The following is a 72,089-nucleotide window of genomic DNA, read 5'->3' as shown; positions in this document are numbered from 1 at the left end:
AAAGCCCAAAGTCACCCCTGAAGAAAGATGGGTCATCACTCTTCCCTCGGGCCTCAAGATCTCTGTGTGGAAAGATGACCTCACAACACACAGAGTGGATGCAGTGGTGAATGCTGCTAATGAGGATCTCCAACATGCAGGGGGGCTTGCCGCTGTCCTTGTCAAAGCTGGGGGCCCAATTATTCAGCAAGAGAGTGACAGGATCACAAAATACAATGGAAAGGTGTGGACAGGGCAAGCTGTGGTCACATCGGCTGGAAAACTGCCATGCAAGAATGTTATCCATGCTGTAGGTCCTTATGTGCGCAGGGGTGCGGACCACAGGGAAATTGATGGAGCTTCAAAATACTTGGATGAAGCTATCGACAGCATCCTGAAGATAGCAGAGAGCGAAAATCTGAAGTCAGTTGCCATTCCAGCCATTAGCTCTGGCCTTTTTAATTTCCCCCTGGACCGGTGTGCCACCATCATTGTAAAGAGACTGAAGAAGTACAGTGAACACGGAAGAAATGCCATCAGGGAAATCCATCTGGTAAACAATGATGAGCGTTCCGTGTCTGAGATGACCAGAGCCTGCAAGCAGGTCTTTGTGACCTCTAACTCAAGTTATAGGCCTACCCAGCCCAACTCATACTCAGGAGCAGCTGCTGCGATGCCAGCAAAACCTTCACCTACATCCCCTGTGATGAACAAGGTGACTCTGCATGTCACCAAAGGACACATTGAAAAGCAACACGTAAGTACCGGTAGTTTATATGTAAGATTAATTTGATTTCCATTTATTCCAGTGCATTGTATTGTTAACTTCCTCTCAAACATTTGAACTACTACTCCTGTAATAGATGTGCATATCCTTTGTTATGACTGAGCAATTGCATTTGTATGTAGGTCATTTTACACGAAATCAGACACTTTGGGGCCCGACCGGCATCAACTTCGTGATACAACTTAGTTTGCCTTTTTAGTGGCAAGGCAGAACCCCTGAACTGAATTTGCAGTGGTTTTATGTTGTTTGAAAGCTTTTTTTCTGGCTCTACAAAACACACAAACAAAATTAAATATAAAAACTATGTAAAAGTAGTTAGAAATGTCATGAACAACACCTGAAATGTCACTGTCTCTTGAGTCATTTATGAGATAATGTGACGCAATGGTTGAAATGAGCTCTACAGTATTAGCACAAGTTAGACAGTACCCCACCTGACATGAGTCAACTATATCTAATTTCCCCCTACTACTATTCATGACATTGCGGCATAGCTCAAGATGTTGGCTATATAATATATTATATATATATATGTATTAGGGATGGCACAAACCGCACCGAAAACCGAAACCGTACAATTCACACACATACCGAACCGAACCGTGCAATCCGTGGCAAACCGCAATTCATGTACTGCCCAACAAAATCATCACTTTGTACCTGCAGTTATATAAATATTGTTTAATATTCCCAGTACACCATTTATCATGAACTAAAAAAAAGAACCGTAGAGAACCGAAAACCGTGACCTTGACACCGTGATATGAACCGAACCGTGAATTTTGTGAACCGTACCACCCCTAATATGTATGTATTCTTCAATTGTTAACATGTTCATTACAATCAATTCATACCCTGATAACTATTGTTTCATGTTTGTGTACATTGTGTTTGTGATTGTGTAATTTTAAGTGCTTGTATAATTTGATTGTGTGATTTTTAGTGCTTCAAGCTTTCAAACAACATCCAAGCCAACACTTTGTGACTTCAAATGACTGACATAATCAAGGATAAACGTGTAGTATCCTACACTCTTAATTAAGACTGTCTTAATCTGTTTATGTCTTAATATTAAGCTCAGTGCTGCCAGATTCACACAACTGCAGTTCTGGGGTTCTACCTCGCCACTGAAACTAGGCACACTGAGTTGTATTCAAATCCGTGTTGGTCGAGCCTCAAAGTATCTGATTTAACATGAAATGACCCATGTCTCCATTCAACCCCCTCTTGTTCTGGTTAGACTACTGCCATTGTTAACACTACAAATCCTAGATTGGATTTGTCTGTCGGCGCAGTAAGCAAGGCCATCTCGAGAGAGGCTGGAAATAAACTTCAGTCTGAAGCTACCTCCACCCATGGGTTCAACAACTACGGTGACGTAGTTAAAACGAAGGGATGGAACCTTCATGCAAATTTCGTCTATCACGTAATCTGCCAACACAAATCGCAGTCCAGCAGTGCAACACAGGTATTGCATTTGATTCTAATGCTTTTTTTTTCTCTAATTTATGGCTGAACTCTTGCAAATGCACTGTATGATTATCAATATTGTCCCTTGATATTATTCATCATTATTCATTACTAGCTGGCAACTTGTCGATTTAGTCCCTACAGATGCTTAATAGCGTTGTTTCAAAGTGCTTGTCCAAAGCGGAGAAAGACCAATGTTCATCCATTGCCTTTCCTGCTATTGGGAGTGGTGATTTGGGGTTCACTGCGAGTGAGGTGGCTCATATCATGACTACAGCTGTAAGAGCCTTCTCCACTGCATACAAGGGAGGCCCTATGGATGTGTATTTTGTGATATACCCCTCAGAGGATGCCACATTTCAGGTATGAACTGCACACTTTGCACTGAAAACATGTTCATAACAAAGTGGCCAAAGCAAACACGAATCCTAGCCAAACATTTTGCTTACAATGTCCTTTAGCTGCTCATGCCAAGGTATTTGACATTTTGATTTCACCTCATCACGTTGAGTCATGTGTGCATCCTGATTGTTTTTCCCTGAATCTTTTAAACTGAGTTTTCAGCCTGAATGTACACATGTAATGTCATTTATCATTACATTATATTTATTTATCATTATTTCCACTGTACATAATCAAATTTTGTATTGTAGGCTTTCATGAAAGAATATGCAGCTTTGCAACCATCACCTTCTCACTCAAGTGCTTTCTTTACCCCCCGCAATGGTATGTAACCCAGAGCAAACTGCTGAAAAATATTGATGTCAAAATTACTCCACCCTTTGACAATAATGCTGCAGACTATTGTAGACTATTGTGTGTATATTGTGTTCTCAAAATCTAGTATTGTTTTAATTCAATAATTTGAAGTAGGGTTTTAAAAAATGTAGGTCTTTGAGGTTGTTTTTTTGGGGGGGGGGGTTCATATAGAACGTCTAGAAAATCTCATGGGGGGGAAAAAGTTGAAGTTGTTTAACTCCTTAGCGAAATTAAACCTTAAATTCTAAAGTCTGAACTCCCAGCTGTTCACTTTTTTTAGGAGTACAGTTGATAAATGGTAGTGTAACAGCAGCAGCAGTTTTGTAGGCCACTATTTTATATAATAATTAGGGATGCACTGATACCACTTTTTTGAAAACCAATACAAGTACGAGTACATTAATGTGTGTACTTGCCGATACCGAGTACCGATACCGATACCCTTTGCCACCAAAATACAATGAAAATAAATGCATGGCCTTGTTTTTTTCCACCTGTGATATTTGTATTGTCCATTTCCATGTAGATTTAAATGTTATTAAATGTATGAGGTGGCACTTTTTTCCCATGCTGCTTTCAAGTCCACAGAATGTGACAAGATTTTGCATTGTTTTGTGTAATAGCAGTATCGTTCCTGGTATCGGCAAGTGCTTGACGAGTACGAGTACGAGTACGAGTATAATGAGCAGTATCGGCAGCCGATACCGATACCAGTATCCGTGCATCCCTAATAATCAGTTTGAAATTGGATAAAGTGTAGGCCTTCAAGGTATATCTTCTGTTTGCTCTTCATTCTTATAGAACCTCCAGCTTATGAAGAAAAGGGCAACCAAGGACCACGCATTGAGCTCCGCAGTTCAAGTGAAGCGGTTCGGTGTGCTGCCACAAAATGGGTCCATGACATCCTGGACATACAGAGAATGCGAAAAACTACTCACAGCATCAGAAATAATCACATCCAGCACTTTGGCCATAAGGAACACAACAACCTGCTGTCCCTTCAGGCGAAATTCAGTGTAGGGCTGAAGGTGTGCTACACTGCTGACGACCCAGCCAGCATCATTGTCAGAGGGTCACCACCAGATGTCACGGCAACCGTGCTGGAAGTGGAGGCCATGTGTTGTGAGATACAGGAGGTCTATGCGAAGGCCGCGGAGGAAACCATGCTGTACTCCGTTGTGCGCTGGGTTTGCAAGGATTTCCCAGAGATGCAAAGCCCAGAGATTAATGCCACCCTGGAGAGGGCTTATCTTGCTGGAAAAGATGTGGTGCACATCAATTCTGACATTAGTGTTGACTTCCTATTTATGGAGATGCAGTCCCAGGAAAAGAAATGCAAAATGGAAAGAGAATGTAAGTTTATAATGATGTAAAATAATATTAAAGGTGCAGGATGGTGGCCAGAGTAGGTACTGTTACTATGCTGCTCATTAAAACTGCTGCCTATTGCCAAATTTGATCTTTTCATGAATAATTACAAAGTAGTAAACTAATATTTATCAGTATTACCAAACTATAGTAAGTTTTTCCGCTGAAAATGTATATTTCTGGGAATTCAAAATGGCGGACCATGGAGAAAATTGTGCATGAATGGAAAGTGTCATTTTTCTGGTCATAATGAATACTTGGAATTTGAAGGTTGTGGTAAGTATTCATGAAAAGGCAACATTTGGTCAGCAATCAGCATGAATTCTGGAATTACACTACAAAAAGTATTACACAGTGCACCTTTAAGTCATTGTCATATTTCAGTAGCCACCAATCATAACTTTTTTTAATGGTCTTACCTATCTAATCTTTTATTTGAAAGGCCTTTTCAAGCTCTACAGACCTGCTCAAGGATTACCTGAAAAGTCCTATTTTGAACGAAAGCTTGAACAAAAAATGGACACAGGGAAAATTAAAGACACTGGACTCCGTGCTGTGTGTGTAAGTGTAAAATACACAAAATGCAAAATACCACACAAAATGGTCTAATGTACACTATGTAGAACTCCTGACAGTTGCCAGCTTATACACAAGTTAAGATTTCAAATGGTGTACTGTCTATGCAACATATTAATATATATTTTCATAGTGCAAGTGCATACCATTGACTATGGGGTGGTTTCATGTAATGGTGGCTGCCAATCCAAATGGTATGAAACTAATGAAATGTGGTGTTGGTTCGTGTCAGGTTGAAAGAGTGGAGAACAAGGCCCTGGAACAGCTGTTTGAGTTGAACAAGAAAGGCATCACAAAGGACCCAATGACCCTCTACCAGCGTGTGCCAGCACAGTTCTGCCGGTTCATCAGCTGGATAGGCTTTCAGAGGGAGTATTCCCCCCCTGATGGTAAATATGCCATCTTGATCATTTAAGATGGCGTTGGCTTACACATGCTGTTTGAGTATTACTCATGAAGTTGGACGATGTGCCCATACTTGATTTTCCAGTTTGGCACTGTGTGCCTGAGTGCAGTGTCGTCTGTTAAACAATGCCTGATTTACTGTTCTGGTACATCTCAATGTGTATGTTATTACAATAGTATTTGGTTGACTGATGTACTACGGTATGTAGATTCACTTTTTAAAAACATGTTCAATTTCTATTCTGCTGCCCTCAGAGCAAAGGTTTGGACAGGGAATCTACTTCACAGAGAGTGTCAAATCAGCTATGCCTCTGTGGAAGGGAATGGAGGAAGAGGAGTACGTCTACATTGTTGAGGCTGAAGTTCTTACCGGCAAGGACACCGTAGGATCAACAGGTCTCATCGTTCCTCCATCCAAGCAACAGCAAGACCCCCTGATACGTTACGACAGTGTAAAAGGAGGTACAGACATCCATGTGATTTTCAATGGCCAGCAAGCTGTGCCACGTTTCATTTACACTCTAAAAAGAATGTAAGAATCTTTACAGAATGTACTGTGAGAGGAATAAGAGCTTTCTTTTTGGGTTGGTTAAATCAGTGACCTGCTTGAGAAGTGCAAGGAAAATGTATAGTCAGATGCCAAATGAAGACTAATACTCAACAGTGATTGTTTCTCTGATGTTAATTTTGCCATATGATGAATACTGTGGGTGGAAGAGCAAATATACAGTCCCAGGAAAAAGTTTGTACACCCTTTGAAATTTCTTACATTTCTGTCAAAATGTATCATAAAACATAGTCTGATCTTCCCGGAAATCTCAAGAAGGAACAATCAGAGTCTGCTTTAATTAATTCCACCCAAACATTTACATGTTTTCATATTTTAATTGGCCATAAGATGTAAACATTCACAGGACAGCAAGGCATAAGTAAGTACACCCTTGCATTCAATAGGTTTTAACCCTAAGTTAGTCGCAATAACCTCAACCAGATGTTTCCTGTAGTTGCAGATCAGATTAACAAAACAATCTGGATGCATCTTGTCTCCCTCTTCTTTAGAGAACTGCCGCTCATCAGCAAGGTTTGTGGGATGTCTGGAGTGCATAGCTTTCTTGACTTCATGCCATATAATCTCAATTGTTTTTTGTCAGGGCTTTGACTAGGCTATTTCAGAATGTGTATTTCATTATTATGAAGCCATTCTAAAGTCGATTTGCTTCTAAAGTATGGGTTGTTGTCACATTTCAGGACCCATACTCTTGTGTGCTTCAACTGTGTGACAGACTTCCTCACGTTTTTTTCTGTAAAATATCACAATAAACTTGAGTTCATTGTTCCACTGATAATAGCAAACTGTCAAGGGACTGAGACAGCAAGGTAGCCGCATATAATGATGCTCCCGCCACCATACTCAGAAGAGGAGATGTAACCAAGAATAGCTAAAAATGGGATTCATTCTGACAATCTAAAATTAATGGGGTTTCTGTCCAAAAAAATATTGCTGCACCTAAGAGGTTTGCGAAAAAGCATTTATATGCTTCATAGAATTACTGCAAAATATTCTGTAGACCAACGTTGAAACCAAAGTTGAATTCTTCAGGGGAACACACAATGTCATGTTTGGAGGAGAACTGGAGAACCACACCTTCACCAAAACATCATCTCCACCTTTGAGTATGGTGGCGGGAGCATCATTATATGCGGCTACCTTGCTGCCTCAGGCCCTTTTCAGTTTGCTATTATCAGTGGAACAATGAACTCAGAAGTTTATCAAGATATTTTACAGAAAAAAGTGCTGTAGTCTGTCACACAGTTGAAGCACACAAGAGGATGGGTGCTGAAATGTGACAACAACCCATACTTTAGAAGCAAATCGACTTTAGAATGGCTTCATAATAATGAAATACACATTCTGGAATCGCCCAGTCAAAGCCCTGACAAAAAACAATTGAGATTATATGGCATGAAGTCAAGAAAGCTATGCACTCCAAACATCCCACAAACCTTGCTGACGAGAGGCAGTTTTTTAAGGAAGAGGGAGACCAGATGCATCCAGATTGTTTTGTTAATCTGATCTGCAACTACAGGAAACATCTGGTTGAGGTTATTGCGACTAACTTAGGGTTAAAACCTATTGAATGCAAGGGTGTACTTACTTATGCCTTGCTGTCCTGTGAATGTTTACATCTTATGGCCAATGAAAATATGAAAACTTGTAAATGTTTGGGTTGAATTAGTTAAAGCAGACTCTGGTTGTTCCTTCTTGTGATTTCCGGGAAGATCAGACCATGTTTTATGACCAATTTTGACAGAAAGGTAAGAAATTTCAAAGGGTGTACAAACTTTTTCTTGGGACTGTAAATGTATGAATGACACTTAAGTCAGACTTTTCTTTTTCACATAATAGATCAGACGAGATCAATGTGTATGAAAGTATGCAATGTGGAGTAGATAAGACTTAATATAAAATTGTTATATTTTTTAACATAATCAGTTTGTTGTAAGGTGAACATAATCAGTTGTGTTAGTCAGGGTATTGGTGTTGCCATGGAAAATATTGTTCTTACAGTTATTTTGTAAAGTGCTGATTTTGTGTTGATTTTTCTTAGGAGCTTCAAGGCTTATTTGTTCATTTTCAAACAAGATTATACTTTTCTGTTGATTCAAGGGCCTGAAGTATACTTTCTCAGGTACACTTAATAAAACATCTTATTGAATATAATTTTGAAATATTGTTTCTTTTCCTCTGCTTCAGCTATGCTGGTGCTACTGCCTTATGCCTCAAGACCATTCGAGAGTGAAAGGGAATGCAGAGCACTGCGCTGCCCTACAATATCAGAACGCAGTATCTTGAAAATGGTCGAAAATGGGTTTAGACCGGAAATTGGCTTTAAAATACCTTCTTTTTCTTGTGTTAAAATTTTTTGGCCCAACTTGGTCCCGTTTCGGAAAAAAACGCAAAAAACTGATTATACTGTGCTTTTTGGTTTTAGGAGGTTACGTCGTACTAGCCAAGAACGCAGTATAATGCGAATTATACTGCACTTCTCCATTGACACCGTGGTTTTGGTGTAGACAGTAATACCACAACAGAACGCAGTATAATGATTTTTCAGCTAAAAAGTAATGAGAATGTTGGGTTTTTTTTGCTTTTCTTGTTTGCGTAAATTTTCACCATAAAAAAGTATTATATGGAAGTGTCATCACCACTTTACCTCCAACACAGTCGCGTGGACAGAAAGGAAACTTTAAAGCCTTTTTTCTCAGTTTGCCATTTTGAATTATACTGCGTTCTGAAATTGTAGAGCACTGCTGCTAAAATGACTAGCCCAACATGAATCTGTTATACTCAATCCAAACTGAAAGAAACAGTCAACGATTTTATTATACATTTACGGTCATACAATATTATAGCACATCTTTGTAACAAATATCACATGATATTAAATCATAAAACATATAAGGATACAAATATAAAAGAAACTTAACATGGCCTCATTACCCAACAGCACTACACCTGGTAGTCAATTGCCAGCCACAACATACAATGTTAAGAAATACATTATGAATATTGAACAGGTCACAGTAAAATGAGAAAAGTTGGCTGGTTACTTTATAAGTTGTGTTTAATGCCGTAGGCACAAGCATGGTGCCTGTGACTGGGCGCACAGTGACATGTAGCCTATTCCAACTGTTGGTCCAAGAAACAAGTGACCATGATTTCCTTGGTGAAAAACGGAAAATCGTCCAGTAACTAAAATATACAGTCATGATGATGCTCTGAGAAGCCCTAAGCCTGGTCTACAGGGTTCAATCGTATTGGCTTTAAGAAGTTATTATGGTTCAACTTATTGTGGCCATAAACCCAAGTATTTTGTGAGGGTACAACAGACTGGTTTTATAGCTGCACTTTGATTCAGTGTGTGTGTGTGTGTGTGTGTGCGTGCGTGCACGCTGTGGTTCATTGGAATGTCACATTTAGGAAAAGAAACCGTTATTGTCAAACAAAATACAAAAAAACACCCAGTACTTCATAAGACACAATGCCAGCATCCGTTGAGAAAGAATTGAAACATTTAAAATCTTGAAAAAAAAAACCATGTTGTCCACCAACACAATTACAGATTGTTTCTTATGTACAGTACACTGCCACATGGTACAGTATAACCACAGGAGATAAAGTTGCAACACTGGCACTCTGGAGTTTGGACTGACTGTAGATATCCTTTAGCCTGATTGTCGAAACGTAATAAAAACAAAACATAAACCATTGACAGTGAAGTGCACTTCCCTAATCGTGACTTTTAAAGTTGTTGCTGTCGTTATTGCCTTAATCTCTCTTCTCACACCAATAGAGATGGCTCTTTTATACAACGCTGCCTCAAAAGAAATGTTTATCCACTTTCTAGTTGACCTCAGAGCATTGTAAATTGTGGTTTAATGCTGGTGATTGAAGCCTGCGCACTATACGCCACAACTACATTCCCAGTCTCAGGTTATTTGGTGGAGTGCCTGGTTAAAAATGTGTTGGTAGTCAATTGCCTCTTTTCCACCGCAGGTTTTCTGGTGGGCCTACAGCTCATCATAGTGAAACTCGCCTGCCACTTTTTGCTTTTCTATTGGGCACGACACAGCTGAATCGAAGAGCAAACAATGGCGACCAAGACGCGCTGTGTCGAGCTGTAGGCCTACCAGAAAACCTACAGTGGAAAAGAGGCAAATGTTGCTTGTAGGTTGTAAGGCTTAGCTTTGTCATCCGCAGCCAAATGCATCTCGCTCATTTATGGCCTATTTGTGGGGATCGGGGAGGGGGAAGAGGAAGGTAAAGACCCGAGAAATGAGACGCAGCCTTGGGGCTACTCCTACTCTGTGCACTCGGCCACCTCCGTGCCGTCCACCAGCAGCGTGTGGATGATGCCGTCTCTTCTCTTGCCGCTGCTCACCGCCTTGATGCAGCAGTCGTGGTCTACCAGATTGAAATGTGTCTCCGTACCGTCCTCCACAAACTCGCCCTATGGGACAAGAGAAGACACCCCGAGAGAGATCAGCTTAAATTATAAATATACTATTATGTCTGTGTTTTGTACTGTACGATGACTTCATACACCAATCTATGTAGAGGGTTGAAAGATCTGAGGCAGGGTGTGAGAAGTGAGACAATAGGGTACGTTTTATACTTCTGGTACTAAGCGGTGGCCATAATAACTTTTGATTATTTTCATAATTTCATTCAGTAAGGATTATTTCCCTTCACATATGGTATGTGGAATGTGCCTTGCATGTAGTTTAAGAAATGAATTGGAAAGAGGCGATAGACTTGATTTTTACAGCACAGGTCATGAAGGATCATAGATGGATTAATAGATGATCATAAAAGCTGTCATTTATGACGTTCCAGTATGGAGGACAGTATTGCTTTAAGTTCTACTCATATATCAAGGACATGGAAGATTGTCCTTATGCAAATACTCATACCGGTACCATGTTCTATGGTTAAGTGTACACCATATGGAGGAGGCAGCCTTCGGTTTGTACTGTATTAAGAATAAACTGATACTCACAGCTGTTTCCATCATTTGTCCATTACACCAGATGTCCATGGTGTCTTTCTCTATAAAGAGGTTAAAAAAAAGGGTTTTACATTCAAGACTTTACATTAAGGTAGCAACACATCAAATGTACTGCTTCCATTTGTTTTGTGATGGTTGGGGAGAATTGCAGTACCTTAACTGTCATGCATTGCATGAAATAAGCATATACATGTATGCAAACGGACATTATTGCAGATACATTTTGGCGAAATTCTCATTGGACAAAAAAACAAAAAAAAAACATCTGCAGGGGATTTCTTCCCATTTTAATTTGATCAAAGTCACGGGATATTGAGTGTTTAACTGAGTTGTTTCATCAAATGATAAAGTTATGCAAGAAGAAAGAAAAAAAAAAGTCTGACGTTTTATCATCCAAACATGACCAAAATGATGACTTTATTACCATTTTACTAGAAAGATCTCATACAATCTAGGCACATATGAGTCATTGCATAGACAAATGAATACGTGAAAAACCATAACTGGGAAGATTCCAGACATCAACCTGTCATCCCATTTGTATTTTCCCTCCAGTTCTGGCCTGATGTTGGGAAACACCATGAACACTGAGGGTGGATAAGTAGACCTGGACTCACCCCCTCCTCACATAACAGTAAAGTAAGTAACAGCACATGACAACCTGGCTTAGTTTCCACAGGTCTTCCAGGAGCCACTATGGTGTGACAGGTCAGTGTGTCACGGTGCTTGCCAAGTGCTGACAACATTACAGGTGGTGTGACCTAAGCTGCTTAACAGATCACGGATCTTGCCAACTTACTGACCGGCCAAATGCTTGAACGCATGACAGGACACGCTGCTGTGGATCAACCCTCTGCCACCTTGCAGAGGAAATGCTTTCCATTTCAAATGATCAGCCTCAAATGAACAGCTCCTAAATACAACTAACCTGCATCCCATCATTCTGCAGCTTTCTATGTTTGTGTGCACAATAGAAGTTACCTGTACATCCCCATCGCCTGTCACTTGCATCTGTTAACATGTGTTTATGTTCTGCTGTGTAAATCTATTTGAAAACAACGATGTCTGGACATAAATATAATTGCCACACTTTTTGCATTGCCATTCTTTCTATTAAACTCTTTGACTGAAAGAGATTGGCAATGTAAAATCCAAAGTGTGAGGTGAAAGATGTGGCCTCACCCAAGACAACCCTGTAGTCCATGCCATCCAGGTTGAGGAGCCAGGTGCTGGTCACCTTGGAGCGGTTCTCCATGTACTTCTTCAGGCTCTTGCCATTGATCTCCAGCGTGTACTCGTAGGCAAAGCCGCTCACCGCATCAATGTTTATGGTGGCCTTCGTGTCAGAGTTTCCCACAGAAAACGTCTCCTTTCCAACCAGTTTGAACATCCAGTCCCTTCGCAGAATTTCCTGTTAAAACACAACATGGTTTGGCTGATGTACTGACTCCAGCTGCAGTCTGGACACAATTTGTTGCATCCATAGAACTAGATGTAAATGTACCAATGCAGCACTACTGACAACCCAGTGAGTCACTCTGATAACATAACAGTCTGTACTCTGATTATAACTCAAATGAAGCATCATTCTCATGAGATTGACACAGTGCACGGTTACCTTTCCATCAATGGAGATGATCCTTTTTCCCGTTGTGGTGCCATGTTCAAACTCAATCCTGTGGACCCCATCACTGAGAGCAACCTCCCACACACCCACCAGGTCGTTCGACATCCTAGTCTGATGTGGAACCACACCAGTCAGTGTATCTACAACACACTAATTCCTGTGGAGCACAATACAAGTGGCAAATTCAGTATTCTTCATCGTTTTGCAAAAGCGATACTAGAATCTACGTTTTCATGTAGCGACGTGGTTGCGGCTTATCTTTCCAAACGTCCACCACCCGGCTACTAGAGCAAAAGCAAGCTGATTAAGCTGTCGCTGCCATCTGATTTTCGCGTCGTGGGGAAAGGGGCGCAGTAATTAACCATCACAATAACAACAGTCTGATTTGTGATAGCAGGCCAACCTGAATTAACACTGGAGAACGCTATCACGTCGACAGCTAATTATACCAACTGTGTTCTTTGCTTGTTTGACCTTAAACATCCGATTATTGACACCATGTTTCTTAAAGGTTGGACAGGGCAGCTCCTCCGCCTATGCTAGCCTCGACACAGTGTAAGCATCCACAGCAAGCTGGACACTAGCATTACCTACCCGTGCTTTATCAGGAATCAGACGATGACGTTAATGACGTCGTTGTCCTGTCTGGGAGAATACGTTTTCACCTCTTAGAATAAAAGCTTAACGAGCAAAACACGTTTGAGCCAGGCGATTACACAGATTGATCTCTTGATGATGAACAGCCAAATCCAAAACAACAACTGATTGGTCGCTATGGAAACGTCAAAAGTCGTCTTCTTCTCTGGGATTCTTGGAGCGTGGGAGAAATGGCACAAACTCGACAGTGACATCTAGCGGATTGGAAAGATTTTGGCCTAACGACTCGCGCTCTACTATTAACTCTTTAGATGCCATCCATTTTTTTCAAAGCATACTCCAACAGTGCTAGAGCATTTTCAGCATTTCAGTGTTTTCTTTTTTCCCAAAACCCACAGGATATTGAATTGAATGCCTATGTCAACACCACATCTTGAAAATAAATCACACCATTAGCGCCATATACATCAAGTCAGTTCACCCTATTCAGACTGGGCTTTTTTGGCATTCCTGGGCCTGGGGGGGGGCTCTTTTGACCCCCCCCCCCCCTCATAACTCATGAACGGAATACGGTATGACCACCAAACTTTGGGGAGATGATCTACATATGGACATCTATTAATGACATCATTTTTGTGTCATTATCTATCTCATTATCTATGCCCAAAATCTCGCCATAATGTATTTTCCATCAAATTTAGGTAATGCGCTTAAATTTTAATGATTATATGCTTCAGACCACTTTAATGCTCACAAAGTTGTCTGATGCTAATGGAAATAACAAAAAAATATGAAAAAGGAACAATAATGAGACTTAGATCAGTGATTTTCGGTCAGACATACCCGTCAGAAAACCGTTGCCATGGCAACGTCAAAAATGATAAACGAAATCTTTTGGTACTAAACTGTAGCCAACAAAATTGTAGGAAAAGTCACCAAGTTTCGTAGTCATAGCTTAAGTCGTTAAGGAATTATACGACATCAAAGTTGGTGCGGGCACTTTTAGCCCCCCCCCCAGTCTGGATAGGGTTAAAAGCTTGGCTGTCGTCAGATTTGATTACATAAAATAAAGCTGACACATGTCCTAGGTAGATGAAAATAGACCATTTAACTAGGCTTAACAAATCCATTGCCATTGACCTGTATGACCTGTTATTTGCCTGCCATTCATTTGGTCCATTATTCCCCCTCTGTGTAGGCCTACAATTACAGTGAGAGATGAAACACTTCAAAGAGAAAGTGCCCGTGTACAAAAACTAAGGCAGCCATCTGATTGTTCACTTAGGCCCTATAGCAGAGGTGGGCAATCTTGGGGCACCATTGAGGGCTGCCCCCTTGCACGGGTGGGGCATAAATGCAATTTCACAATGTGCAGTGATCACTTTTGTGCTGTGTGGAGGGCTGTGTCACAATGACAATGGGGAAGTTGGAGTTTCCCAAATGGGCTTTCACTTTACTTCACTTAGGCCCCTGGGCCGCATGCGGCCCGCAGAGCCATTTCATGTGGCCCGCAGAGCCTTTACAAGACATACCAGTAGCTTAACATACAAAATGCTCACGCAACACTCTTAAAATGACTATACGCAGGGGGTTGTAAGTTATACAGTAGACTAGTGTATTGTACATACATTTCAGTACAATTTTCAGGAATTAACTGGCAAAAAAGTTATGCCAGCTTACATTATTAAACGTACAGTGTGTATTGGCAGGCAAGTTTCCTGCGAGATCTGGCCCTTCAACCAATGTTGTAAACCCAATGTGGCCTTGGGGCCAAAATAATTGCCCACCCCTTCAGCATAGCCTACAACACTCATAATTGAGTCTGATTATTGTTGCACAGTCTATGCTCTCAGAGCTTTTGCTTTTCTTGGGTATTTCTTGAGATTTTGCTTTTGAATAGCTGCCAGCACACTCGTTATAGTCATTTCAAGAAAATAGAATGTCTCTTTAAGACTGTGAATGTGGGTGAGCCTCTCTGTGTACTTTGCACTGTGCGGCTGCAATGATTATGACTAAGGGCATGTAAATGCAGCGTGGTAAGTCTATGTAAATAAACGTCAACAAAAGAGTGAAATCAAATATGAGATCAGTCAACTCTGGCTTTTCATTGTGAAAAAGTGGGGAATGGCGGTGGAAGTTGATAAAGATGGAAGGTAAGCTGTTCATTATCAGTTTGTTGTTCTTGATAGTCAATGTTTTCTTGGTTATCTCTACTAAGACTAGTCCCTTATGGCAGGGAGTAGAAGCCTAAGGATTTTAGTATGATTTTGTAAGATTTAGAACAGTAGGGTTACTTTCTATAGGCTAATTTAAAAAATCTGTCTACATTCCCTGTATCCCTGTTCCCCATAATGCATGCCGTACCTCCTGTGACACGCTGTAATAGTCATTGAAAAGTTAACTACCTTAGTACTACACTTATGTCCTGACACAGGGCAATGGACACAGGTAATGGACTTGGTCTTTGCCATTCTGGTGACAGCAAATGTACAACGTTGTGTCTTAACGCAATGTTTCTCAACCTTTTTTAGGCAAGGCACGCTTTCAATTCATGAAAAATCTCAAGGCACACCCCAAACCAACAAGCCATAACTTGCTATTGCATCCGATACCACACAAGCTTAGAAAAGTAACACATTTGGAGACGTTCGAAGGTGCAGCTTTATCTCAGACAGGCTATGTGTAGGCCATGGGGTGATCTAAATTTACTTTATTGTGCATAAATGGTGGATGAAAGATTCCACTGGCTAAGCCTTCATTTATTAATTTGGACAAATATGTATTATATTACATTATTTATATATTTATTTATCTCAATTCCCTAAACCGTCAGCCGCGACACCCTTGAGGGGGGCATGCAGCACCCCGTTTGAGAAACACTGTCTTAACGTGTTAATGTTTATGTCCTATTTCTTTCAACCTGTTACAGAATGGGTTTATGCCAGTGATTATCATGATGGCTAGCTTTACTTAACTGACTTTTCTGGTTATCTTTGAGAATTGTCACCATATGTGCAGGTCTACATGTAATAACATTATCATTTATGGCTGTTATTATTGCTTCTCATTTCCATATCACCAGATCATCACCGGGGACAGAAGGAGCTAAGGGTCGTCCTGCTGGGGTGGGACAGCTCAGAGAACAGCTTAGTCGGCAACGCCATTCTTGGCCACGAGGCGTTTTGTGACACAGAGAGAGGCACTGAGGCGTGTTTGCTTAGGCAGGGCACTGGCTTGGATGGAGCCCTGCAGCTCACGGTGGTCAACACGCCACAGAGCTGGCTTCACTACTCTGTCCATGACCCTGCTTTCCTGGAGAACAGGATGGCCACGGCGGCCTCTTTGTGCCCACCAGGTCCTCATGTCTTGCTCCTGGTGGTTCCTGTGAGCTCCCTGCCCAAGGAAGAGTCCACGCTCGAGGCAGCTCTCGTCCTGCTCAGTGATGTTCTGTGGAGACACATGATGGTGGTGTTCACCGCTGCGGAAAAGCTAACAGTGTCAAGGATAGACTCTATCGCTAAGGAGTACGGGTGCCTTCAAAGCACGCTTGAAAAGTGTGACCATAGATACCATTGTCTAAACACCAGCCAGCAGCCCCAAGGCAGAGACGGTGAGGTCCAGGAACTTCTGAGGAACATGAAGGCAATGGCTGAAGGAGAGCAGACTGGTGGACATGCCCTCTGTATTGACAGTATGTTACAGGAGTCTGAAAGGAGGACCATGAAAAACAACGAAAGGGCAAAAGAAAGGCTGGCAGAGGTGCAGAAAAGATATCAGACACATAAACTTTTGCAGGCTGGTAAGATAGGCATATTAAATAGTTTTCCTTCTTGCAATCATCCCAATTTAATCAGTTCTTCATCAACCAACATTTCTTTGCACCCAAAAATGATTGCAAAGTCATGTCTGTGTCCTAAGAGCATATGAGATGCATGCACAGTATAATTTTACAAATCCTTAATGTTCTTATTTCAGGCAGTCCAAGTCCAATGCGGCACATAAGGGCTTTGATGCTGGGAGTCAGAGAGGCAGGCAAGAGCACCGTGGGGAATGTCATTTTTGGGCACGACGTGTTTCAGTCTGGGGAAGCCACTCAGTGCCGTGTGGAAGAGGGTGGCGAGGTGGTTGGGAAGCACCTGACACTGGTGGACACTCCAGGATGGACCAGAACATGCTGCTCCACTCTGAACCAACAACCATCTGCAAAGCGGATTGCATCATCATCATCGATCACCGAATATGGTGATGCCATTCAGCCAGAATTTGATGTGTTTCTCTTGGTCATCCGCTGCAGTGAGGCTTTCACTGACACGGACAAACGTCTGCTGCTGGAGCACGTGAGGCGGTGGGGCAACAGGGATGTTTGGCAGAGGAGCATCGTGCTGTTCACCTGGGGCGACAGGCTCGGAGGGACGCCGGTGGAGCAGCACATCCAGAGATGGCCGGCCCTGGTGTGGCTGGTGGAGAAGTGTGGGAACAGGTCAGAGATGTTAGAGGTGGAAAAGAAAAAGAAAAGTAAGGAAAGTAAAGTAAAAAAGGAAAAAGCCACAGTTTCCTTCCAACACAGGTGACTTCACTGAGTAACTGGTCTAAAATTAATAGACCAGGAGGCCTGTTGTACAGTATCAGCTGATTCTGAGCTGGTTGGATCAAATTTCAGTTTTTGGTTGTTGTTTGTTTTCGTTTTTTTCTGAGTTTTTTTTTTTTTTTTTTTTCGGTAATACTATTTTTTCACAGATCATTGTTACACTATATCTTCTTGGGTACGGAGGAATAACTGGTGCTACAAATGTAAAAACCATCTAGTGTGCTTTTATCATGAATTGGCTTTTACTTTACCTCTGCTTTTGACACCTCTGGGACAGGTACCACGTACTGGACAACGTGTCACGGACGTGCAGCTGCAAGGTGAAGGAGCTGCTGGAGGTGATGGATGAGGTCAGTGTGATCAACGACAGCCATCTCCTGCTTCAGATGCTTCTGCAGGTACAGTACCAGTAGGCCTGGGCAATGTATGGACAAAATGTTGACTGTACTCTCTCTCTCTCTCTCTCTCTCTCTCTCTCCCCAATATCTTTTTTTTACAAACCACAATCGACAACGTTAATTTCACCACCTTTTGCTTCAGATGCTGCTGGGAAGTAAAACGTATTTATAACTATTGATTTTTATTTTATTTTAATATTTATAATAACCTTTATTGGGATCTCCTCTTCTATGTTGACGGATGATCATGATTAGGACTGGACAGAAGAATTCTTACAGTGACAGGACTTGGCAGAATCACATGTGGTAGTGTCAGTGAGAGAGTAATTTATGGGTAGTGTGCATTACAGGAACAGTGCATGGACACAAACATTGAATAGAACATTGAATAGGAATACCCAGCCTGAGGAAAAAGTTAGCAAAATCAATACTAGAAACAGTGATCATAAACAACAATTAGTAGCCATGCATTTTTATTGATTTACAGGTTTATTTTAAATGATTTCCCTCCTTATTCAACTATGGTAATACATGCAGGCCCAGAGGGAAAAGAAGAGACAACGCTCCAAGGTGAAGGAACTCCAGAAGACAGTGAAGGATCTTCAGAGGGACTACCAACAGCTAGAAGAAACACTTCACACTTATGAGAAGGGGGAAAAGCTGATGAGAGAGAAGCAACAAAGACTCCAAGACATCGTTCAAAGCTGCGAGGAGAGAGAAAAGCTGTTGACAGAAGAGCAGCAGAGCCTGCAAGAAACTCTTCAAAGCTACAAAGAGAGGGATACGCTGTTGAGAGAAGAGCACCACAGACTCCTAGAAACTCTTCGGAGCCATGAGGACAGGGAACATCTCACGACAGAAACGCAGAAGCTGCTAGAGGAAAGACTGACAGAGTCTGAAATGGAAAAGAAGAAGCTTCAAGATGAGTTAGAGCAGTTGAGCCAGATGGGCCATGAGCAGGACAGACTGATTGACCAGATGAGAAGAGAACAAATGACACTGGCAGAGGACATTGTGTACCAGCAACACGAGCCAAGAGATCACACACTTAGGCCGCCTGATCAAAACACAATTGAAAGTGTCAGAAGCGGTATGAAAGGTGAGCTGCTGGACAGTAGGAATCAATGGCAAATCCCGTCGAAGGATATCCACCTGGTTAGTAATAGTAAAAATAATAGAGGACCAGACAGTGAAGAAATTGACACCAGAACGGAGGACATGAACAGGAGTGAAAACAGCCAAAGGACTGAACCCGCCTTTGTGTATGTCGAGTTGGATTGTTCTGGTAAGTGTTTAGGCAGATTAGGAACATTACTCAATAATAAGCCATAATACATTTAAGGGCTCATACGTACACTGGCATGTATGTTATGTTATGCATGATCTACAATAGAGTATTCATCAGCATGGCATAGTCATGCTGACACTTTTATCCAATGTTTCTTACTTTTCTTGAGTTGAGCACTTTGCTCCTCTTGGATGCATGGGCCCTTGATGAACAACCTTCATTTTACTTTGTTTATAGCTTTCTGTTCAAGCTCCATTTATGGTCTTTATCCAAAGGGGCATGCAGTTAATACAGGTCATTGGTTACCCTGTCCTGCAATTCTCTGATACAAAGATCATCTGTCTGACCACTAGGGCCTGGCTGCCTGCCAATAAACTATGGAAAGTAATTCTAACTTATCATCTACACATCTGGTTGTTGATTCAGTCTTAAAAAAACAAGCTTAACTTTCCCAAGTTCCCAACCCACCCACCTCCCCCCCCCCCCGCCCCCCAAGTTGAACCACCGCGAGTTATCATTTCCACATTTGGTTGTAAATTATTTATGAATTATTAAGTAGCTGCACTATTTGACTATGTTTTCCAGTGCCTGAGAGGGACACACATCCTTCTAAGCCACTACTCAAGGAGCACCCCAAGTTATCATTTACGCTTTTGATTGTTATTAGTTATGCTCATTTGTCAAACTTGTTTTTTTGTTTTAGAGTGCCTCAGAAGGTCCAATCACCTATTGAGCCTGTTATCAGTCATACATTTGGTTGTTAATTATGTCTTGAATACTAAGTAGCCACACTTGTTTTGTGTTTTCCAGTGCCTCAGAAGGTTGAAGAACCTCCTCAGCCCGTCTCCCAGCATCACCCAGAGCAGCAGGAGATCCAGGCTGTGGCGAGGGGTCAGGGCAACTGGTTGGAGGGGGCGGCTATCGGAGCCATGATTGGCTCCCTGAAGGGCCTGCACAGGGGGCCACGGGCTGCTGTCGTTGAGACGGCGATGGGGGCTACTCTCGGGGCCCTGTTGCACATCCTCTACCTCCGAACCAAAGGCAAGCTTTGAGACAAACACAGAATGGGATCAAACCAGCAACCAAAGACATAAGCATAAATAGCTGCAGTATTAGACGGCATACCGTTACACATGGACTTGATACTTTTATCCAAAGCTATGCCTCTTTTCCATTGCCGGTTTTCTGGTAGGCCTACAGCTCGACAAAATGCGACTCGGCCGGCACTTTTTGCTCTTCAAATAGGCACAACACAGCTCAATCGTAGAGCAAAGTGGCGGCCGAGTCACGCTGTGTCGAGCTGTAGGCCTACCAGAAAACCGGCAGTGGAAAAGAGGCATTAGCTAGGTACACAGGGTATTGGTTACAGTCCGTGGAGCAATAATGTGAGGTTCATTGCCAAGCTGAACGGCACTTCAGCCGTGGGTTAGGGCTCTGCGGAGCTCCCACATTCTTCCTATTGGTGAAAGAGTTGAGCCTGCAGTCTCTTGATCACAAGACCAGCTCCCCAAGCACGAGTCATTCCTGCACAATAACATAGATAAGTACATAGCTGCAAGTAACCGTAGAGATAAGTACATTATGTGATAAGGACTTGTGTGTGGTGTCACAGTACAGTTGGGCTGGCCCAGACTAGAAACTGTTGGGAGAATATCTTGCAAGAAAGTCTCATTGACAGAATGCAGTAATACAATATTGGTACGTAAGAAGGGGTTCTAATTAAATAGGCCTTATTCAAAAACCAGATACCATGTTTACAAAACTAAGATTTTATTTAATCTCTGTATTTCATCACTGTGCTGTAATGCTTGTGGAAACACTTTTATAGCACTGACATACCGTATTGATGGTTTGTTTTTAGTCTCAGTGCATTGTTGTTTACTCTGTACTGTTGTCTTGCTGACAATCAGAAAAAAAAACCCATCATTATTCTGTGTGAAATCCGTCTCACTCTCTCTTTTACACATATAAGAAATTGCGGTAGCATTTGGTATGTGGGTCATTTATTAGTATCAGACGTCAGGTGGTAGAATAATGTCACTTCTGTGTGAATTCAAGAAACTAATTCATAATAGATCAGTCATGTCAGCCTACAAGCAATGGATATGCTCTTCATATAATCCAATCAGGGTTCCCACGGGTCATGGAATTTCTGGAATATCATGGAATTTCATAAATGTTTTTCCAGTCATGGAAAGTCATGGAATTTTACCATTTTACATGCACAGTCATGGAATATCATGGAATTTTCTTAACAGTTGTCCAAAAGCAAAAACTTTTTTGTTTGGTGTATAACATTGTTTCTTACTGGTTATACTACAATGCTTCGCCAGAGACAATGAAGTTTTGCGCTGTAATGTGCAACATTTTAGAATGCAATGAGCCCACTAAAGTCTGCGGTGGCTCAGTGTCGGCTCTAGGGGTGAAGATAATCTTCAGTTTTCACACTTAAAAAAACTTTTTAACATCATTTCTTTTTACCGAAATGGTCATGGAAATTCCGTTTTTTGGGTCTGGAAAGTCATGGAAAATCATGGAATTTTATGTCTGAATTAGAGTGGGAACCCTGATTCCAATAAAAACAAAAAAAAATCCTTTAATTCTCTCTCAAACAGTAGTGGTATTAGCTGTCGTTGTACCACCCTGACGTCTGCTGCTAAAAACATCAATGACCCATGTACACCTTTAATCACCTTTGATAAAGGACAAAAAAGTACATTTAATTGCACATACACTTTATTTTAAAATTAGATCAATAAGAAACATTGCAAACAGAAAGTTAAAGACAAACACATTGAAATGAATGGTCCAACAGGGCAAAATACAGCTGTATGGCACAGTATCCTAGTTGTAAGAAAATACTTTTTTCCTGCAGATCATGGTATGTATGGTAACAATACTGGGAGGTATTTATTTCTTTGTGTACAACATTTTATATACAGTCAATACAAGAGATGTATGTAGAAGCAGCATGTGTTGTATCCCCAAAATATTTTTGTGTTGTATTATTTTTTATTATTTAATCATACTTGTAAAAATACAATGCCATTATGGATTTGATTGTCTGTGAGAATACATTAAACATACATTTTAAAAGCAAACATAGGATTTAGTGGAAAAAAAGAAAATGAACACACATACACAAACTGTCCATTCATTCATCACATGTATGTCCAGTGTAGATCATCAAAAGTTTCACTCATCCCTGTGTAAACACTAACTTACAAACACATGCAGAGTTACCAACACACACACGCACGCACGCACACACACACACACACACACACACACACACACACACACACAAACACACACACACACACACACACACACACACACACACACACACACACACACACACACACACACACAAAGGCCTCATACATGAGAAAGGGTGGCCCATTCAGAAATAAACCTGTGCACTTATTCTAACACGAACAAATGTTGTCTGCCCCTTTCCTGAGTATACTAGTGCACAGCCTCTTCTCTGGGGTTCCAGCACTCCAAGTAGCTTTAGTGCCGGGGTGAGGAACCGTTTTCATTTACGGGGCCACTTCAAATTTTAGAAAGTCCTCCAAGGGCCGTACTGTGAACACAAACCAGGATTTCCCCCAGCACTTTAGGCCCATTTTAATTGTGGCCACCTTTACAACAGCCCCCTCTTTCACGAGGTCCCATGAAAATATAATTTAACTGTATAGTAAATGTCATTTCTAAGATTTCTTTACAAAAACTGTCATATTTCATGTGAAACTGCATGACATTAAAATTATATCGGGGGTCGGGTAAGATGGCCGGAAATGGCTCCCCACCCCTGCTTTAAAGGTACACTGTTCAAGATTTTTAGTTGTTTATTTCCAGAATTCATGTACCTATTTACTAATGTTTTTCATGAATAATTACCACCACCATCAAATTAAAGTATTCATTATGAGTGGAAAAGTTGCACTTTTCATACATGAAAAGGGGGATCCTCTTCATGGTCCGCCATTTTGAATTTCCAAAAATAGCCATTTTTAGCTGCAAAATGAATCTACTTCGACCATACTAGAAAATATTTGTTTATTACTTAGTAAACTTTCATGTAAAGATCAAATTTGGCAATAGGCAGCCCAGTTTCAATGAGCAGTATAGTTGCAGTACCTTTTTTGACCATTTCCTGCACAGTGTCCCTTTAATGCATTGGTTCTCGAAGTGTGTGATCCATGGATTGACTAGTGATCTGCTAACATCCCAAATGGTCTGTGAGAAAATGGCCTGTGTATGAAATATTGTTCTTCCACCTTCAAGATGTTCTACACGAATCTGCTGTTGCACCGTCTTTCATTACCTGCCATTGTCCTGTTGTATTGACCAGATGGGGTCCATGGTCTGAAAAATGCTCAGAAACTTCAAGGTTTAATGACTAGCCCAGCCAATTGAACTGAGTTGTAAACCTACTAAAAGAACAGTCGTATGACGCCATTTTTCTCTGCAAAAAACGACGCCACAGAAGTCCCTTCAAACTGACTTTGATCTCAAACACTTTGTCAGAGTTACGGTAACACACCCAGATAAGTGCCTGCGCCTGAATTCTGGAAGACCTCCAACCTCCAACACATAAAATAAACAGAAATGTAAAAAGTGATGTTCACAGATTAAGTCCAAGATTGCTGAATAGCTCTGTATAAAGTGGTTGGTTTTTGGACCGAAATTTCGTTGAATACCAAGAGGCAACCACAAAAACAGGGCTTCGCCTTGCGGCTTGTTTTTCCAGTGCTGTGGCAGAGATAGAAGATAAGCACGGTGAAGGTAAACAGCACCCCCCGTGCCAACACACCTCCTGCCTGTGCTTGCGTACAAACTGAGCATCAGTCTCAAACGTCCACCCACTGACCCACGCAGAGTTGTAAACATACAGTATCAGTTGATATAGTTCCATTTGGTTACACGTGAGGACAACAAAGACAGACAGACAGACAGACAGACAGACAGACAGACAGACACACGCGCACGCACACACACACACACACACACACACACACACACACACACACACACACACACACACACACACACACACACACACACACACACAAAATGTCCATTTCATTTGCAGTCGCTCCTGCTGCACTGCTCCTCCTTCATGTGACCAACCGGCCGTGTCAGAGGAAGAAGCCTGTGGTCTGTGGGTCACTAAAGCTGGGTAACGTCTCTGGATGCAGCCCCATATCGCCAGGCACCACCAGGCCATGACCGTTGGTTGCAACGCTGCCCACTGGATGGGTGGCACTGGATAAACAGCCATTCTGCAATGAATATTGAGAATAAAAAAATACAAATGACAAAAAAACAATATATAGGAATACAAACACATAGACACACATTGTACATATAAAAAATATACATATAGATTTTTCCTTTAAATGGTACAGTACAAAATAGAGTAATGTCAATGAGTTTACTGTGTAAATAAAAATACAAATTGAAATAATAAAGAATTTCTAATGTTTTAGATTTTTTTTTCTTTCAAATATTTTGCTGACAAAAATGAAAGAGAATTTATACAGACAAGTGCATACATATATGCATACTATACTATATACAGAATATGTACAGATACAAGTGCAGATGTACACAGCATATTCTGATGAGTTGAATGTTATTCTACATCACACCACAAGGTGGAGACACCAGACAGGGATGCCACAATACATGACCCGTACTGAAAACATAGAGGGTTTTGCCATTATAGCAAATTTCCAATGGTGCGAACATGGGAATATTCTGATTCTGGAAAATGCTGATTTGCAAAGAGGGTTTCAGAGGGTGATAAAATATAATCACCAAATGCATGATAGCAAGTCATATTTTCTATTTATTTTTAATTACTCCTCGTTTTGTATTGCTTCAATCAACAATGAATGCTCAATTTCATTGTAAGTGTTACAATGACAAATAAAATATATTCTATTCTATTCTATTCTATTCAATTCAGTTAACCTTTGTTGACTTATCCCATTTTGATCTTCATGGTATGCCTTACATCAGTTATGCAAATGATTAACTCTGTGTTCAGGATCAAGATAACATTTGAACATTTGAAGAGGACATAGATCCGTGACCTCACATCAAAATATGCTCCAAAATACACAAAGCAATCCATCTCATTCTCTCTCTCATTCTCTCTCTCTCTCTCTCTCTCTCTCTCTCTCTCTCTCTCTCTCTCTCTCTCTCTCTCTCTCTCTCTCTCTCTCTCAATCTATCCATCCACCCCCTTTTATTAGGCAATGGGTAGCGGCACAAAATGTTTTAGGTCAGTGGGAGAGGAGAATACGTGCCCAGCTGAGCTTTGTTGTTTTTTCTCCCCTCTCAGTTTGGACCACTGACCCTGAACAAAAAACAAACAGAGCAGAGAAAAGATGGGGAGCGACAGACGAGTGCAGTGCATGCTAAAAAGAGAGAGTGAGGGAGTGATACAGAGGGGAGAGAGAGAGAGAGAGAGAGAGAGAGAGAGAGAGAGAGAGAGAGAGAGAGAGAGAGAGAGAGAGAGAGAGAGAGAGAAGGGACATGAATGGTCATTGAGATTCAACTGCAATCCCACACACACAATCTTCCTGGCCTCCATTCAGACCCTGAGTAAACCAGGTCTCCATACATGGCCCATGTTGTTCTTTGGGGCATGAAGTCATCTCGGCCATTCCACCGCCTCAAATCCCCTCAAATTAGTGCCGTGGCCAAGAGGTCACTCTGAATGCTGGCCGAGACAATTGGGCTGTGTGGCGCAACACTGACACACACAACTTGGCCCTGTTTGCGACGTGCTATTATTAATACCCGTATGTGGCTACATACAGGACAATGCATTTTGCCTGTAGCGTCTCTGGAAGCGCAAAGACAATCCATGGTTACGGCCTATAAACACTACAAAATTCCAAAAGCATATTCCCATTCATTGGTGTAATGTCTTCTGAGTAACCCTACTAAAACACTTACACCTTTATATACATATTTCATGTTTGAACCCTTTTCAGGAGTGTGGGTTTACATGCTGTTGTATATTGATATATACTGTATTTTTTATACCTCTTAAACTTCTCTCGTAAAACTGTTTTTTTCCCTTTATTTTGTTGACAGGACAGTGGAGGAGAGACAGGAAATGAGTGGGGAGAGAAAGATGGGGAAGAATCGGCAAATGACCCGGGCGGGTCGGAATCAAACCCGGGTCACCAGCATAGTAACCCAGTGCCCTACCGTTAGGCCACGACAGGGCCTAATCTGAAATATTAAACCCTTCTGCAAAGATTAAAATGAGCTATGAAAAGGAGCTGAAAAGAAAAAAAAATTACGGGTTCCTACCTTGTGCTGTGCTTGCTGTGCTTGCTGCATAAGTTCTGAGGTAAACAGTCCACAGGACTCCAGTTGGGAGAGCTGTCTATAGGCCGGCCCCGTTCCTAGAATCTGATTGGACAGACTGGACAGAACCTGGGCCAGCTGCTCCTGGCCCTTCGGAACAGCCGCGTGGTAAGCCGCGATAGAATCCATCGTGTTCTGATGAATCCCATTCCCTCCCAACATTCCGTCGCCGTTGACAGTGACCGGCACGTCCACCACGCAGTAATTGGTGCCGGAGTTCGTGGGGCAGGCCGACAGTGCTGGCCCGTCACAGAGGCAGGGGCCGGTGTTGTTCAACACGTCCCCCTGGCCGCTCTGGTTGAAATGGCGCCAGTGGTCTTTGGCGGTGAAGGGGATGGAGTTAGCAGTTGACTGTATTGTGCTGGTGACAGTGCTGTCCTTCTGGCCATTGTGGCATGGAGGTTGATGCTGAGGGTAGTGGTTCACCTGTGGGTGCTGCTGCTGCTGTGGCAAGGGGAAGTGGTGGTAGTGAAGGGGTGGGCAGCCATTGGTCCCGAGCTGTGAGGTCTTTTGGTGGTGGTGGCTCTCCAAAAACGTTTGTCCGGGCATGGGTCGAGGCTGAGCTGTCCCCATACAGCCCACATTGTTACCCATCATATGAGGCCGTGAGCAGTATCCGTTGGACCCGGGTGGCAGTCTTTGCAGCACCTGTTCGATGTCCTTGCTCTCCACCACAACTGGGTGGCTGTTGTGCTGCTGCTGCTGCTGCTGCTGCTGACCCCACGAGTTCACGCCTGCCGATGTCGGAGGAGCTGATTTCAACGTAAGATTCTGCTGCATCTGCTGCGAAAGCGCCAGTATCGGAGGCCGACCAAGCGGCGGCCTCGGATCAAGGTACTGGGCGTTTGCACCAGCGTCTTGGCTGCCACAAGTTCCCGGCACCTGGGTTGCCATCGCTGTCGTCTGAGGAGCCGGGAGGGTGGGCAAAGAGGAAGTGTTGGTGGTGGTGGTGGTGGTGGTGATGGGGGTGGGACCCCCTAGCAGAGCCCCCAACGATGGACCTCCCACCTCCATCCCCATCCCCATCTCCTCCGTCTCCACCTCGGCCCGGTGCTCCAGGGACTCGTGGATGTAGGAGAGGATCTCGTCGCTGGTGAGCAGCTCGTCCAGGCTGGGCACGTGCTCAGGGTCCAGCTCCACGCGGATCATCCTCTCGTCCAGCAGCAAGAGCTCCAGGTCCTCCGCGCTCAGCCCCAGCCCTTCCAGAGCACTGAACAGCTCCCCGTTCGAGCAGCCGCCGCCATCTCTGCCACCACCCCCTGCTTCCCCCACGGACACTGACACCGACGGCACTCCGTCGCTCCCTAGTGTCAGCGAGTCCAGAGTGGCCAGCAGGGGGTCGAAGCTCTTCCCATTCTCGTGCGGCGGGGAGATGAGCGCTGGCACCTTGTCTCCATTGCTGCCTGTCTCTCCGTCCCAGCGCTCGAACGCCTCCGAGCACTGGGCCGCCAGTATGCTATCGGCAAACTGGTTGTGGTGGTGGTGATGGTGGCTGTTGTTGTGGTGGTGGTGATGGTTGTGGTGATGTCCCTTCAGCTCCCCCAGCAGGTGGGCCGGCAGGGACAACTTGGGCTCGGCGGCGGCCGGCTGACTGATGTACACCGACCCGTCCTGGCTCATGATGGCCCCCAGCAAGGAGTTGGGATCCAGGCCGTCCGGGGGGGTCTGGTGGTGCTTGTCCTTGTCCGCCGCGGGTGCGCCGTTCTGGGCCTTGCCGTCGTGCGTGCCCTCGCCGGTGCCGCTGCTACTGCTACCACCACCACCACCACCGCTACCGCTGCCTGGGTGGCCGTCGGCGAAGCCTGGTATGGGGTGACTGCTGTGGTAGAGGAGGGCCTCCCCCGTGGTGAAGGTGAAGGGCATGTGCTGCGACCGCTTGCGCAGATGTTCGCCTCCCTCCTCGTCCCTGCGGGGGCACAAACCAAGGGAACCACAGGAATTCATAAACAACACTGCTGCTGTGCTGACCGAATGGAGCTAACGGCTGTTCAAACAAACGTGAACTGTGTGCACCGTAGAAGCAACCTGTGATGCGTAATTACACATGCATGTACTGTATGTTATGTTATGGTACACGGCTGTCCCAGCTGTGTGCTCTCACTAGTGATATATGTTTTTTGCATGCGTCTGTATTTCCCTCATTGATTGTGTATTAGAACTAGTTGCACTGGTAGCACTCAATAACAGATCAACCTCAATCCTTTCAATCAATTCTTCCACCTGAAACAGGCTTTTAACGTCAGTAGCTAAAAAGGGAAGAGAAGTGTGTCTTCAAAAATGTACAGATGGTCATCGATCGGGTACTAATGCACCATACCAGGAATGGGCAACTTGTGCATGTGGAAGCAGGCTCGAGTCCGACCTGGCTGGGTCATTCCCTAACCCAGGGGTGGGGAACCTATGTCTCGAGGGCCGTTTGCGGCCGTTTACGGTCCACTGTGGACGTTTATGGCCCTCGGATGAATTTGAAGTGTCCCTTCGAATGAAAAAGGTTCCCCACCCCTGCCCTAACCCTACCACATCTCTCACTTGCAATGGCGTGCAAAGTTTTTTTTTGGGGGGGGGGGCAGGTGCTCAAGGTCAGGCGGGAGGCATGTGGAGGTTCCAGTTGCCTGACCAGGCTACAGAGGCTACGTACGTATATCTTATTACATATATCAGGGCATTATTGTCACACACTTTGGTCACACACTTTTTTTCGTCAAGCATTTGTAATGATAATGTCAACATGGACCAAAGTACTGTACATTGTGACAGAAAACAAAAAAAAATAAACAACTATCATTTTTTGTCCTAGCTAGGGTAAAGGGGCAGGTGCTTTAGCACGCCTATGACCACTTGCCTCCTGTATCTCTTTGCTACGCGATCTCAAATGAAGGCACAAAAAGCCCCCAAACATTCAAATTAAATTAAAAAATAATAATTTTAAATATAAATTAATTTAAATTAATAATAAAATAAAACAAAGGACTTACAGAAGAGGTCTTTGGGTGGCGATGATGTAGTCAGGCCTGCCGTTCTTGTACACCAGGCGTGCGTTGGCCTGCACCCACTTCCAGCGGTTCTCCTTGGTGAGCAGCCGAAAGACTGTCAGCCCACTCTCCCCTGTCTTTATCACTGCAATCACAAGGACAAACCTCAGAGTGCATACACACACAACATGCATCACACATACCCATCTCTGTCCTGATGTGAAATAGTCAATGGGTCATTTGCTGGGAATATGGATTACCGGTGATAATACATATTTTCTGCATCTCTTCATTTGTATTTTGTCCAAAGGATGCCTATACTAATGTTTCAGATTCAGAGGATAACAAACACATGCATCTAAACCTGTTCAAACATATATCATCATCATACATCAACATAGTGCTTTTAGTGTTATATTGAGTTGTCGTGTTCTCTCTATACTTAGAAAAGGGACATCTACTGCAGTCAAATTCTTTGTGTACATAGGTGCACATGGCCATTAAACTGCACAATAATCTGATTCTGGTTCAAAATACTTGGAGTATGTCGCTGCAATCATTTCTCTACCGTAATCGCAAGGCCTTACTGATTGAGACCCTATTTTGCTTGTGTATACTCAGCTTCTGCTAGCGTGGACTCCTACTGGGACTGTTATTATCTGAGGACAACAACAACAGCGCACTGATAGGGTCTATGGCAGCATGCCCTAAGTCGATCCTCCAGCTACTCTGCAGCTTTACTCAATCTGTCCCACATAATCCAAAGGGATTATTCCGGAAAGCCTGCCCGATGCTGTGGGCAGTGCCTACCGACCCTGTTGACACAAATAATAATACGCAAAGGCCTCTGCAGCCAGCGCAAACGAGCCTGCACGAGCAACCAAGACACTACGTCTCTGTCCTTCCCCATTCCTGCTTCTCAGCCTCCACCTCTAAGATCCTAACCTCTAATTGCTGGTGGCTATAAATATACAATACATTTCTGATTTTTTTTTTTTACTGACCATGTTTGTGAACACTTCCCTAACAATCCATCAGGATTCCTGTAAGATTTTTGTAGTGCCTATCCTCCAAAATACTGTATGACTCATAGATGAGATGAAAAAAAACAAAGCAAGATGCTTTGCTACAAGCAGAGACTGCAGGAGCACCTAAGGATATTACAACTGAAGGACATTGGACTAAACTCATATCACTGGGAACAGTAGTCCAAATACTACAGTATCCTCAAAGTTTCAACATTATAGTAAATGATGCACACCACTATACCACTTACTTCTCTAATATGAGTTAGGACATGGCTACACTGTATAAAAGTAGCACTGTACTTACTGCGTATGTGGTTCTCAGCGCAATGAAGCATGTCCGCTGCATGGATGAACTGATAGCCAGAGCCTCGAACCCTGAGCTCTGCCTCCGTGTAACCCAGCACTATCTTGCCCCTGGAGGAGAGGACGGACGATGGAGAGGCAAAGATCACAGCACAGGAATCAGGAACAGATGACATCGGAAGCATAGGTAGCAGGCATTTTACTATTCATCCATACAAATATGTAGGACTACTACCAAAACAATGACATATGAATGAATATTTGTAAGTTTAGATGACAGTATTATGTTGATAAGATAGCACGCAATAAAACCAATAGAGACACAGACAACACAAGCAGAGAAGGATAATACATTTAAAATGGTAGAGATGTAGGTTAATTTTGACAGTTTCAGGAGTAGACAACAGTGATATTATTTCATTAAGAAGAGTGTTACGTAACTTTAGCTAGTTGACCTTTGGATCCCACCCTTATCAGTCGTGGCTCAGTGGTTAGAGCACTGGGTTGGCAACCCAAGGGTTCCCGGTTCAATGCCCGACCGAACCATGGCTGAAGTGCCCTTGAGCAAGGCACCTAACCCCCACACTGCTCCCCGGGCGCCGCTCAGCAGGCAGCCCACTGCTACGGACTAGTGTGTGTACTTCACTGTGATTCACTAGTCCAAATGGGATAAATGCAGAGAAATAATTTCCCCTACGGGACCAAAAATTGGCTCCAATTGGCTTCATTGGCATTGGCATTGGTAAGGGGGCGTGTCCTACACCCATGGCTGAAGTGGCCTTGAGCAAAGTATGAGTAAGCTCCAGGAACTAAAACCAATAATCTAGTAGTACGTGTACAGTAAGTCATTTGGACAAAAGTGTCAGCTTGTGAGTGTAATGCAATGTGATGTAATGCCGAAGACACAGGGCCTAGGGAGAGAAGCTCACTTTGCATCGCAGGCCATGGGGGTGAAGTCCAGCTTGTGCTTGGTGCGGAAGATCATGTTCTTGGTGCGGATCTCCAGGATGGAGGGGGACTGCAGGGGAGTGGCGATGGCAAACAGGGCCAGCTCCGGTGGGGCCTTCGCTCCGTTCAGCCCGTGGTGGCTCTGGCCATGGAGGAATTTCAGTCTTCCCTGAAGGCTGAGAGCCTGGGGATATGGGAAATGTACGAGTTTCTTAGCATTATGATTGTGTGCATATGTTGACATACACTTCATATAAATGTGTGAAAAGGTATTGTTGAGTGCGACGTGTGTGTGTGTGTGTGTGTGTGTGTGTGTGTGTGTGTGTGTGTGTGTGTGTGTGTGTGTGTGTGTGTGTGTGTGTGTGTGTGTGTGTGTATGTGTGTGTGTGTGCGCGCGGGCACACGCGCTACAACTACTCTCCATAAAGCGTCACTGACTACCAAAAGCCAAACGAATCCAGCTGTCATTGGAAGCAGTTATGAGACTGTATGCTGATATCCACGTCTTAAAATAGCATAAAACATTGCTCAAAAGCAATATGCACTTGTCAATGCATAACACAATGTGAAAAGGTATTTAAGTTCTAAGATCAATACAGCAATCTGTGCTCAGCTCAATGTCATAAACTGTCTGACAGTAGTATTGTAGCATGTGTGAAAAAATGACTTTGGATGAGCAGCAGGCATTGGAAATACCGTGTGTGTGTGTGTGTGTGTGTGTGTGTGTGTGTGTGTGTGTGTGTGTGTGTGTGTGTGTGTGTGTGTGTGTGTGTGTGTGTGTGTGTGTGTGTGTGTGTGTGTGTGTGTGTGTGTGTGTGTGTGTGTGTGTGTGTGTGTGAGGGGTGTAAATCACACCCTTCATGGCAATTCGATTCGATATCTATTTTTAGGCCAACGATTTGATTATTTCCGATACTTAAGAATGCTCCACGATACGATTCATTCTGTGTGTGTGTGTGTCAGGGGCGGAGTGGCCCACCTTTTCCCACCGGGAGAATTTTCCCCTTGGCGGCCCTCTTTAAAAAAAACAACAACAAAAACAAAGCGAACAACATGGTTTTCTAACCAAAAAGACAAAAGCCACGAAATCTGCAGTCGTACTACATGTGGACATTAGTGTTGTCAAAATATCAACCTGAAGTGGAGAATTGTAGCCTACACCTTGATGAAATGCACAGCCAGTGGTGTAGTCTACGTAAAACGCAGGTATACGCACCCATTTCAAAATTTCAGGGATTACAGTATACCCACTTAAAATTGATTGATCCATTATTTACAATAGCACAAATATATACAGTAGACTACACACATCAAAAAATGCTCAAATATACAGTATACCCACTTCAAAAAGTAGACTACACCACTGGAGCCATCATCACAGTCCAAAGCATTCACAGGCCTACTAGGTTAGGCTACATCACGCTACTGTTCCATGCAAATGTGCACTCTGTCATTTTGACAGTTTGAAATTGAAATATCGTTTAAGGAAGACAGGATGAGCATGGGCACAAAGTTTTGAGTGTGGGGATTTTTAGAAGAGTAGGCTTACAAAATATAGTATAGTAGCCTATAGCTTACAAAAAGTCTGTCTACATTGTGCAATAGACCCACCATGCAGCAAATAAGCCAAACCTAGCTACTTCAAACCACAACCATAAGTCAACAAAATGTATAACCAAACGGTGTAGGCCTACCTTAAAACGCTGTCTTCGTCGCAGCAAATGTCTTTGTTTCTTGCAATCACTCTACTTTAATCCACAGCTTAGCCTACACACCCAGCACTGGTCACATCAGAATCTTGTGTGGTAATTATTTTGTTCCATTTCTTCAGACATAGGCTACATCCTTAATGTACCACATATAAATATATGTATGATAATAATATTATTTCGACTATAAGGAGATATACTGGTAGGTCTAACAAATCAAAACAAAACCCATTGCTTCTGTTAGGTGCAGTTATCTTCCTTACCACTTGGTGGAGTCTGTTCGTAACCCAAGTCAATAACCACAGAGCAAGTGAATCTGGACTGGAAAGACTGTAAACTGTAACAGTCGTGTGGAAATCGGAAAATAAATCATAATTTATTAATATTTCCATCCTTTGGTAACCAATATACATTTCACAGGTTCTTCAGATACTGAAAACGAAACTGTGTTACTAAGATCTTGTAAACTTCCGCGATCTACGGTGTATGAAAATTATCAGTAGAGAAGGGGTGTGGCCAATTTACTGTTTGACACCGTCAGTGAGGTATTTCCGTCTGGTATACGGTATAAATACTGGCTAGTCAGCTGAGATGTAACACAGGGAAGAGGAAAGTGGGAGCTCAGTACTCATATGAGAAATATCTATACTTCAGGGCCGGCAAAGGACGTGGTGCGGCTGCAATATTACATTTCACGGCCGCGGCCCACCGGGACAAGTCCCCGATCTCCCGACGGCCACTCCGCGCCTGCGTGTGTGTGCATGCATGCGTGTGTGTGTGTGCATGCACGTGTGCAGGGAAGCTGACAAGGGGGGGCAAATGGTCACTTGCCCTGGGCCCAGAGAGATAGGGGGCCCAGAATTGAGTTTTCATTACATTGTATGTATTGGATGGGGGGGGCCTTTCAGATGACTTTGCCCTGGGCCCAGCAAAAGCTGTCAGCGGCCCTGCATGCGTGCATGCGTGTGTGTCTCTTACCATAAAGCCGGAGGAGTTGTCCAGGAGGCAGCGGAAGCGGCAGACGAAGCTCCTCTCCAGGAAGGAGGAGTTCTCTGGGGGCAACTGCTCCGGGTGGCAGGGCTGGCTGCTGCTGCTACTGACCAATGAGGAGCCACCTCCACTGCCATCTGTAAGGCAAAGGGGATGGAGGCCAAGGGTAAGGATTATGCCAGGGACACATACTCACAAAATTTACAAAGAGAGGCGAAATTTGCCATGCATTTGCCATGCGAAGGCAAGCGAGCTGGACAAAGTGAAGAAAAAAATATTCGGCCAAGTTTAGAACTGTATTATGCAAATGGGGAGCAAATTACGCCCGCGGCGGCTAATCAAATCAACAACATGATTGTTTTATTCGATTTGATTCGCCGCACTGACCTGTTACTCGTTGAGCTGTCAGAATGGAATACTGGATTTTGCCTCACTTTGCTTTACATTAGATTAGTGTTTCTAAACAAGGGCTCTACAACCCCCCAGGTGGCATTAGAGAGTCCTTGAGGAGCGTTGAAAACGAGACACAATGATGAATGAGCATCTCCATTAAAAACACTTGATGAGATGTAGCCTAATAATATTTGACAGCACACCTGAATAGCCTATAAAAGAAGCATACATGAAAAGATTATTGTTGTTATGGTGCTGTTTTCATCATCTTTATCATGATGATGTTAGGTGAAGGGGGAGGGGGGTGCAGGTGTGCGAGGTGGGGTTGGCGTTGGCAGGCTTATGATATGGTTCGTGATGAAGTCATTTATTTAAAAAGGTTGAGGACCACTGGGTTAGATGGTGAGGTTTGTGGATTGTTGGTATGGAGGAGGGGGAGGATGGGATTGTGGGATTGGGGCTATTGGGAGGGAAAGTGGAAAACAGCGATCCTAGCGGTTACGTTCCAAACACCAGGGTGATCCTATTGAAACTCCCTGTAGCGAAGAAGAAGCGAGGCCCAGGGGAGTAGACTTGGCACTGGGACCTTGAACCCAGAACCTTTGTAGTAAACCGAGGCTCTGACCGCTACACCAAAGAGCCAGGGCTCGTTGCATGTTAGTCAGAACACACACCACAACCCTAGTGATGGTCATCCATCACATTGCCTTCCGCCTTCGGGAAGCGGCACCCGTGCGCTTCACACACTCATGGTGTCCCTCACGCAACTGCCCATCATGCTTCTCCCATCCAGTGTGCCCCATCATCAATGCTTCACCTATCACTGAGGTCCCTCACACGGGGGTCACCAATCCTGGGGGTCCCTCACATGGAATTACGGCTCACACACCATGGGTACGCTTCCGATGGCCTCACGGTACCATCCCACTTCTGACACCATTTGTAGCGAATGGGAGTAAGTGAGTAAGTTGCCCAGCTGGGACTCGAACCCAGACCAGAACCCAGGGTAGTAAACCGGGGATCTGACCGCTACACCAAAGAGCCAGGCTCGTTGGCATGTTAGTCAGAACACACCCACAACCCTAGTGATGGTCACTCCATCACACTGCCTTCCCCTTCGGGAAGCGCACCTGTGCGCTTCACACACTCATGGTGTCCCTCACGCAACTGCCCATCATGCTTCTCCCATCCAGTGTGCCCCATCATCAATGCTTCACCCATCACTGGGGTCCCTCGCACCGGGGTCACCAATCCTGGGGGTCCCTCACATGGAATTACGGCTCACACACAATGGGTACGCTTCCGATGGCCTCACGGTACCATCCCACTTCTGACACCATTTGTAGCGAAGGGGAGTAGAGTTGCCCAGCTGGGACTTGAACCCAGACCTTCTGGGGTAGTAAACGGGGCTCTGACCGCTACACCAATCATTGGCATGTTAGTCAGAACACACCCACAACCCTAGTGATGGTCACTCCATCACATTGCCTTCCCCTTCGGGAAGCGCACCCGTGCGCTTCACACACTCATGGTGTCCCTCACGCAACTGCCCATCATGCTTCTCCCATCCAGTGTGCCCCATCATCAATGCTTCACCTATCACTGAGGTCCCTCACACGGGGGTCACCAATCCTGGGGGTCCCTCACATGGAATTACGGCTCACACACCATGGGTACGCTTCCGATGGCCTCACGGTACCATCCCACTTCTGACACCATTTGTAGCGAAGGGGAGTAGAGTTGCCCAGCTGGGACTCGAACCCAGACCTTCTGGGGTAGTAAACCGGGGCTCTGACCGCTACACCAAAGAGCCTGGCTCTTTGGTGTAGCGGTCAGAGCCCCGGTTTACTACCCCAGAAGGTCTGGGTTCGAGTCCCAGCTGGGCAACTCTACTCCCCTTCGCTATACTCCCACAGACAAGTTTAAAAAAAAATCCCTCAAAGATATGACTTGGAACTATAACACCAGACACATTTTTCAGCGTACACAATAGCATGAACTACTACCTGTGAAAATCTCAAGTCATTTTTTGCCCTTTTAAGAAAAATAGAAATTGTGCCAATCTGGTCGGAAACGGACTACAGCTCCCAGCATGCTGTGCTTCGCGCCTCGTTGACAACACATGAACGCGAACGAACGCAAGTTCTTCGCATATCTTCACATTCTTGTAATCCTATGAGTTCCACATTGTCTTGTTATTACACATATATACACGCGATCATTTTGGTATGGTTTTAAATTCTCTAGTAGATATGATGGCTTCTGTGGTGACGAGTAACCACCTCTCTGGCTCATGTTTGGCTATGCTAATTTGGCTATGCTAATTACATGGAGTAAACAAGCCACACATGCCAGTCAGTGTAGTTCTGTATTAGCTTTTTAAAGAATATTAAAATCAGCTCAGATCAGTGAAAAACCGAACATTTTACTACCTGGTTCGATAAAACGGGCCAACATGCCCATAATATGACTGCCACTACTTCTACTTCGTCGTCAGGGCCGAGATGTAATTTTTCAAAGAAAAAAAACATTCATTTGTTGCAGGGGGTTGGAACGTTGCCAGCAGGGGGCGATGAGATTACTTTCCCTCCCTATAGAAGAGGTGTGTAATAGGCGAGGATGGGGGGATTGGTGAGGCGTATGCAGAGGATTGGTGTGGAGAGGGTAGTGGGGGTTGGTGTGGCGAGATGATAGGGTGAGATTGAGGGTATTGGGTGAGATTGAGGGTGTGGGGTGAGATTGGGGGTATGGGGTGAGATTGGGGGTATGGGGTGCATGAGTGCAGGGCCGAATTAAGGTGGCTTGGGGGCCCTAGGCTACAGGTTTCTGCAGTGTCGGCCATAGAGATAGATTTTTCAATACTTCCACTTGCAATTATTGAATTTTCCCAATCGGTGTTAATACGGCCCTGCATGTGTGGGGGTGGGGCAATCAGGAATGGGGTGAAGGGGTAGGTGTAGAGAGGGATTGGGGGCTTTAGAGTGGGGGTAAGGGCAGGGTATGTAGGGTATGATGGAGGGGGGGTTGTTTCCAGAGGGTATGGGGTGAGATTCGGGGGTTTGAGGTGGTGGTGAGGAGTCAATAGTGGGGGATGGACGAGAGGTTGCGGATGGTGGGAGTGTGGTGTGGTGTGGAGACGGGAGGATACGTGGCTGGGGGTGTGTTTGTGGGTGGATGGGGTTGGGATGTCACATGGACGATGAACGCTGATGGTAGTGAAGAGAGGGTGAGGGGTGAGGTTCGCGGTTTGGGGTGGGGGTGAGGAGTCGATAGTGGGGGTGGAGGGATGGTGGTGTTGAGAGAGGGGATGAGGTGTGGTTGGGGGTGTGTTGGGGGTTAGGAGGTCACGTGGATGGAGGTATGGTGTGAGGAGGATATGGGGCGAGGTTGGGGGTTGGGGGTTGGGGGGGTTGTGGGTGTGGAAGGGGTGTGCGTGAGTTTCAGAGGACAAGTCATGAACAGCTTCAAGCATTTGCATTAGCTTGTTCAACACCCTGTACCATGGGTCAGCTACCCCCAACACAAAAGGCGGACAAAATCCCTATACCATGCGCCCATGCCACCACACCCACGTTATTCTCAAATCCCTCCTCCTCCCCCCTCGTCCTACTCCTCTACCCCTTATAGAGAGCCTACGTCACAGCCACACCCCTACATAGTGCCCAAGATCGAGAATACAATGAGTGGGAGTCATTGGAGAAGCAAAAAAAACAATTTTTATTGACTCTCATTTGTCTTTTTTTTGTGTGTGTGTTTTTTCTTTTGCTTAGAATTACATGAAAGGAGGCTGTCTGTAGACCATTAAGGATGCCATGTTGGCTAGAGCACCTCCTCCTCCTCCTCCTCCTCCTCCTCCTCCTCCTCGTCATGGTCCACTGTTGTGTATTAGCAGATGAAGAGGAGGAGAAGGTGGAGGTGGTGTTCTTGGGCGATGTGTTAGCTAACTAGTGGCTTCTCTCCTCCTCCCCCTTCTCCTCCTCTTCCTCCTCCTCCTGTGGATTTGCAGAGCAGCAGGAGGAGGAGAAGGAGGAGAAGGAGGATGAGGTGGTTGTGGTGAAGAACACTTGGGCCATGTTATCTAGCTAACTAGTGACCTCCTCCTCATCCTTCTCTTCCTCCCCCTTCTCTTGTCCTCCCTCTACACTGCTGTGGATTTGCAGAGCAGGAGATGGTGGTGGTGGTGGTGGTGTTGTGCTCTCCTCGGTCGCCGTGCTGAGAAGCTCAACTCGGCGCAGCAGAAATGCACTTATGTAATTAGCCCAGCGCCTCATCACCACTTTAAATATGCCATGTGACAGGGCTTAGCCTTCTGAGGGGGGTGCAAGCACACTGCTCTCTTAACCCAGCGTGCAGAAATTAGAGTGAGAGGAGAGTGGGGGAAGGGCACGTGGTCGGTCGGTCAGTCGATCGATCTGTGAGTTTGCATATCTACTTTTGTTGTACTTTCATAATTAGCTCTTTCGCAATATTGATATTTTCGAGCTTTTTGCCCAGTGCAATCATTTTACTGATTTTGTGCTAGGAAATGGTAACAATTGCCTTAACCTTAAGGTGCTGTGTCATAGAGGTAGAACGTTAGAGTAGAGGTGACACTATTCATGACAGCACAGGAAAACGTCTTCTGTAGGTAGACCTGTACTCTCCAGTCAATACAAATAAATGGATAACACGGTCAGCTCTGTCAAAAAATGACCTAAACCTGTGTGAATATGAAGTGACACATTAACGGAACAGATTTGAAACGTCAGGCTAAATATCACGAGTCGATAAAATACATTTTTAAGTCAGTTCATATTAGTTAGGTTGATATTTATCAGCCCATTTCGACTAGGCCTATTGTATTGTCTTTAAGTCTGTGGATGGAAATGCTCACATTATTAAACCATTTTTGACAGAAGCGACCCCCCCCTTCTCCATTTCTTTACATTATTTAAGTTTACCTGCAAATAATGACTGTCAGGATTGCCATGAAAAAAGGGGGCCAGCGTCACCTCTAGTCTAATGTTACCTCAATGTGCCATGTCTACAGCCTCATCATATGTCAAAGGGGTGTATCATGGAGGGCTTCCTCACTAGTAAGGATGGAATGTCTTCCATCAGACAGTTTGTTGCCCCAGAAGGTACAGGTATATGTCCTGGAGGGGTGACCCTACTCCCCTCCGCAACATGCTACAAAGTACCACACAGTGAAAAATGCAGTGTTAATTCAACACTTAGGGAGTACTCTGGGACCCCATAGACAGAAGAAGATTGAACCTTGAAGTTAGATCGACCCTTGAAGTGTTGAATGAGCACTTGCACTTTTTACTGTGAAGTCAACAAATGTTATTGTATGCCGTGCATACATGTACTCACCGGTGCCAGAGTCCTGGGTGGTGGGGTAGACTGCGGGAGGGTTGAGGGCCCAGTGGAGGTTCCTCCTCAGCTCTTCCTGGTCCTCAGTGTGGACCATCTCAAACACGCTCTGGTGCATCACATCCGTCTGACAGGGAGGGGATGGAAATGGAAAAATTTGACAACTGTCCATCGTTGTCTCTTGTTGAATTAGGTATTCATTGCGTAAGTTAAAATACATTCCTATTCTTTTGATGGCGAATAGAGTCATCTGACAAACTGTAAGTGATTATAGTATTAATAGAAAACAATGCACAGTGCAGCCATGTACAGTACATATACAGTGGGTATTTCTCAAAACCTAGTGCGCACACTTCCAAGTGTATTCAGCCTAATCAGTCACGCCCAGTGATTGGATTCTCTTTATTAGTCACACCCAGTGATTAGATATTCTGTAGAGTTCACCAAAGAGTATCCAATCACTGGGAGTGACTAATAAGGCTGATACACTTGGAAGTGTGCGCACTAGGTTTTGAGAAATGGCCAGTATGTTGGGTCAAGGATAATGTAAAACTATGCAGAGGCTGACAACACTGGCCTGGCATGTGCGGAGCAGGCTATATGTTTGTAAATGTCAAGGGGGCATTGTATTATTTCAAGCTGCTACATGCTCGCTAGTTGTGGCCTACGTGACCAGTGTCCTGATTCATCTCGTTTGTTGACTCGGTGTGTGACCTACTTTTGTTACTCTGACAACAAAAGCCAGGACAACATATACACAAGTCCGACAAAAGCTTCCGAAATAATCTGTTCAGCCTTGTCGACGAAAATGAGTCAGAAAACGATTACTCAGGAAAGCAACAGAATTCAGGAGACAAATATGTTACACTCATGTAATAATTACATTCAGCCGTCTTAGGCCTTTGACTGCGAGCAATGGCAAGATAAAATTATACTCTGCATCTTATTTATACATCATTTACATATGGAATGATATTCCCAAAATGCAGCAAATAAAAAAAACATACACTGTTTCAATGTGAACTGAAAAAAACAGGCTTTGTTTATAGCCCCTCCAACCATTTTTATCTTCACATACAATGTTATTGGTCTAATAGCCGCTACAGGGAAAGTATTGAGACTCCTCGTGTCATTGGCACGCATCAATATGACCCCCCACATGCCATGCTCATGATCTAACAGGCCATGCCATGAATCTCACTTACACTCGTTTGTCTACATCACCCGTCAACACGCAACTGGAGGATAAGCCTCCACAAATCTCCCCTTCCTATTTGTAAAGAAGTTCATTTACAGCTAGCATGCTACTATGCACACACCACAGCACAGCACACACACAGCTGGCCTCATGCACTGTAGGTTACGAGTAGCCTACAACTTGCTGAATGGAGGCCATTCAGTTTTGATTATGCTTATAACATAGCTTACGTAGCTCATAACCTGTTAAATGTGTAGGCTTATTTAGAATTAAAGCTGAAAAAGTGGTTTGGAGAATAAGCCAATCAGTGTTTGCAAACATCTACTTTGCAATTTCTCTCGGCTGTTTTACACTCAAAACATTAATTCTGATTACTGTAGCTTGTAACCCTTTTGAGGCGTACATTTTTTCTGTATCAATTCAACAAGTTGAGAGAAAGAACGGGACCATCTAGGGCCAATCGTGTTGAATGCGCTTTGGCAGACTGCTGAATTAACCATTGCCAGATTGACTGTATCACGTATTTACAATGAAAACCAAAACAAGAAACATCTCAGCGGGAACTTGGAGCATAAGCCAGTCAGCGTGTTTGCAAACATCTACTTCACTCTCTCGCACTCAGCTGTTTTACACCCAAAACATTCATGCAATTAATCTGTTTAAGCGAAAGCCCCAAAGTCAGCCAGACTGGGCGAGCAGATGCTGCCCAGCATGCTTGCCTTGCCTTTCCCAGGGCCCGAGCGGGAGAAAAACAATAGCACCAATCACCTGCCATGCACTGCAGCTCACATTGCATTGTGCCACTGCCGTTCACCATCAGCAACCATCTGTGCCAATATGTAGCACATGCCTTTTGCATTGATGACTGTCACTGTCACTTAAACATCATCAAACTACAAAAGCATGGTTGGTAGCCTTATAATGCGAACTGGGACACGCTACAATTCATTCAAAATAGGCCTACTATCATAGTACAGAGCCTCTGCTATAGGCCTAACCATATTGTCACCAAAATCGTAATGACCAAGTCTTAATCGGTTACTCTTGGCATTGTCATAGCAATGTTGTTATGATGTAGTTGTGTGTTTTCGGCAAAGAGTGAATAGGCCCGTCGATGGGCCTATCTGCAGTAAGAGGCTAGTCTTTACATTAGGACTTGGTCATTGACAGCTGTAGTGGAACGCTTTAATAGTCATTGAAAGGCATAGTGCCATAGTACCACACTACTATGACTTAGTCTTTGCCATTCTGGTAACAGCCAATTTATAACCCTATGTCTTAACAGGTTAACGCATGAGGAAGAGCAAAAGAGGAACCTCATATGCATACCTGATGGAAGCCCAGGTAGTCCTGAATGGTGTGGGAGGTGTAGAATATGGTGCCATCAGCAGTGAGGACCAGGATGAAGCCATTGAGGGCCTGCAGTTCCAGTGACACACAAATGCACAATGTTGACAAGAAGTAGGAAAGAATCACATTTAGTTTAGTTTTTTAAATGCCATTGGTTTGAAACAGTGACTTGACTTGGTGGCATAGTGGTCAAAAGGAAAGCAAATCTACCAAGCAGGTACATGCTGAGATGAGATAACTACAAGTAACAACAAGTTAGCCTGACTAATCTGTATGTTATTTTGTCCATCAACACTCCTTATTCATGTGTTAACTCTCCACTACACCCCTTGTCAAGACAAAGACACTGTGTTGTGCAACAATTCCATAAGACAGTCATGCTTTCAATATGGAGAATAAAGCGTGACCATTGTTTATGCAATACATGTGGTATCCATTGATTTAGTAGGAGGAAACACACACACGTACACACACATGTACACACACACACACACACACGTACACACACGTACACACACACACACACACACACACACACACACACACACACACACACACACACACACACACACACACACACACACACCACACACACACACACACACACACAGCACACACACACACACACACACACACACACACACACACACACACACGGCACACACTCTCTCTCTCTCTCTCTCTCTCTCTCTCTCTCTATATATATATATATATATATATATATATATCTGTCTGTCTGTCTGTCTGTCTGTCTGTCTGTCTCTCTCTCTCTCTTTCTCTCTCTTTAAGGAATAAAACAGAGGACTAACCTGCAATAGGAGTTCACCTTCCAGCATCCAGCCATCTGCCAGTCGTGCACATTTGCCGTTGCCATAGCCGCCAGCGTTGGCTGTCACCCCATTGCTGCATGCATGGCTCTTCAGTGCAACTGGTTTTCATAGTATCATGCAAGACAAAAAAGAACAAGAACACACAAAGACGCTGATTAACAACTGATCAAACGCTGTCTTGGGGCGTTTTTGAAAAAAAAAAAATGTTTTGCAACCTCAGCATTACAACAGCTATGTTCTTCTTGTCACGTGGTATGTATAATAAGGGACTAAAACATTTTTTGAATGTTGAATTGTTGTCAGAGGGTGTGCTTCACAAGTGCCAAACAGTTAAACAGACAAGCATTCGTAAAATATACACACACATGTGAAACTACTGACACCTCTGCTTCCTCTGGGGAAAAGAAGCAGTATCTGAACTCTACTTTTCTCTACCATATACAATGGGTTTATTTTTGTACATTAATTGTGTACTCGTTGCATGTCCTGATGACTATTCATATCTGCCCTAATAAACAGAGGACTGTGAGTAGACTCTAGAGCGCACAGCATTGCCTGGCTTACTGCCTTATTACAGCAACATCAGAGTGAAACAAGGTGACATTTGCTCAGGGCATCTTTTTATTTATACTCTTCCCTTCTCTCTGCTCTCTCTCTCTCTCTCTCTCTCTCTCTCTCTCTCTCTCTCTCTCTCTCTCCCTCTCTCTCTCTCATCTCCCATCTCATTTGTATTGCCAATTGTGTTTTGCTTGTGTACTATTACTACAATTGGTCCTAGCATAGCATTGATAAGCATTGGTAAATTACACTGAAGACAAGCAATACACTAGGGTCTGTCCAAAATGTTACCACATTTCCTTCGTCGAAAGATGGTTGCATTGCCTTGTTTTCTGGATAAGGAACTGTTGAGTGAAGCAGGGATAATTTCGGATTTGGCCAAATTATTTCAGTGGGCATTATTATTATCACACAAAAAAAGAAAATACATATGAAAAGAAAACAAGAAAGTGGCGGCGACTCAGGGCAAGCAGTTGTTGTTTGTTGTTGTTTTTGCTTGTGTTTGATAACCAGCCATGGTATATGGGATTACAGGAGTTACGTGAATGCCTACACAGCAAATTACCTTTAACATAGCACTTAGGAAGACAATGTTATATATAATGCAGTACATATACTCTCTTATGCACCTCCTATGCAGTCGCACCCCGGTCAAAGATCAAGCCAGGGAGAAATAGAGGGTGGGTGCAGGAAAGGGTGGTGACAGTGGGGGTTGGGGGGTCAATCATGAACTGCTCTTCCCCATCTGTGCCATGTGTAGTTGCTTTTTATTTCCCACCAGAAGTGCTGGCATTGACCCAAAAAGCACTGGAGCTGAGGTTTATGGAATGCCTCCTCCAACACTGGTCAATTGCCTTCTACGATGCAATTACATTATGCAAATCATGCATTTTTAATGCATCGCATATGACAACAGCGGGTCGCGGCTGCCTATGTTTGCAAACATGCAGAAACCTGCAGACAGATTGCGTTGCTTGATGGCACAGGCTGTACCGTACAAGCTACAATGTGCCTTGTGTTATTGAAAAGTAAGTTATAAATTGTGACTGTAAATGTGATTTCGAGAAAAAAAGGATTAATTATTGTATTGTACTCTCGCAGACCATTGTTGGGTTTTTGTTTTATCTATTCCCGATTTGATGAGGCAGAGGTAATGAGACATAAACAAGCATTAGTAGGTCACCTCATGATATGTGTGAAGTCAGTGAGAAAAAACGAGGTTTTATTACAGATTATGAATAGATCAGCAATGATCAGCCAGGCACATGTAACCAACCAGAGAAAGATTGTCCTATCAGAACTCACAAAAACGGATATGAAATTATTATTGTTCTGCTAAGAAAAGACGCACACCCATCTCAATACCATTGGGTTCTGGACTAAGTAAAGTCAACTGGACCAATGAAATATATGAAATAAGTCCGCAACACCAGGTTCTCTTTTTCAATATGATGTTTCAGGCAGCAAACCCCTCACGTAACTGAACATTTCCATCTAGTCCCATGTATGTCTATGTCCTTTCATGGTATAAGAGAGAAAACGTAATTTCAATTTCTTTGTATGCCCTGTGCATATGAAGAAACTGACAATAAAAGCTGACTTGAGTTGAAATGTCAAATCATGCAAAAGTCACAGACCGCAACAACAATTCTAAAAGCCTAAATAAAATCTTAAAGGAAAACTGTGGTTTTGTATCAACAATGCGACCAACTGACCAAGAACCAGGCCAGCTGACACCCTTGCCTGAGTTGACATGATATTCGAGTGGACCCATGCTCCCACACAATGCCACCTTGTCACTTGCGTTTTTCCTTATCGCACTACCACACAAAGACCTGGCGCCCATTCCGGTGCCCTGGAACAGAGAGGTGCTGAGAATTTGATTAAGTAAACCTGACAAAGAACCTCCTGACCCAGAAAATCTAACAGCTTGTGAAAGGGCCACGAGCCCCCAGTTACGTGTACGTAATTCGCTGCTGGCATGTGGAGGGAGGGAGGAAGGAGGGAGGCTCGTGGGGGTTTTTGGGGTGGGCTGAGTGTGTGTCTGTCTGGGGTGGGTCAGGTGTCATGTAAGGTTAAGATGGTCAAAAGCAGGAACTCCCCCCAAGACAGAAGAGTTCAGTGCAGAGCATGCAGGCATTTTGTTACAAGGAGCTCAGGGCAGGGAAGCTGACTAAGGGGCTAGTTGTCCCAGCGACCGGGCCCAGGGAGAGTGGAGGGCCCAGAAGTGGGTCCCCATTACATTGTATTGAGTAAGCAGGGTCTTGTCATATGGTTTTGTCCCAAGCCTGTCCTAGCGGCTTTTGTTAACCAGGGTTGAGGGAGAAGAAGAAGAAGAAGAAGAAGAAGAAGAAGAAGAAGAAGAAGAAGAAGAAGAAGAAGAAGAAGAAGAAGAAGAAGAAGAAGAAGAAGAAGAAGAAGAAGAAGAAGAAGAAGAAGAAGAAGAAGAAGAAGAATGAGGATAAAGAGGAAGAGGAAGAGGAAGAGGAAGAAGAGGAGGAGGAGCAGCTGTCTTTAGAAAGCCAGAAAGCCTCACCTCAGCCCATGGTATCTCTATGAAAACAAATTAAGCTTATTTGTACCTGTGCATGTGTTTGGGACATGTTTTCTAAAATATTTCCAAATGGATAAATGAGTACAGGGGTGTGTGGGCTATACACCAGATCATGTTGCCTTTATTATTATTATTTTGTATGACTTCATAGACAAGACGGTACGTCAACAAAGCTGAGCTGGAGGTTAGCTTGCTTCACATGGCCTTGATACAACACCAATGTGTGCCATTTCTGGAGCAAAACAAACCATAGTCATAACCAAATAATAATAACAAACAAGAATGAAATGCCAAAAAAAATCATGGAGGAGGATGAGGGAGGGAGGGAGGGAGGGAGGGGTGGAAAAAAAACGGCAGTGTTTTGATTGCATCACCCAAGCCAGGTCTTGCGTTGTCATGTCATGTAGAATAGATCATCCAGGGAGGAGGAGGCCGCGAATCACGGAATGCTTCTATACTTAGCAGAGCATTAGCAGCAGCATGAAGAGCGAGCGAGCAACATGGGCTGGACTGGCACCAAAAACATCCACCACGTGGGCACTTCTGGCATAGATCAGCTCCTCACACAGCCCCACCACCCGGGCACTTCTGGCATAGATCAGCTCCTCACACAGCCCCACCACGCGGGCACTTCTGGCATAGATCAGCTCCTCACACAGCCCCACCACCCGGGCACTTCTGGCATAGATCAACTCCTCACACAGCACCACCACCCACCCACTCCCGCTTTTGAACAATATTAGGCTATGATTAGCTCAGCACTATATTGGCCTCAATTACATGAGACATTTAATTCAGAATGAACTCAATTTCATTCTGAGTAAAGCTCAATTCCGCTTTTGAAAACGTCATGTAAACACTTTCTCAATTCGGAATTAAATGGAAGTACAACGTAAATTGGCCGAAACGATTTAATTTTGAGTTATTCATTTGGAATTACAAATGTCATGTAAACGTGGCCATTGTCTACATTAGGGATGGATCAATGAGCCATGTCATCTAAATGGAAAAAAAACATCACAGGACCCAAGAACTAAGCCAACAGCATCAGTCCTTAAGAACTGTCAGCTGGCCGGGAAAATGCCCTGTATGCCAGATGACCAGTCCAGCCCTGGCGAGTGGAGAGGGGGGAGGGGGAGGGGGGATTGCCTTGCCTTGCCTGCCCACCCTCCCCTCCCCCTCCCCCCTCCCTCTTGTTAGGCATTTTCAGAGCCTATGGTCATAGTAATCATGGATGGCTGACCCCGCCCTGTGACCCGTATGACTACGGCTACGGAGTCACGTGATTGGTTGCTTGGTTTCAGGGGGTTGTGTGCCGTGATATGTCAGTGGGACAAAACCCTGGACACTCATCCACACACACAATAATGCATGAGCACTGATGAAAACACACGCACACACACATGCACACGCACACACACACACACACACACACACACACACACACACACACACACACACACACACACACACACACACACACACACACACACACACACACACACACACACACACACACACACACACACACACACACACACACAAGCACGGGCATGGATATGGACACACAAGCACACACACATACAATTGTCAGAATGTGTTTGAATTTCTCTACACATACTCCTTCCGAAGCGTGAAAATAGATAAATAAATAAACAGAAACGGGTAAGTGAATAAAATAAGGGTACGATTGAGCAGGCCCGGTTGCATGTGTGTACATTCATGAGCACATATGTATATGAATGTTAATTATGCCAACACAGAGTAGAGAGACTGTTTCTCTTGACTAACAGAGCAGAAATTCAGCGCAGCCTTTCTCTCTCTCTCTCTCTCTCTCTCTCTCTCTCTCTCTCTCTCTCTCTCTCTCTCTCTCTCTCTCTCTCTCTCTCTCTCTCTCTCGCTTGCTTTTCCGCCTCTACAGAAAGAAGTGAATGAACACGCGATCCTCATCGCCCCCGCACAGAGGGGGTGGGAGGGAAACACATGGCAAGTGAAGGCAAACACATACGCCTGAGCACGCACACATGCTGTAGACACTCACGCACGCACGCACGCACGCACGCACGCACGCACGCACGCACGCACGCACGCACGCACACACACACACACACACACACACACACACACACACACCACACACACACACACACACAGACACACACACACACACACACACACACACACACACACACACACACACACACACACACACACACGCCACACACACACCAAATGGGACAGCTGTTTTCATACACTCACCTACTGTACTGTATAAAATACTAAAAGCTTAATCAGCATCAAATGTGTGGTACAGTAACAGGTGCAGTGTTGTGCACTTAAAGCCATGGCCTGTCATTTCTACCTTTCTTTAACTGACACAGCAGCCCACTTGACAGGTCAGTGTGTTCAGTGGTGGGGTGGGGTGGTGCAGGGCAGTGTTTCCCAACCAGGGGTACGTGTACCACTAGGGGTACGCGAGCACACCTCAGGGGGTACGCGGAAAAATTTAATAATAGCAAATATATTGAGTGTAGTCACATTGGAATAGAGGAACAGAGCATGTGTGAGGGCGAGGGGGTACTCATCATATGACAAAATGGCTTAGGGGGTACGCAGGACAAAAAAGGTTGGGAAACACTGGTGTAGGGCCTCTGACAGCTTTAGCTGGGCCCGGGACAAAGTCCTCTAAAGGGCCCCCGACCCAATACACAGAATGTAATGAGGACCCAATTCAGGGCCCCCTCTCTTCCTGGGCCCAGGACAAGTGACCTGTTTGTGCCCCCTTGTTGGCTTCCCTGGGGTGGGTGTTTGTGAAAGTGCTGCGATCACATATCAGCACAAGTAACACAGTGGCCTGGAACGGGAGAGGGTCAGAGAGCAAGGTACAGGATCGACCCTGCACTTTAGCACTAGTACACATTGCAACACAACTGAACTAAATGCAATGTCACGCAATGCATATGAACCTGCACAATAGCACAACACATTGCTCAGACACACACACACACACACAAAATCACACACACTCGCACACACTCTCTCTCACACACACACACACACACACACACACACACACACACACACACACAATCACACAATCACACACACAAACACACACGCGAGCGCACACACACGCACAAAATCCCACTCCACACACTCACACACGCGCTCGCTCGTGCACACACACACACACACACACACACACACACACACACACACACACACACACACACACACACACACACACACACACACACACTCGCACACACACACACACACACACACACACACACACACACACTCGCACACACAACTCAATGAAACGCAAAGCAACGCAATTGCTGAGGACCTATAGAACAACACAACATAACAACCCAATACACAGTATAAAAATAATGCAGCGTTAATTCAAGTAACATCCAAGGACCAAATACACTCTAGAAGATGTTAATTGGACTCTAAGTGTTGCAGTTAATTGCATCTTTTACTGAGTAAGATGCAATTGAAAGCAACACAACACTACTCAACACATCCCATCAGGAGTGTGTTTCTCGAAAGCAATTTCCGATTGGCAACCTACTAAGTTGTTAACTGGTTAGCAGCTATGCTTTTCCATAAACAGGGTCCAGAATTCAAGCTGTGAAAACAGAATACATTTCAACACAACTGACTCAGACACACCACAATGAAACATGCTAAGCACAGCACAACAGACAACACGACACGACACGATACGACTTGACACAACTCGACACAACACAACACAACACAACACAACACAACACAACACAACACAACACAACACAACACAACACAACACAACACAACACAACACAACACAACACAACACAACACAACACAACACAACACAACACAACACAACATTCCTCAACACAGTGCAGCAGTGCAACAGAACATAGCACTCATTAGTCCGGTTTTATGAAGCAGTTTCTCCCAAGCACTAAGCGGGGCTGTGATGGACAGAGAAGGGGGATGGGGTAAAGGGAGGGGGGGAGGGGATTGCCCCAATTAGGGAGGCGGGGGTGTGGGGTTGGAGTCAGGGAGTGCGTTCCACTCTGTGATCACATACCAGCGATGACATCTCACTCAGATCGAAAGGGGTGTGGAGAAAAGAGGGTGCAAAGGGAAGGCCAGTGAACTGAATAATTTTCAAAGGGCTGTTGCTGCAGCAACACAATGATATCAGAGACAAAAGCCCCCTTGCGCAACAATAACATCTATGCAAAGTTACAATGGTGGAGTCGTTATCCAACATGCAGGCTTTGACCTTGTTTTCAGATTCAGAGCGCTTAGCCTTGGGTGCGGACTGTTTGACAGACACATTTGAAGACAAGTGTATTATTTACCCATTTTAGCCTGATGCTGCGTATACATTTGTTTGACCTTTGGTGCCTGGCTGGAGCGACATATACACTGCATTCAGTCTCTTGAGATTTGAGGATTTTTTAAATCAAAATGTGGGTATGTTTGAGCTGAATGAAAACATTCTAGGGCAAAATGAGGGTCCTAGCTTTGAAATGCAACTTATTTCATGTTTTTAAGCGCTTTGGATGCTGTGATATTTAAGTTTTAATAGGCTGGGGGCACATTTTCCAAAAAAAGGCTTAGGCATTCAGCACCCGTTTTTGCAGGTGCCTTAGTCTAAAATGAGTAAATTAAAAAAAGACCCGCGGTAAGACCAAACAATGAGCTGCTGAAGGGGAGGTACGAGGGAAGGGTCAACATGGACTCAATGAATGTGTATGAGCGTTTTTAGTTTATTGTTCCAAAGTGCCAGAGCTTGTTTCATGGTGTCATTCCATGCAGGATGAGGATCCATTGTGGAACACTAACACTTAAGAGGACACTGCAACTAATGGTAAAAGTGAATTCCTTTTAGTTTCTTTGTTCCATTTGTACATGTAAATATTTCACATATGATCTCATCACATCAATTGCATCACTAAGACGGCTAGACAGCGACTGTTTTATCTGAGACGGCTGCACAGATATGGAATGGAGAGTAGGATACTGGTCAACTTCTATCCTATCGCTGTACAATAGAAAGCATTTTAATGGGTAATTTCACAGCCTGGTATGGTAACACCACTGCCCAAGACAGGAGAGACCTCCAGCGAGTCATCAAATCTGCTCAACGGACAATCAAATCAGATCTACCCAACATTCAGGATCTTTACAATCAGCGGTGTCTGAGGAGGGCCAAACGAATTATAGCTGATCCACACCACCCCAGCTACACACACTTCACCCTTCTACCATCTGCCCGGAGATACAGGTGCTTACGTGCTCACACCAGCCGACTCGACTCTGGGACAGCTTCAAAAACACCAACATAGGAAGGAATCCACTCATCACATCTCCCCTTTCTCCAACCATCCTTTTTTTAAATTTTATTTATTTATTTATTTATTTTTACAAAAAATGCAGCTTTCAACTTTTTAAATATTTTTTTTTCCTACTTTTTTTGTTGTTGCCTTTTTAAAAAAATTTTTAACCTTTTTTGGGACTCCCAGAGCAGGTAAGCTTTTTCATTGTATATATATGTTTCATATATGTTTCATGTATATATGTTTCATATATATACACATGACAAATAAAATATCTTGTATATCTTGTATCTTGTAGAGACATCACAAACTATGTAAGTAAAACAATTACACATGCACGCGGCAATGCAAAACTGAGCTATGTGATTTACAACAAAAATTAGATGTACACAGTAGGCCATTTATGGATGTAAGGTGTAAGGTGTTTTTGTGTGATGAAAAGAAAACCAGCACAGGTGCCACCTATATACGATACACTGTTGTGTGTTGTGTATATGCTCGATATGTTTTCAACCAGATGCCTCAATTATCGGGAAAGACAACAAAGTCTAGATTATTCATGACCTCTACATATTGTAATGCCAACAGCTGTCTGCTTGCCTACCTGCCTCTGAAAGTATGTCATCGTCAGTCATATGGGCTGTACATTCCCTCATCAATTATGAAAATTTATCTACGGGGGCCCCTCTGACAACAACAAGCAAGCACAACAACTCCAACGACAACAAAGAAACCAAAATGGAACTCGGAACGCAACGGAACACAGGATAGATAGAACAAGAGTGCCAGAATAGAACGAGGGAATCCCCCCCATCATGAGGGGAGTTCTAAAGAAAGAAAGACCTTATTGTGAGTGGCCCAGAGAGAGTGATAATTGGCTTACAGGCCCCTTGAGTGTCCTCTCGCAGTGGTGGAGGCATGTCCTGCATTATCTGGATCACATGACTGCCATGCCATGACATGCAGGTCTGACCTGCTACACCTTTTTAACCCCTCTTTTCTCTCTCTCTCTCTCTCTCTCTCTCTCTCTCTCTCTCTCTCTCTCTCTCTCTCAATTCAGTTCTATTCAATTCATATAAGCTTTATCAGCAGCATGACAAAAATATTTCGTATTGCCAAAGCATTTGATTAAGAGGTACATGCTCTCTCTCTCTCTCTCTCTCTCTCTCTCTCTCTCTCTCTCTCTCTCTCTCTCTCTCTCTCTCTCTCTCTCTCTCTCTCTCTCTCTCTCTCTCAGTGTGATTCACAAACGAAGGCCAAGAGAGTGTGGTCAACGTGGTCAGTGTGGCCTTTGTCAGACTGGGGTGCAGTAATCCTCTTGGCGCTAAGAGTTTAAGGGTTACTAATGATCTTCATCTAAAGCCACTTGGGCGCATTTGGTTTCTGCTGAGATGGCACTTGTGACTGAGGACGTCTGAATACTTACTACGAGGGCTAGGCCTATTTACTAATTTGAATCTATGCTAATAATAGCAGTATTCTTCTAATAGTAGAGGACAAATTTGCTTTGCCTTTCTTGTGATAAGTACTACGGCCAATGAGAAGGAAATAGTTGTCTGATTATTAATATGAACAGGGTGTGATTTGTAGGGGGGATGGTGGGGATTGCCCCCCCTTCTGGTTTTGATACCTCCACTTTTCTTACAGGATTTAAACAGTATTTTAACAGGATTTTACAGTATATAACTCCATTGATAATGCTTAAAATCTGAAACTTATCCCCCCTTCTGGGTCTTCAACAAATCGCACCCTGAATATGAATATACAAAGCAGTGTGTCGTATTCAAACAAAGACCCATAAAAACCTCAGAAGGACCCATCTTCCTTTTCTTTCACAGAAGCACTACCTAAACAGTCAACAGAACTTTTGTTCAGTCACTTATGTCATGTGGTAACAACTTGCTGGCATGTCGACAACGACTTAACTCCACAGAACATAACATGGCTTGGCAAATAATTAAATAAATCCAGTCCAAGGGAATCTCGTGCTTATGGCATATGCTGGTGACCTTTTCTATAAAGCTCAAAATGTATTCATAACTGTTTACAAATATGCATGACTGCTAAATTATTATAATCCTTGTGCTATAATTCCAGTTTCTTGAAACTCTTGGTAATAAAGCATAATGTACTCCATTCCACCAATGCAAGCACTGATTTTTATTGAAAAGACTTTACTACCACAGTACAACACTACAATGACATAACAAACAGTCTTAAGTAATATACGATAACTTGGTCATCGCCATTTAGGTAATAGCAAATTTTAAAACAGGGTCCACGTCTTAAGACGTTAATGCCCTCTTCCAACTTCAAATTGACACAGTGCATTCTTGGTTATCAGAAGTAGGCACAGAAAGTGTGTATCAGCACATCACGATAACATGCTTAAACAGCATGAATGATGACCATCATTACCTCCACCAAGGAGGTTATGCTTTCGGTCGCTTTGGTTTATTTGTCTGTTTGTCTGTTTGTCTGTCTGTTTGTCTGTCAGCAGGACAACGGATTTTGATGAAAATTTGTGGAGTTGGAAATAACAAAAGGAACAAGTGATTACATTTCTGTGGTGATGTGGATCACGATCCGATCCATGGATTTTTCAAAAGATCCTTTTTTTGACATTCCAGTTTCTAACTCCAGAAAAACAAGGCAGAAAGACTTGGGGGAAAAAGAGGGTGTAACAAAATCAAATGTTCTATCAAACAGCTTTGGCGGGGGTCTGCACTCTCTGAGTGCATTTCTAGTTTGTTTCTATGCTCATTGCATCATCCTCCTGGGGTTTGCTCTTGCATCTATGAGGTTTGCTACTGACTCTGCTCCAGCCTCACTCTTCTATTCTGCAGAAGGACTCAGAGGAAAAGCCAGGCAGCTGGACGTGGATAATACTGTTGCATGGATTATGCAGGATACTGTACGGCTTTGTGCCCTGCACAAAACATTTCATTACTCCCACTCCCTCTGCAGATCATACCATTAAAGTCTCCACTTCCTCTTAATACCAAGATGAAATTTACGTTTTTTTTTCATTCAGCTCAGCCACTACTAACATGCATACATGGAATAGTACATACAGCACATACTGTACATACGGTACATACGGTACATACATACATACATTCATTCATACATACATACATACATACATACCGGTACATACATACATACATACATACATACATACATACATACATACATACATACATACATACATACATACAGTATATCACGAAAGTGAATACACCCCTCAGAGTTTTGCAGATTTTTGAGTATATCTTTTCATAGGAAAGCATTACAGAAATGTAACTTTGACACAATGATTAGTGACCTTTTAACAACATATTTAAACGCTTAAATTTCTTGTTCACTCGGAAAAAAACTAAATACAGCCATTAATGTTTGAACATGTACTCACAAAAGTGTGTACATCCCAGATTAAAATCTGGTTGAAAAGGGGCTGTGATTGCTCGAATCGTCTCAAAATGAAACGAAATGAAAAGGGATGAAAAGGGAGGTCATCAGTGTGTGTTTCAACCTTTCTTTGCATTGAACTTTTAAATTTTGAGCCTGCATCTGGCTTAAATAGATTGGTGTGAGATTTGAATGCAATCCTATGGAGAATATCATGATCTGCTTCAGTAGTCACAGTGCATGTTGACATGCATGTTTCTTTTAGGTGTATTTCAGATTGCCAATGTTGACAGCATTCATGCATCCCCAAACCATGTCAGTCCCACTGCCATGCTTGGATAGTGAGAGGATACACCTTTTTTGTAAAACTCACTTGTTTACCACCACACATGCTTGACACCATCTAAAGCAGATTTGTTTATCTTGGTCTCAAGAGAGATGAACAGACCAAGGATATGGATCACTGGAACCATGTCGTGTGATCTGAAGAGACCAAGATAAACAAATTTGCCTTAGATGGTGTCAAGCATGTGTGGTGGTAAACAAGTGAGTTTTACAAAAAAGGTGTATCCTCTCACTAGCCAAGCATGGTAGTGGGACTGACATGGTTTGGGGATGCATGAATGCCTTCAACATTGGCAATCTGAAATAGACCTGAAAGAAACATGCATGTCAACATGCACTGTGACTACTGAAGCAGATCATGATATTCTCCATAGGATTGCATTCAAATCTCACACCAATCTATTTAATCCAGATGCAGACTCAACATTTAAAAGTTCAATGCAAAGAAAGGTTGAAACGCACACTGATGACCTCCCTTGTCATCCCTTTTCATTTCGAGACGATTCGAGCCAACATAGCCCCTTCTCTACCGGATTTTAATCTGGGGTGTACTCACTTTTGTGAGTACATGTTCAAACATTAATGGCTGTATTTTGTTTTTTTCTGAGTGAACAAGAAATTTAAGCGTTTAAATATGTTGTTAAAAGGTCACTAATCATTGTGTCAAAGTTACATTTCTGTAATGCTTTCCTATGAAAAGATATACTCAAAAATCTGCAAAACTCTGAGGGGTGTATTCACTTTCGTGATATACTGTACATACATACATACATACATACATACATACATATATACATACATACATACATAGGCCTACATACAGTATATGCACACATACATACATACATCATGCAAAACACTGGTCAGTTTCCCCCCGCATATTTCCCAGCAAACATTGGGATTTTGTTTCTCCCCAGTCTTTAAATACAAGCTGTAACAAGTGATACATGATACACTACACAGTCCACAATCCCCGACCCGGTGACCCACACAGCATGGCATATTTGCAAACAGAGATTACTTATAGCGGAGAGGGTGTACATACATATTGTGTGTTTTCACACGGTGCGGTGAGTCACGACTATGACTCACACACACACACACACACACACACACACACACACACACACACACACACACACACACACACACACACACACACACACACACACACACACACACACACACACACAGAGAGAGAGAGAGAGAGAGAGAGAGAGAGAGAGAGAGAGAGAGAGAGAGAGAGAGAGAGAGAGAGAGAGAGAAGCCCTGTGGCTCTCTTACAATGGAGGCATGCCCATGAAACAATTACAGTGTTTACATTCAACACACACCGCCTTCTGGTGCTCCCCTCACCATCTCCAACCAAACAGACGCAGCCGTCAGATCTACAATATGGCATTATGCGGTTGACGAAGAATATAATTATCACTGTTTTTTTTCTTTCTCTCTCGTCCAACTGTGATTATACTGTACTGTCATAGATAAATGAAGAAGACTTTTACACTATCTGTGTTGGCCAAGATGTCTTGAGGAATGAGAAATGATGACAAGCAGATGTAAGGCCTGTGAAACCGTTAAATATCTTTTATTACGGCATTCTCGGTCTACTGTCATTGTCCTTTCATAACCAAATCAGAGAGATGTGTCTTCAATGTGTAGCAGTCTAAAAATAAATATCTAAGAATGTTGCGTGAAGGAATTACCAATATTATTCAGTACTATTTTAGTCAGAAAGAACTCTAATGGGAAATAATAGAGCAGTGATTCTCCGTGGCCCACTGGTGGGCCTTGAAGGTATTCCAAAAGCAGTCTAGATTCAGGATCTGAACAAAAGACAGACCTGGTTCAGTAGTAAACCAGGCAAAGTTAAACTACAGGGAGTGGTAAACCGGCTAGTAGATGTACCAGCAAGCATCAGTAGTTAAGACAATTAGGACTCCAGGCTCTTCTATTAGGTGATTTACCACCACAAGGCTAACTTACTGTAACCTGATTTACTACTGAATGAGCTTCTTAGTATACTGCCCTGGTCTGTAAAGAATCCAGAGTCTACAAATAATGCGGTGGGTTCGAAGCTTTGAGAGCTTCACCTGCTAAAAACGTTCACATTTTATCCCCTACCATCTCTCTACCCCCATTTAACACCCATACAGTGTTATTCCCACTCTGCAAGTGTTGAATGAACAATGCAAAATGTACTGTGTGCTGGGATGGCCACTGAACATCTCTGCATCTACTCTTGCTGACGTTCAAACACAAGCATGCCATCCTTCAGCAAGAGAGCACCCCTCTCCTTTCTCTCATTCACCAACCAAGGCCTGAAATAGTCAGACATCCCGCCAGCTTCTTTGCCAACCCAGATCTATATAAGTATTCTATCTACAGATGCCATCGTCAGCAGTCCCATCCGACCAGATCTTCTGCATATGCATATACCTTGTGCCATATCCTGACCACCGCTACCACCACCACCACCTCTGTCTGAAGGCAACCCTTGTGTAAAAAAAAAAAACCTTGCAGCCTTAAATAAACATAGCACCCTCCCTCCATGTCATGAATTCTTTAAGCCCACGGGTTGGCCATCAATAATTCACTGTGCCAGGCACATCCCGAGGCTGCACTGCAGTGTTCTCGTCCTCCTACGTGTACGGCTGATGCTGCTGGCTGGCACAATGAATGGCTCATCATCCATTTTTGCCCTTTATTGTCTAAAAAGAAAGCCACAGTTTCACTGATGATGGCCTTTACGCGTTTGATTATCGTGCAATCTCCAGGTTATGCATTGTGAGCAGGGCTCTAAATACACTTTTTTTCATCACCAGCCAAAATGGCTAACAGATGGTAGTCTTACTAGCCAAACACACACTCCTAATGGGTCAAAGTGGCTAGTAAGTTGGTCTTTTCTACCAACCAAATTCAAATTTCACTGGCATTTTGGCCAGTTGGCAGGTGTTCATTTAAAGCCCTGATTGTGAGTGATGCTTTGGACAGCTGTGGAGCAAGATGGAGTTGTGGCTACACTATAGGCTGAAAGCAAGCATGATGATGAGGCGGAGCATCACCTCATGGGAGATCTGACGGCACATCATGTCGGTCTTCTTTATAGAGTACATGAGCATGGTAGAGCTCTATTGTCGGCTTAAGGTAGTAACGAAAATATACTCTCAATCGTATTGTCATCTATTATTGTTAAACCACCATGTTAAAGCAGACATTTGTTGGTCCTTAAAGCATCATCAGTGTGTTGGTAGGGAGAGTGCTCTATTGCTGGGGCATGGTAGGGAGAGCTGACGGAAGTTGGTTGTGAGGGCAGAGCATTACAAAGCCCAGATGTAAACAATTAGAGAATGATTTGAGGAATAATTTATGCATTATCTTTTTGTGATGTTTACTGAATTCCCCCAATATACCCACAACACGTCAACAAACCCTTTTTTATATAGGCCTACAGTGCAGGTTTCCTCACCTGAGAAGAAGTTCTTGGCGCGCAGGTAGCTGACACTGAGCCGCAGGATGGAGAGCTTGTCCAGGCTGGTTGTGACGTCCTCGGCAAAGGGAAGAAGGCTGGCCAGCCGCTCAAGTTCCCCGTTGAGCCTGTCACGGTGCCGCTTGGACGGGTTCGACTTCACCCCTTCCACCGGTGGAGGTTTCGCCCTGCCATGACACACAAGGCCCAAGAATGACACGGACACAACGAGTAAACGAGATGAAGATTTGGGGAACACAAACCCCTTCCACTGGTGGAGGTTTTGACCTGCCATATACAATGCCCAGAAATTACACTGACGACATAAGGAAAGATTAAGTTTTGGGAAAATTCAAACCCCTTTCCCTAGCACAGATTTTGACTGGTCATACACAATAGCCAAAACATCACACAGACACAATTAGTAAGATGAAGTTTTGGGAAACACACAAACCCCTTCCACAAACCCCTTCCCCTCCCTGACAGGGCACACCCTGAGAAAATGCATGGGCACAATAAGTGGTGTTAATGACCAGGGGTGTTGAAATGGGAGTGAGACTGAGTCACCAGGGCCCCACAGATGTGTGTGTGTGTGTTTTTTTTTGTTTTGTTTACATATTAATGAATATAAAGGGGGTCAGTTGGAGCTGGTTGTGCATGAAGGGACAGCCTCATGTGCTAAGATGTCCCTAGAAATCTTATTGAATCCTTGTGTATGTCGATATCTGAAAAGATAAACAGGCACCTAACATTTTAAATGTATCAGTCCATAAAGAGCTTTCATGCTGATACTCATCCAATTTCACATGAAATTTAGTATGTATGCACTTTTTCATGTTAAGTCTTCATTCATCTGGACATTTGCGTAAAAAGTTACTTGGGTAGCTTTTTGTGCATAAGAAAGCTTTGAACAAGAAGCCCAAGTTTTGGTGCTAAGCCTTTGGTAATAACACACCTCTCAAGGTAAAGGCGAAGCTTAACGGTGCAAACATTAAAACATACAGTAAATAACATTCCAAAAAGTCATATAAATACATTTGTTTAATACTTAAAGATTAAGATAATTGTGTCCCTAGAAAGTATGTAAGGAGGTTATGCATTGCATACAGCATATTAACCACTTTTCAATCCGATGGAAATTCTTAGCAGTATGACTATTCCATCGATAACCTGCAATTCTAAAAAGCTTTATAGTCCACATATACTCCCAGAAAACAGCTGCTTATTATTTGTAAATGTCTAAAGTTCCCTGTGATGCTTCCATTATACAGTACTGTATTTGGCAACCTGATTTGCCAAGATGTAGCCTACAATATTTGCACAATTAGGCTACATAACTTTTACAGGCCGGAGACGTATGTTGACAGTATGCTGCTGCTGCTGCTGTTATTTTGTCCATTTAGGTGATTTGAGTGAGCGCGGCCACAATGCATTGTGCAGCTGTGCGCCCCATATAACTGGTTTGCATCATAGCTTCAGGCAGCGTATGACAGCATGTCCAAAAATAACACAGGGGCCTTCTGGATGCAGGGTGCACAGGCACTGACTCAACTGGATGATTGCGAGTGTATTTGCGATATACTGTATTTATTTGTTTCTTTGTTTGTTTGTCTGTTTGTTGTCTCTGCTTTTTGACTCAACAGGATGCTTGCTTGCATATTTATCTATTTATTGTTTGTTTATTTGTTATTGTGTTTGTTTGCTGTCTTAAGCTTTATAACACCGTAATCTGTAGGCCTACACTATATACCAAAATCCACATGGTGTTACAAACAGGGAATTATATGATCATTTTTCACACTTCAGTCCCAATTGAATAAAAAGTCAGCTTGAAAAGACTAGGCCCTAATGAACACTTTATTTGACCGATGAAATTGTGTCTGTCATTTTGTGATGACACATTTTTGGTAAACCTACTTGCTGTGACATTTGGTAAATGCATGTCCCACTTCACACTGTGCCCTTGCCCCAAAATAATAACTACACGCCTTAAAAATAAACATCATGTTTAAATGTATTTATGACAATTTCTGTTATATTGTCTAGAATAAACTATAGGTCCCACAAACATCTGAATGCACTTGTGTTCTCGCATCACCCACCCCCCACCCTTTCCCTCTACTTTTAATTGTGGCCAGCCAGGGAGGCCTCTTTGGATAAAAAATAGTGTAAGGCTAACTTACGCTTTTTGCACCGGCTTTCTCCTTTTACGCCCAGCATACATTATTGGCCCCCGTCTAGAGCCCTGTGGTTAATAGAAATACGTCACCGAGAGGTGCACATGCATCCCATTCAGCAAGAACCGAAACCAGAAGACGAGGATGTCCTGCGCAGGTGCCCCAGAGCGCACAGCAATAAAAAGCAAAAAAGAAAAAGAAAAAAAAGACTCAAATTTTGTTAGTGTGACGTGATGATCTAGAACGAGCCAGTAAACGCATCCATATATATTATATAACTCTTGATAGGCTATGTTCTCCCAGTTGGAATAGCGCGTCTTTTCTGCGTTTTGGTGATTCCAAAGGCGCACTTGCAGATTAAATCCTGTGGAACCTTAAATGAATCGAAGTTGTCACAGAAGAAGTGAATATGTTGTTTTATCCTCTTCCAGAGACGTGTCTAAAAAAATGGTTTAAATTCACACGTATGAAAAAAAAAAATAGTTATCAGCAGAACCCGTGGTCAAACAGATATTTCCACAATTTTGAACGTTGCGTTTCCTCCAAAAGAATCCACTCAAAATGCCACAATTTTCCCACAGAGCCTCTGGTCCTGTTTCAGAGATTCCCAGCTACAAACTCATGACTGAGCACACGCATTCTTTCTGTCAGGGAACCCAGCACAGATTTGCGCGAGAGCGAGCAAAAAGGCTTTGGAGCGCGCGGGGTCGGGTCGGAAGGGGACAGATGAGAAACCTCCCAGATACACAGGCGCGCACGTCAGAGCTCGCGCGTCCACAAGCGCTCCGTTCTGTCCAATCACATGGAGGATGAAGGGGTAGCCGTTTATATTGAACGTAAGTGGCTTTTGCTCTATGTAGGTCAGGGGTTAGACCATTAAGCAGCACACACCAGATAAAAATATGGGCATTTCCTAGAACGTAAATAATGCCTTCACAAGCAGCCCCATATTTGCTTTTGCTTAGCTGGGATATTTTGGAGTTGCCTCGTAGCCTATAGGGACCATGCATGGTGCATGGTGGCGCCACACATGCACCATGCACAAGTTTATCTAAACACGCTGGGCTACTGTTGCTAATGACAACGGTGATTAAGATCTGCACAGCAGATGAATGACCGGAAGTTGTTATCATATAGACCTAGAAGTCATAGACGTTTTGTAATTATGTTGGTCTAAAGGGGATAGGGTGCGCTTATCCAAGAAGACCAGTTTTATATTTCTGTTATTACTGAGATGAAGGTCAAGTTTAAGTAATAATCTCTTGATCATTCTTTGTCATATGATAAGCCTATTATTAGGCCCCAGTGTCTTCCCAATTGACAAGCCGTCTATGTGTAGGCTACACCTAATTGTGGAATAGCACTCTTGAATTTAAGACTGAGGGGAGCAAACGCAAGGAGCAATGTACACACAGCGCAGATAGGCTACGTTTAGAGTCGATCCTGGAACTCTGGGTGTCACTATTTGACAACCTAAACCCATCACAAGTAGACCCTGTTGACAGAACAACCTCACACCCCACCCTTAAATCCACATAGCCTGCTGTGCAAGTCAAGCTTGAGTAAAAAAAAAAAAACTAGAAGCCTGTTCCGTTCACCCATTCCATTAACCGTACACTGGTCAAAGTGCGCCACCTAGGAACGTTTTTGTAACACTGCAACTAGGCCTATGTGAGGCAAGACAAAGTAAACAGTGAGGTGTTTCTGGCAGATTTTCAAAGGTAGGCTAGTTCTAGAAGTAGCCTACATTCAAAACGACAGGGCTGAAACAAACCTTGTCACTCATCACCCTTTCCTTGTTGTCATCACATCATCAATAACTACCTCAGCCCGCCTACACCTGCATGTTTCTTTCTCTGAAACCTGTGAGTGGGTCAGGGGCTTTCGGTGAAGGAACAATGGAACTTAAAAGCCCATATTCTCTCACCGTGTGTCACAAGTTTCTGATGTGGGCTGTTGAAATTATTTTAAACCGATGGCCTACACAGAAGGCTAACATTTGACATACTGATGGTTTTGGAAACTCGAAACTCTCGGAGAAAAATACACTGCCCCAAAAAAACTGCATAACCACGAGTTGCACTCCGGGACTCTGACTTTTGGCAAAACATTACATCGAGGGCCACGTCACTTCCTTGGCATTTCATGGTTTTTGCCTCTGAAAAGACCACACCTGTGAAATTAATGACATATGGCCATTAGTTGAACAAATAGCCCACATAAGTGCTTAATTGTCAACTCGCCCATCAGGCAAAACCACTAGAAAATGCCGACAGGTTAGTTTACATTTTGTTCCACAAAAAAATGGAAAGTAGTGTTGTATGAGGAGGAAGTGGGATCCGATGAAGGCAACCGTTTATGGAACAGACATGGAGTGGAAAAGAAGTAGGAGGGGGAGGAGGATATAGGGCCTACTGTACGTATAGGCCTACATTGACACAACATTAACTAACATGCATGTAACATAACATAACATAACATAACATAACATAACATAACATAACATAACATAACATAACATAACATAACATAACATAACATAACATAACATAACATAACATAACATAGCACAACAACACAACACAACACAACACAACACAACACAACATTACAAGCCAAAGACTTTAGATGTAGGAACATAGCAGTCACTGTACTTCTTTTAGTCAAGGTCCCAGTCAGCTTTAGTGTAAATTAGCGTACAACTTTAGACAACAAGACTTTGTTTCATAACATAGCATAACATAGCATAACATAACATAACATAACATAACATAACATAACATAACATAACATAACATAACATAACATAACATAACATAACATAACATAACACAACACAACACAACATAACAAAATACAAGATAACGGCATAACAGAACTGAACAGAACTGAGCAGAACCAAACACACTTCATTCTTAGATGCTTTTATACAGAGCAACTTCAGAAAGATTTAAATGTACACTGTGCAGGAAATGGTCAAAAAAGGTACTGCAACTATACTGCTCATTGAAACTGGGTTGCCTATTGCCAAATTTGATCTTTTAGTGAAAGTTTACTAAGTGATAAACTATTATTTTCTAGTATGGCCCAAGTACAGTCATTTTTGCAGCTAAAAAAAACCATTTCTGGAAATTCAAAATGGCGGACCATGGAGAAGATCCCCTTTTCATGTATGAAAAATGCAGTTTTCCCAGTCATAATGAATACTTTGAATTTGATGGTGGTGGTAAGTATTCATGAAAAAGGTAACATTAGTGAATGGGTAGCATGAATTCTGGAAATAAACAACTAAAAATCGTGCACAGTGTCCCTTTAATTATAATAATGGCAAAGGTACATGGTTCTCTACACAGCACGCTGAAGAACCCCTTTTCCCAAGAGCAAGGAAAACATAAACATGAATGTGAACTTACACAGGGCCAGTTAACCACAAGTCGACACTGACAGAGACATCACCAAGGAGAAGAGTATTTGTGTTTGACGACCAGATAAACCCGGAATGAGACAACATTTTGACCATTAACCCTAGCCTGGCGTGCTAGACGATAACATGAACACATGTATAGGGTTCAAACTGTTCTTAGTGTACTTAATGACTAGTGCAGTCACAGTGCTTAACCCTCCCTAGCGACTTGCTGTACTCAAGAAAAAAAAACATCTTGTTACACATAACCACAGCGTTGTGATTAAATGTAGCCTAATGGCAACCACAGTGGCATGTAGGCCTAGAGTAGTGTTTCTCAATGGGGGTGCTACAGCCTCACAGGGGGTGTTAGGGAGCCCTGGGGGGGCGTTGAGAAGGATACAGCTGAGTGTGGTCGGGGCTTAGTTCCCATTGGGGGGGGGTGTTAGTCTGTTTTATTTTTCAATACAAAGTGGAGAGTTGGCAGACTTACGAGGTCGAGGGGGCGTTGGGAGGCTCATAATGAGGTCAAGGGGGCGTTTATTCAAAAAAGGTTGAGCACCACTGGCCTAGAGCATTCACATCCAGCACCCACATTTTCTGGGTGCTGGATCTAAATGCAGTCTCAAAAAACAGACATAACATGTTCAAGACCAGTGAGTTCCCCATGAAATGTCCCAAATAGGCCCCAAATACGTAGGCCTATTTCAGGGCTGATTGCAACTAGGCCTATGTGAGCCAATGTTGATTAAAACATTTTTATAACATAGTGTGCTGTTTTTGTATGGATTTTCACTTTTAAACAGTGCACAGCAATTCTGCCCTACAAAACAGAAAACTGTAACATGACTTGAGTAAACTGAGTAAAATGACTTGAAAATGATCCTATTGTCCAGCCTAAGTAGCTGAAGGTAGATTATTGACATGTGGCAGTTTTGTTAATTCATGTTACCACATTCTGTGCAGACCAATCATTTCATTTAACTTTATATTTTCATACAGACAGTGGCTACGTTTACATGACGTTTTAATCCCTAATGAATAATTCAGAATTAAATAATTCCATTGAGTTTACTTCGATCTTTCATTCAATTCTCAATTTTGAAGTGTAACATGTTTTCAAAGCGGAATTAAGATGTTTTATTCATAATTATAGTGAGTTAATTCTGAATTAAATGTCATTTAAACATAGACAGCATGTCATTAAAATCATAATAACAACAATGCAATTACTGCCTTTTTGCTTTGCAGGGCATTTCTCCCTGCCTGCATGAGCATTCACCTCCAGTCTTCTGGGTGTTGGACCATAGAGCAAAGCAGAAAAACAGAAGCAACCTCAACACCAGTGAGCTCAGAACCACGTTAGGCCTGAAATGTCATGTGTGCGTAGCCTTGTAATGCACACTGTTTCGCCAGTGGCACACTTTACCCTTGACAAAGTGACAAAACTTAACTACCATAGTACTACAACATCGTCAACATTACACAAAGTCTTTGATAATACATTACAACGTGGACATTGCCATTCTGGTAATAACAAATGCATAACAAGGGCCGTGCCTTAACGTTAACTTTTTGTGGGAGCTCGAGCCCTCTGTTGCAGAGGCTGTTTTTTTCCACCTCAACTTTCTGGCATGAGTTTCCTGTCTGGGCTTCCAAGCTGTGGGTCAAGCTCACCATGTAGACTTGGACTGCAATCATGCTGATCTGAAGAGCAGGCTGCGTCAAAGCCTTCCTTCTCCACCAGCACCACCCTACAACCCACCAACATGCCAATATACCACAGCAGCTCGCACACCACCCATAGGCAGCAGCACCTCAGCTCCAGACTACCATGTAAAAATAGCAGGGTTCCTCAAAGAACCTTCATTTGTATATTGCAGGGAACCTAAAAGTTTCCCTAGAGAACCCTAATGTTCTGGGAAGAATCCCAATTTCCTTAGAGAACCTTTAGGGGTTCTTCCACAGTGGCAATTAAATGGTTCCTAAAAGAACCTTTTGCAGAGGTGGCTAAAGTAAAAGTAGAGGTGAATTTATGGTGTAAGGAAACTAGCACATTATATTACATAGTGGTTACACAGCAGTTATTCCATTGCACCTACAGTAATGGGGGGCTAGATGTTGTTACTGAAAAAAACCCTAAAAACCTAAAAAGATAACCCCCAAATTTGATCCAACCAGTACAGAATTAGATACATTGCTCAATAGTAACTGTATACCACTTACTCAGGACAATTACTTGTGTTGGAAGGACACTGGTAGGTTTTGTTGTTTTACTGCTACTTTTTACTTCGGCCACCTATGGTCCTCCAAGGAACCTTCAAGAAAATGTCAGGGTTCTTCCAGAAACATTTTGTCACACAGGTCCCATTGAGAACTTTCAGCTCCCTCAAAACACGTGGTTCCACCACAGTGGCAAAGTAAAAGTTATTTTGGGGAACTTTGACTTTTTTGCTGTGCAGTGCAGTGGGGCAACACAAGCTCATACCATGTAAAGACTTGGACTGCAATCATCTTGATCTGGAGCGCAGGCTCTGTCGTGGCCCTCCTTCACTAACGTCACCACCAGCATCAGCTTCGCACACCACCTCAGCTTCGCACACCACCCACATGCAGCACCTCAGTTCCAGACGACATGTCACTGGCCTTAGCCAGGCTGTGCCCTCCTAATGACGCCACAACTTCAGTGTTGCCTCTAGTCAGGCCAAGAACAATACAAACACGATTCTGACCTCCCGAAAAAACGGGAACTCCTTCCACTTTGACAGGGAGCAAACAGTCATTCGCAAACTAAGGAGGTGGGTCAACCATACAGTTTGGGAAATATTAATTGTTATGCTATTGGACAGACCAAGTCTCCAAGACACAAACCAGGATTTCCCCCTGCACTTTAGGCCTATATTGAAGATGGCCATCTCTACAACAGACCCCACCTTCACTAGGTCCCATGAAAATATAACTTAATTGTATTGCAAATGTAATTTTTAAGATTTCTTTACAAAACATGTAATATTTCATGTGAAACTTACATTAAAATTATATTGGACCCTGTCGATGGGTCCCTTCTGTCTTTCTTGAAAAAAAAAAAAACCCTCAACCACGCCATACCCAAATTTCTATGACATCAGAGATGTTCTCGAGGAATACAGTGTAATGTTTTTTTTTTGTGGGAGAAGCAGGGCAATTGCCTGGTAGTGGGGGCCCTATTATGACCTCGTCAGGCAATATTGGGGACCCTATCAGTGTTTTACCCTGGGGCCCTGTGTGCAATTGTTCCACCACTGGATAGCCTACAGCAGTATAACAGCCTACACTAAGTAGTCCTGCGATGAGTTTGGGAATTTTGCCAAGTTTTTTGCCATGCTTTCCAAGTAGGCTGCATTTTACGTATGATCTGTTTCATTGTGTTCCATAGCCTCTTACTGCTGGTGATCACATTGATGGGCCAATTCACTCTGCTGAAAAGACTCAACTACATCATAACAACATTGCCATGACAATGGAAGTGGACAGTAGTGCTGTTATGGTTAGGGAGTTGGACTAGATCACAAGCTTGCAGGTTTGTATCCTGCCCTTACCACTCCCTGCACTTCCATCCATGGCTGAAGTGCCTTACCCCACATTGCTTCTGGGACTGTAAACAATAGCCTGCAATATTTGTAGGCCTAAGTCACTTTTGGAAAATAAAGCGTCAGCTAAGTGTAATGTAATGAATAGGCCTAATGATAGGAGTCTTGGATAACCGATTAAGACTTGGTCATTACTATTTTAGTGACAATAAGGTATAGCCTAACAGAGGCTTTGCGGTAAGGAGTTAATGCAAAATGCAGAAGACTGTGCTAAAAGTGGACATGTGTGTATGGAGACTAGAGTATGAACTGATGTGCATAGGCCACTGTGTACACAAATTAATCAAGAATAAATAGCCTGCATAAATACATTAAATGAAAATAATCCTTAAAACAGTTCTTGGAAGAGTGGACAGCATCTGTAATAGGGAACACAAACAAATAAAAGACTGAAGGAGAGTGCACATTACAACCTCCACAGCACTGTAGATTAGATCACAGTTAAATGCAGCCCTGCATTTGGCCATGACTCGGAATGACTTTTGTGTAATTTTTCGGTCCACCTTAAAAAGAGCCTCTGTCAACCGGTGCGATTTCCTGTAACGCCCCTCCTCTGTCGCAGAGGGCCAATATTCCCCGTTGAGATCTACTCTGACATAAGTCAGAGTTGCCTCACGAAAGCTTTTCATGAGGTTCTCCCTCCCCTCTCTCTCTGTGTGCTGTAGGACTTTGTGTGAGAGAGAGGAATGATAAAGTAGAGGAGTTCATAGTGAAATATCTTTTAAACTAGGCTATAGGTAGTAGCCTAGGGAAGTTTGGAGTCTACTTTTGGGTAGGCCTATAAAACGCACAGCGACTTGGTCTCATCTTTCTTTTACATTTTATTTGTTCAGTTTCTTGTGAGTGAGAAGAAGAGGAAGAAGACTTCACTTGAGTCGGAATACTGAGAAGATATCTACAAAAACAACGTCATGTTGGCGGTCAACGATCATGGAACCTACGCTGGCAAAAAGCGGAAGAAGCCTTTACAGAAAATGTAAGCATGTCAAACAAAGCTGTCAAATCCGGCTGAAAACGTAATTAATTGTTTATTAATGTCTGGTCATGAGCTGTCTTCCTTTTCTGGTCCCGAAAGACACTCGTTGTTCTTTTTCTTTTTGAAACATTCTTCATAAATGGCCTATTGGTTTTTTTCCCCTTTCAAGGTGTTAGATAGGCCTATAATGCGCGTGTCTTGTGTTATCTTTAGGCATAGCCTAGACATGTAGGAGTCCCAATGGCCCATTGACTCGTTACTGTACTTAAAGTGAAATCCAACAATTTCATTTTGAACTGTATTCTTCAAAGCGCAAAACACATTTAATGCTTGTATTTTTGTCGCGAGTGCGTCATGTGTTGTTTTCCTTATCTGAGAGCTTTTTCTGGCGGCGCAGTTGTGTGCTATGCGCCTTATATTCTTCTAGCCATCTTTCGGGGTGTCCTTAAAAAATCTCTGTTCGTGTACAGTGTTGGTCTGGCATGGAAATAGTACTCCTGCATTTATCACAATCAAGCTCGAGAGTCGGGCCTTGCTCGCACGCGATGCTTACAAGGGGGAGGGGGGCGACGGGCTCTCTGGCCTGAAGTATGTTATTGTAATCTGATATAGCCTGCGCTTTTCTTCGCATATGAGAACGGCCTTGTAGGTTGCTCCCATTTTTTTCCGTCTTTTTTTCTTTCGTGCTGTTTTGTCAGACAAACCTTTTTACACGCGATGTCGACGAGTTCAGTACTTTTGAGAGCAACATTTTTTATGAATTTGACAAGTTTGTAAAATAGAAAGTTGGACACTTTGTGAATGCTGAAAGCGCAACAGCCTGCTTGTAGACGCGCAATTTAGCGTATTGTTTAGTTCTGGAAATAATAACCTTACAGTTCACTAATGACTTTTTTTCTTTTTCAGTCTGTTTTTACTACCGAGGATAATAGTTTATGTAACTCCACAGCCTGTGTCCAGTTTATTTTACCAGCGCCTCAGCACCTTTGCATGTTATTCTGGGGTTTAATAAACACAGAACGATTGCGTAGGACGTTATCACATACCTATCAGGGCCACTTTTCTTAATAAAAGCGGTGTACCTCCGCCCCTTAAAAGTAAGACAAAGAAAAAAAAGAGAAAATGAAAAAAGAGGACAGGAAGTTTAAGCTGGGGCCTCCCTGACTCTTGCACTTTGTTGCACTTTGCTGCAACGTTGCACTTTGACAAAGGACTGTGTGTCCGAAAATTAAAAACTTAACTTTTTGGGAGAATAGAATATTGTTTTATCATTTATCATTCACATATGATATTTATTATTCACATTCGGCCCCGACCCTCCCAGGAGGAACCAAGCCAAATCAAGTTAGTGTAGTTTTAGTGTACGTTAGTGTGACTTATGCCAGGTTTATGACAGTCATGTTGCCCAGCAATAAAGGTTAATGCATGAGTGGTGAGTCCACTGGTTGCAGGCTTAAATGGCAATACTCATTACCAAGTAGGGTGCTGTCTGCTATTTGTGAAGTGAGACATATGTGACTATGGAGCTTATTAAATTGCACACACACACACGCACACGCACACACACACACACACACACACACGCACACACACACACACACACACACACACACACACTCTCTCTCTCTCTCTCTCTCTCTCTCTCTCTCTCTCTCTCTCTCTCTCTCTCTCTCTCTCTCAACCCCACTACCCTCAACCCCGCCACACTCACCTACCCACCCACACACTTGTGCACATACAGTCATACACAACCACTCTGCCAAAGACCACACACCCTTACCAAACCCCTTGTGAAATGAAGTGAAGGGACATGCTGTTCAGTACTGTAAACTTAGTAACCCACTTTCTGTATCACCAATGCTGTAGTTGGTGAGGTGTGTGTGTGTGTGTGTGTGTGTGTGTGTGTGTGTGTGTGTGTGTGTGTGTGTGTGTGTGTGTGTGTGTGTGTGTGTGTGTGTGTGTGTGTGTAGCGTGGGATTCCTCAGTAGACATCTGGGCCTGGTAGCCTAGAGAGACTAGAGAGATTTGGCTGTAAAAAAATCTGTGGTCACTACATGGAGGGGTGGGATCCAAAAAAAGGGGGGAAAAAACTTTTGGCTGGAGAACTTTCTTTTTCGATCAGTTTTTTTCTTCCCCCCCAGAGTCCCCCACCCCACCCTCTCCTGTTTTGCTCGCTCTCGCTCTCTCTCGCTCTCTCGCTCTCTCGCTCTTTCTCTTTCCTCTCCCTGCCCCCCTCTCTCTTTCCTCACTCTGTCTCCCTGCCTCTCTCTCTCTCTCTCTCTAATACTTGCACCCCCCCACCCACACATACAAACGCAAGCCCATCCACCCAAACA

General features: G+C 43.4%; 5 protein-coding genes across 6 annotated transcripts in view; 3 read left to right on the top strand and 2 right to left on the bottom strand.

The window, feature by feature from the left end:
* Positions 1-6,065, top strand: part of parp9 (poly(ADP-ribose) polymerase family member 9) — a 6,219-nt gene extending 154 nt beyond the window's left edge. Inside the window, exons 1-8 of the mRNA XM_063212969.1 lie at positions 1-736; positions 2,007-2,234; positions 2,372-2,599; positions 2,890-2,962; positions 3,797-4,348; positions 4,806-4,924; positions 5,172-5,328; positions 5,600-6,065. The exon at positions 1-736 is cut by the window's left edge and continues 154 nt beyond it. Of these exons, the coding sequence (XP_063069039.1) occupies positions 1-736; positions 2,007-2,234; positions 2,372-2,599; positions 2,890-2,962; positions 3,797-4,348; positions 4,806-4,924; positions 5,172-5,328; positions 5,600-5,880 (2,374 nt within the window). The 3' untranslated portion in view covers positions 5,881-6,065. The remainder of the gene's footprint in view (positions 737-2,006; positions 2,235-2,371; positions 2,600-2,889; positions 2,963-3,796; positions 4,349-4,805; positions 4,925-5,171; positions 5,329-5,599) is intronic.
* A 2,646-nt stretch (positions 6,066-8,711) lies between these two features.
* Positions 8,712-13,307, bottom strand: faima (Fas apoptotic inhibitory molecule a). The gene is made up of 5 exons (XM_063214713.1): positions 13,136-13,307; positions 12,533-12,698; positions 12,097-12,325; positions 10,906-10,955; positions 8,712-10,356 (listed from the first exon to the last, which is right to left on the bottom strand). The coding sequence occupies exons 2-5, from the start codon at positions 12,644-12,646 to the stop codon at positions 10,207-10,209; spliced, it is 543 nt and encodes a 180-aa protein (XP_063070783.1). The 5' UTR covers positions 12,647-12,698; positions 13,136-13,307; the 3' UTR covers positions 8,712-10,206.
* Positions 13,308-15,576: 2,269 nt separating this feature from the next.
* LOC134460592 (uncharacterized) lies at positions 15,577-20,610 on the top strand. Its single transcript, XM_063212968.1, has 6 exons — positions 15,577-15,586; positions 16,221-16,937; positions 17,114-17,618; positions 18,004-18,124; positions 18,662-19,409; positions 20,223-20,610. Exons 1-6 carry the CDS (start codon positions 15,577-15,579, stop codon positions 20,462-20,464), a joined length of 2,343 nt encoding a protein of 780 aa, XP_063069038.1. The 3' UTR covers positions 20,465-20,610.
* A 2,980-nt stretch (positions 20,611-23,590) lies between these two features.
* On the bottom strand, positions 23,591-62,336 carry LOC134461389 (uncharacterized). Of its 2 annotated transcripts, XM_063214300.1 has the most exons (11): positions 61,752-62,336; positions 59,569-59,756; positions 43,863-43,981; positions 43,033-43,122; positions 40,506-40,632; positions 34,746-34,894; positions 32,040-32,242; positions 31,112-31,221; positions 29,783-29,924; positions 26,751-28,713; positions 23,591-24,700 (listed from the first exon to the last, which is right to left on the bottom strand). In XM_063214300.1, the coding sequence occupies exons 1-11, from the start codon at positions 61,790-61,792 to the stop codon at positions 24,557-24,559; spliced, it is 3,276 nt and encodes a 1,091-aa protein (XP_063070370.1). In that variant the 5' UTR covers positions 61,793-62,336; the 3' UTR covers positions 23,591-24,556. The 2 variants fall into 2 exon arrangements, with proteins under 2 accessions (XP_063070370.1, XP_063070369.1); XM_063214299.1 differs by lacking the exon at positions 61,752-62,336 and having other exon boundaries at positions 59,569-60,019.
* A 7,033-nt stretch (positions 62,337-69,369) lies between these two features.
* Positions 69,370-72,089, top strand: part of LOC134461388 (aryl hydrocarbon receptor-like) — a 37,927-nt gene continuing 35,207 nt past the window's right edge. The window contains exon 1 of the mRNA XM_063214298.1: positions 69,370-69,753. Coding sequence (XP_063070368.1) covers positions 69,689-69,753 — 65 coding nt within the window. The 5' untranslated portion in view covers positions 69,370-69,688. The remainder of the gene's footprint in view (positions 69,754-72,089) is intronic.

The sequence above is a fragment of the Engraulis encrasicolus genome, chromosome 13 (assembly GCF_034702125.1).
Source record: "Engraulis encrasicolus isolate BLACKSEA-1 chromosome 13, IST_EnEncr_1.0, whole genome shotgun sequence".
NCBI lineage: Eukaryota > Metazoa > Chordata > Actinopteri > Clupeiformes > Engraulidae > Engraulis > Engraulis encrasicolus.
The sequence above is the reverse complement of the archived record's forward strand: the minus strand, read 5'-3'. Positions and strand labels throughout refer to the sequence as shown.

What these genes read in the sequence shown, in the direction of transcription:
- faima (XM_063214713.1), bottom strand. Translation starts at nt 12,646, where the DNA reads ATGTCGAACGACCTGGTGGGTGTGTGGGAGGTTGCTCTCAGTGATGGG. An exon ending in TCATCTCCATTGATGGAAAG is followed by an intron (nt 12,326 to 12,532) that starts GTAACCGTGCAC and finishes GTGTTTTAACAG; the next exon opens with GAAATTCTGCGAAGGGACTG. An exon ending in GGACTACAGGGTTGTCTTGG is followed by an intron (nt 10,956 to 12,096) that starts GTGAGGCCACAT and finishes ACCTCTTTATAG; the next exon opens with AGAAAGACACCATGGACATC.
- LOC134460592 (XM_063212968.1), top strand. An exon ending in GTGGAGAAGTGTGGGAACAG is followed by an intron (nt 17,619 to 18,003) that starts GTCAGAGATGTT and finishes CCTCTGGGACAG; the next exon opens with GTACCACGTACTGGACAACG. An exon ending in TGTCGAGTTGGATTGTTCTG is followed by an intron (nt 19,410 to 20,222) that starts GTAAGTGTTTAG and finishes TGTGTTTTCCAG; the next exon opens with TGCCTCAGAAGGTTGAAGAA.
- LOC134461389 (XM_063214299.1), bottom strand. Translation starts at nt 59,863, where the DNA reads ATGGCAGGTCAAAACCTCCACCAGTGGAAGGGGTTTGTGTTCCCCAAA. An exon ending in AAGGTGAACTCCTATTGCAG is followed by an intron (nt 43,123 to 43,862) that starts GTTAGTCCTCTG and finishes CTGGAACTGCAG; the next exon opens with GCCCTCAATGGCTTCATCCT. An exon ending in ACTACCTGGGCTTCCATCAG is followed by an intron (nt 40,633 to 43,032) that starts GTATGCATATGA and finishes CCTCCCTGTCAG; the next exon opens with ACGGATGTGATGCACCAGAG.